The 71,864-nt window shown below is 37.3% G+C and overlaps 2 protein-coding genes across 6 annotated transcripts in view; one reads left to right on the forward strand and one right to left on the reverse strand.

Moving 5' to 3' along the window:
- Positions 1-6,702: 6,702 nt before the first annotated feature.
- FYTTD1 (forty-two-three domain containing 1) lies at positions 6,703-50,090 on the reverse strand. Of its 3 annotated transcripts, none has more exons than XM_069064998.1 (9): positions 49,856-50,090; positions 41,208-41,339; positions 28,321-28,469; positions 23,284-23,396; positions 19,364-19,460; positions 18,856-18,911; positions 16,561-16,635; positions 12,386-12,512; positions 6,703-9,203 (listed from the first exon to the last, which is right to left on the reverse strand). In XM_069064998.1, exons 1-9 carry the CDS (start codon positions 49,953-49,955, stop codon positions 9,108-9,110), a joined length of 945 nt encoding a protein of 314 aa, XP_068921099.1. In that variant the 5' UTR covers positions 49,956-50,090; the 3' UTR covers positions 6,703-9,107. The 3 variants fall into 3 exon arrangements, with proteins under 3 accessions (XP_068921099.1, XP_068921098.1, XP_068921100.1); XM_069064997.1 differs by having other exon boundaries at positions 18,856-18,917; positions 49,856-50,089; XM_069064999.1 differs by lacking the exon at positions 49,856-50,090 and adding an exon at positions 49,602-49,668 and having other exon boundaries at positions 18,856-18,917.
- Positions 50,091-66,587: 16,497 nt separating this feature from the next.
- The window catches only part of RUBCN (rubicon autophagy regulator), a 53,732-nt gene continuing 48,455 nt past the window's right edge, over positions 66,588-71,864 (forward strand). For 2 of the 3 annotated variants that reach the window (XM_069065002.1, XM_069065000.1), the window contains exon 1: positions 66,588-66,881. In XM_069065002.1, the coding sequence (XP_068921103.1) occupies positions 66,817-66,881 (65 nt within the window). In that variant the 5' untranslated portion in view covers positions 66,588-66,816. The remainder of the gene's footprint in view (positions 66,882-71,864) is intronic. The other variant, XM_069065001.1, reaches the window with a different exon arrangement.

Genomic DNA, 71,864 nt, shown 5'->3' on the forward strand with positions numbered 1-71,864 from the left:
GAAAATAAGCCCTCTGGTGTTTTTCTTTCCAAAAAAAAAAAAAAAGACAGTGTCTTATTATCGGGGAAACACGGTATATATATTTCTATATTTCTATTCCCTTCAACTATTCTCATACTGAGAAAAGTTTCATAAGTTACAATTATTGTTTTTCCATGTAGGAATGTTAATAGTTCAACTTTGATAATTTCCTTATGATTTCTTTTCCCTGTTTACCTTCTTATACTACTTGCTTCTTGTATTTGAATGTCAAATTTTCTATTCAGCTCTGATTTTTTCATCAAGAAGGCTTGTAATTCCTCCATTCCATTGAATGACCATATTTTCCCCTGAAACATGATACTCAGTTTTGCTGGGTAGGTGATTCTTGGTTTTAATCCCAGCTCCTTTGACCTCTGGAATATCATATTCCAAGCCCTTTGATCCCTCATTGTAGAAGCTGCTATCCTGATTGTGTCTCCACAATATTCAAATTGTTTCTTCCTGGCTACTTGTAATATTTTCTCCTTGATCTGGGAACTCCAGAACCTGGCTATAATATTCCTAGGAGTTTTCTTTTGGGGATCTTTTTCAGAAGGTGATTGGTGGATTCTTTCAACCTCTATTTTGCCCTCTTGTTCTAAAACATCAGGGCAATTTTCCCTGAGAATTTCTTGAAGGATGATTTCTAAGTTCTTTTTTTGATCATGGCTTTCAGGTAGTCCAATAATTTTTAAATTATCTCTCTTGGATCTATTTTCCAGGTGAGTGGTTTTTCCAATGAGATATTTCACATTGCCTTCAATTTTTTCATTTGTTTGGATCTGTTTAATAGTATCTTGATTTCTCATAAAATCACTAGCTTCCATTTGCTCCAACCTAATTCTGAAGGAATGATTCTCTTCAGTGAGCTTTTGAGATTCTTTTTCCATCTGGCAAATTCGGCTTTTTAAGGCATTTTTCTCCTCATTGCCTTTTTGAGCCTCTTTTGTCATTTGAGTTAGTCTATTTTTTAAGGTGTCATTTTCTTCAGTCTAAAATGTATTTATTTTTTTTTTTTAAGCAATTGGGGTTAAGTAACTTGCTCAAGGTTACACGGCCAGTTATTTCTGGGTGTGGTGCTGAGTGTCTGAGCCCGGGATTCGATCTCCAGGTCGTCCCAACACTGGAACCGGTGCTCTTACTCGCTGAGCCACCTGGCTGCCCCTAAGCAATTGGGGTTAAGTAACTTGCTCAAGGTTACACGGCCAGGTGTTTCTGGGTGGGTGCTAAGTGTCTGAGCCCGGGATTCGATCTCCAGGTCTTCTCAACACTGGAGCCGGTACTCTTACTTGCTGTGCTACCTGGCCGCCCCTATTTTTTTTTATTCTTAAAGCAATTGGGGTTAAGTAACTTGCTCAAGGTTACACGGGCAGTTATTTGTGTGGGTGCCAAGTATCTGAGGCTGGAACCGATCCCGGGTCTTCCGAAACTGGGGCCGGCGCTCCTACTCACTGCGCCACCTGGCTGCCCTCTAAAATGTATTTTTTAAAAGGTGCAGAGAAAACAATGAAAGTTACCTACCTCCCTTCTTTCAGCAGAGGCAGTTAATTAAGGCAGAATGTTTTTATGTATTATCAAATACAGTCCCTGTATTTGTTCTCTTGCATTAGCTTTGCAATTGAAGGCAGGGTTCAATTTTTTTTCCCAAGAGGTAGCATGATAGAAGTTTTTTTTTTTTAAATTTTAGACTCAAGGGCCAGAACACAAATGCAGAATAGAGTAAAGAAACTAAGATGTATCATAAACTTAAATATTGAAACAAATACAAAGAAAGAAGAAAAAGCATGTCGTGCACATAGCAGAACATAAGAGAGGATTCAAAATATGTAACAATAAATTTTCATTTCAGGAAAGCCTGTATGATAATACACATTGTGTTGAGAATTGTCCATCTTTTCTTTGCTTCCTTGTAAAGTTCTTTCCCCCCCTCTCCTCACTGTCCCCAGAAGGCTACAATAGAGTTTAGATGTTTCTCTGTAGCTATAGATATATCCATACACATATACATACATATGTAGACATATACTTTCCCAAACTGATGTTTTTGTTTGTTCGTATCTTGTTTCCTATCCCTCCTGCCTCCTCGACTTTACTTCTAGCCATTACGTTGCCCTCCTATGACTTGCCTACGCCTTTCCAAGGATCCCTCCCCTATCCTCCCATTCCCATAAATCTAAAGATCCTTCTACACCTCCCTTTTACCTATTCGCTCAACCCTCCCCTCTTAAGATCCCTCCCTTGTCCTCTCCCCCTCCCTGTACCCGTTTTATTTCTTCTGAATTTATAACTTTTATACTCTTCTAAATATGTATGTATTGTTCCCTCTTAAACCCATTCCCAATGAAAGTGTTACCAGAACTACCAGTCCTCCCTCACCTAATTCCTCTGTAGCGATTCTTTCTTTTGTACCTCATTTGTATAAAATTACTCTTTTTAGCTGTTCTTAAATGGTTATACTTTTAAAATTCATATCATAGTCAGGTTTGCCCTAATCTTTCTTATGAGCTACCCAATTATTAATAAAAATCTTAGACATATATTTTGCATTTTACATATTTAAAAAATTGTCCTTATGAATCCCTTATAATCAGTTTTTGGTAAGTGCCTTATATTTCTCTTGGTTCTTGTAAGTTGAATCTTCTATTAAGGATTTTTTTTTAAGCAGTCCTGGAAAATCTGAGAGTTTATCAAATATCCACTTTTTTCATTCAGGATAATACTTAACTTTGATGATATTTTCAGGCAGAGCCCCAGTTCTTTTGCTTTTTGTTATGTTGTGGTCCAAGACCTGTGGTACTTTAATGTCTGTGCTACTAGGTCTTGTGTAATTCTAATTGTGGTAGCATCATATGTAAATTGTTTTAATCTTGATGCTTTTGATATGTTATCCAGTTTTGGAACTTGACTGTGATATTCCTATGAGTTTTCCTCAAAGGAGCTCTTTTAAGTGGTGATAAATTTTTTCTATTTCTACTTTCCCCCTTGTTCTAATGCTTCAGGATAATTTTAATTATTTTTTGTACTATTGTATCAAGATTCTTTTTTTGATCATAACTCAATTTGATTATTTTTATATTTTCTCTTCTTGATCTATTCTCCAAATGTTTTTTTGTTTCACTTTTTATTTTTAATAATTCATATTTTAATTATTTCTTGATCTCTTATAATTTCACTGGCTTCACTTTACCCAATCCTAATTTTCAAGGTGTCATTTTCTTCCTTAAGATTCTGCATCTCCTTTTCCAATTGGTTGACTTTCCTTTCATACTTGTTTTTCTTATTCTTATTTTCTTTAGTTTTTCCTCCATCTCTGTCATTTGGTTTTTAAAGCCTTTTTAAAGATCTTCTATGAATTCTTTTTGTGCAGATGACCATTTGACATTACTCTTTGGGGGTTTCTTTACATCAATATCCTCCTCTGAAGATGAACCCCAGTCATCTCTATTCCCCTAATAGCTTTCTACGGTTGGATTCTTTCTCTTTTGCCTGTGCATTTTTTGTGGTAATATATTAATTTTTGTAATCATCTGTCTGGGGAGTGAAAACTTGGAAACTTTTCAGAATGGATCTTATAAATTGGTGTCAGTTCTGACAGTCTACTTCCCTTTCCTACCCCTTCCCCCACCTTCACTTCTGCTGTCAATCAGCAGAAAGCCTTCTCAGGAGTCTTTTGACCTCCACCCTTCTTTACTACTGCCTTGGCAACCTTTCTCCCTCCCCCTCCCTTGCTGTCAATCACCATCCTGGTTCTTTGTAAGCCTGTTTCCCAGCCACTGAGACATAAGTCCACCTCTCAGCCAATGGGAGAAGGGCCTGTCAGGGGAGGGGTGGTTGACTGCTCTAGGGTTTAAAAACTCTGTCCACCCCACATTGTGTGTCTCTTCCTCATGATCAGTCATGGGGAAGAGAATTCCTGTTCTTATCCTAAGAGATCTCCATGTTCTTGATGAAATTTTGGATGAGGTTTTTCATCACAAACACCTCTAACCCTGGGGTATGGGAAATAGTGCCTCTTGCCCAAGGTCTTCAGTTCTCCCCTCTAGCCTGCAACCTTCTGTAAGTGCCCACACCCAGAGGCTTTCTGCCCCACTGCTTCTGCACTCACCAGGTATGTGCTGGTTCCTTCTTGACCCTGACGCTCTTTGCAACACATTTGGGTCTGGCATTCCTTGTCAGCAGTCTTACCAGGCTCAGATGCCCAACTCCCATCCCTATCCCTGGCAAAAGTTCTGGTGACTGAAGCAGGGGCAACTTTTTTTTTTTTTAAAGCAATTGGGGTTAACTTGCTCAAGGTTACATGGCCAGTTATTTCTGGGTGTGGTGCTAAGTATCTGAACCCAGATTTGATCCCCAGGTCTTCCTGACACTGGAGCCCGTGCTCTTACTGGATGAGCCACCTGGCCACCCCTAGGGGCAACCTCTTAAACCAGATAACCCCAGGACTTGCTGCTTGTTGTTAAAATGGAACTTAACCTGGAGGTGTCTACTCTCCAGATTCTAAATCTCATCCTGGGATTTTTCTTCTGATCTTCTCAAATTGTCCCAGGAAGACCCCAGTTGTGCTCTATTCTTATTTCCATCCACTTTGTTCACCCTAAGGTGCTATTTTATCTTTTGTGTGTGTGTGGGAAATCTTGATAGCTTGGAATTTTCTGTCCTACTCCACCATCTTCCCAGAATCCTCTTGGGAGGGTTCAATTTAGAGGGGAGGAGGGAGAAATATTTCTAGAAATGACAGGTGTAAAAATCTTTTAAACTTGAAAAAAGATCAAAGTTTTTCAGGGCATGGGAGACCCATTTTTCTTTAAAGATAGAAGGATCAGAGATTGAATATATAAAAGGGAAAACAGAGAGATCCTGAAAAACTCATTAAGGTAAAAGACTATGTGGATGGTGGAAGAGTTAATGTGGTGTATCCGAAAAGAGTGCTAGATTTGTGGTTAGAGAACCTGGTTTTAAATCCTGATTCTGCTACATACTACCTCTGTGACAAGTCACAAGCTCTCTGAATTTCAGGTTCCATTTCTGTAAAATCACTTGGACTAAAAGGATCTTTAAAGGTCCTTTCCAGTTCTAAATCTAATTTTTTTTTTCAATAATGACGAATAGTCAATAGCATCTTTTGGGTGTGTTCCATGCTATCATACCACCAATAGAGATATAATTGGAAGAACAAAAAAGAAAGTTCCCTAATTGCTCTGCTGCAGTAAGATAGTTCATTCTATCAATAAAGATTCCAACTCATACATCCCTTGGTAGATAGTCTTCATTCCAGTGTAGGTAGGCTGATCCTCAGGTGCCAGGCACCAGCTCAAACTTTCCTGCTTGGTAGAACCTGATAGTCTTTATGTCACGCTAACACAATCTCCAAGGTCACTTCATGCCTCAATGAAGCACTAGAATAGTATTTTACACATTTTGTTTTACACTTGGTTTAAATTTGTTACACTTTTCAATTATAACTTTTATACCTATTTTTTAATTCAAACAAGAAATCTGTTAAGGCAGATTTTGATTTTATAAAATCTGGAATTGCTTCATTTTTTGTAATTTAACTATCGTAACTCAGTACAGGGTGGGATGCTTAATAAATGCTTTTGATGGATTTTTAAAGGATAGTGTGAGATTCATGAACATTAACTTTCATAAAGTCACAGAACTAGTGAGTCAGTAATCTTGTTTCATGCAGTCTAAAAGTAAAGACATCATGTGATCTTCTCCCTAGACTATTCATTACAACAATCTGCATGACTTAATTGTTTCTTGTTTTTCTCTTGCTTACCACCTAAAATGTAAGCACTGGGATGCTATCTGTACTTTATGTATTGTTTGAATTTTTTTTTGGCTTTTTGGAGGGAAATTGGGGTTAAGTAACTTGCCCAAAGTCACACGGCTTGTGTGTCAAGTGTCTGTGGCTGGATTTGAACTCAGGTCCTCCTGACTCCAGGGTTGGGGCTCTATTAACTGAGCCACCTAGCCACCCCATGTTCTTTGTATTCTGAATGCCTAAAACAGTTGTAAAAACACAGATGTTTAATGATTGTTAGGTAAATGAATTCTCTATAGTTCTCACTCTGCTCTCTCCCTCCACCACCACCAATTCAAGTTCAGTTGTTTTACAAAGGATCTGTGTAGAGGGGGTGTGGAGAAGAAACGGTGAGGCACCCTGTGACATCCTTAAGGTAGGGCACCTTTTTTTACTGAGGAAACTGCCACTCTCTCAAGGCAGAGAAACAAGGTATCTGAAACTTCTGTTTTCTGTATGGCCTGGGAGATCTGAGATCCAAGTGATTTGCTTAGCATTACAAAATGTGAAAGGCTCGACTCAGAGGGTTACTCTCTATTCAATAAATCAAGTTGCATTTAAATTCTTAAATGGGCTTAAAAATCATACTGGAAATGGTATAACAGTCCTAAATAGAAACGTGGCTTCTTTGGAAGTAGAGACATATTACCATTAACAGATGCTATCATGTCACTGTGAAAATTTACTGCAAGGTGTCCAGCTCATGTATGGACCTCTAGGTGCACAAGTCAATTTAATTAGTATAATCTCAATCTGCTAGCCCACCCATTTAAAAAAATAGTAACCTTTTCCCTTTTCATGAAGACTGTATTAAGACCACAAAATCTGTTACCTTAGGTTACCAGTTCAAGCTTTATAACTAGGAATAGACCATGTGAAACCTGCAACATTTTATTTTTATTTTTAAAAAAAATTAACAGCTTCAGAATAGTTCCAAATGTAGTAACTTTTCCAAAAAATACCAAAAAGTACAGTGTAAAGCACCTTCTCATTAAATACAAACTTTCTTTTCATGATGCATTGCATCAATGTTTTGCATCGATCTTGATGCAAAAAGAATTTTATGTTGCATCCTGGAACATAGAAATTGTATACACTGAAACAGGATGAGACTAACACCAATTAGCTGCTTAAATTCCAACAGAGGGACTTTATTCCCCTTAACAAAACTGACCATTTTTTATTTTTGTTAAGTCAATACTCAAGAATTTCAACTTAGCTATAGCAAATGCAAATTTGCATTTTTAAAAAGAAAACTTTATGTTGAAAAATGTTATGGAAGCATTAAGACAAGAAGCTTGAGAAACTAAAATCAGTCCTGTTGCTTGATGTACTTAATGTCAACATTCAGTAAGGGATTTCAAAATAAAATATCACTTATGTTAACTTGGCAGAATCATTTTCAAGACTAATGCGAATAGGAAAACAAAAATAATTTTTACTCCCCTTTCAGTCTTTTCCACAAAAGATTATGGTAGCAAACTTGTATTCAGATTTTGGTTATTTTTTAAAATCATCAAGCTGGACCACCCTCAGTTTAATTCCCATTATTCTTGGACTGACTATAAGCTTTGTATCTATGAAAATGATTTGAAGTGGGTCCCTGGTCTCTATTAGAAGCAGAAATGGCCTAAGAGCAATTTTAATTTACTTGTGGATTCTGTGGCCGACTTATTATAATTCTTGATCAATATAAACCTGGAAGTTACTCTCATTCAGACTTGACTTCTTTGGTATATGCACATAAATGACATTGACAGCTTTCTATCACTAGCTTCTTAAGAGACCAAGATAAAAATACAGAAGGGGCAAGAGATTGGGGGAAGATAAACTGAACAGATGGGATGGAGGAAAAATTTTCTTTTTATAGGAAAATAAAATCAACACTCAATGTGATCTAAAATTCCTATCATCCATCTTTTTTTTTTTTTTAAATGATGTGGCACATCAAAAAAGTCAGGTTTAGAAATGACAAGACCTAGAGATGAAATGTTCCCTCAGTATTTTGGCATTAGACCACTCATGGTACACAACTATCTAAGGATCCCTCAAGCACATTCTTGGCACAACAGACCCCTTAAAACCCAAATAAAATTACCAGTTCTGTCTCAACATCACTTCATTAACATGAAGTTGGTCAAGTATAAAACAAAGTTGCAGTTCACCCCCTCTTTACTATCTCTTTTTTCTATTTGACAAGTTAAAGTTTACAATACGTTTTTTTTTAAGGGGTCACTTTCAACATTTTTTCCAGTGTGTTTAATGAATGCAAAAGTTAACATACCAATTGGTGGAGAGCAGTACTTTATGGGATGTTAACTTTACTGCTGAGATTTCTAACAAGGCAGATTCAATTTATGCTGTTTTAAAATATGATTTCAATACTTGGTCATGGGTACAGGTCTTAGGCCTATGTCCAGTCTAGATAATACATGCGACCTAGATGTGAAGCTTCAAGCTCCAACATCCATCTCTTTGACTAGCTTCCTAGAATTATTTCCCGAATTTGTTAAAACCTTAAAAATGAGATTTTTATAGTAGATATTTTCCCCCAAACTCACTATAGGTGATTATGCAAACATGCATTTACAACCCTTAAACACACTGAGACTAATGCTTGGAGTCAAATCTCTTGCTAAAATAGTCACTACAGACTTATTCTAGAGAAGTAAAAAGGTATACTGGGAAATCTACCTTCTGTTATGGACCCATTGCCTAAAAAAACTTCAATCAAGGAGAAAATAAATTTCAGGTGCACACATGCAAATATTGAAATTCTGAATTTCCTGATGGATTTTTTTGTACCCCTGCTGATGAAATACATTCCATGTCTCATGCCAATCAGAAAAGAAAGAGAATGATAAGACTCCTACCTCCTTAAAAAGAGATTTACAAAGGACATGTCTACAAAATCTGAATGGGTAAAGGAAAGAAATTATACCAAATAGCACTATCATAAAAATAATTAACTTCTACAGGTCTGTTGTTGCATGTATGCTGCATGAGGAACCAAAGAAGAATGCTACCCATTTATCATCCAATTAAGTCCACGTAGAATTTTCTTTCAGACCAAAAAGGACACCTTTAAGAATATATCAGGATTTCCCTGGTGTTCTCTCAGGGGATTACTTCATACAGTTAAAAAAAATACTATTCAAAGTAAAAGTAAGAGTTATTTAGATTTGTCAGTATCGAAACAAAGTTCCATGGAATTTCTGGGACACATTTTCTTCTGTCAACTCAACTTTTCAAACAAGTAGTTGTCCCTTTGATGGAGGATCTATCCCACAGTTACAAAGCGGCTTCCTTTGTTTTGAGTGAGAGCAATTCTTTGTTCCTTCAGGATTCCAAATCGCTCATTCAAAGTCATCCCAGTCTAGAGAGAAAAAAAGTTTAACAACCTGACTTCAAGCCATTTAACTAAAATTTAACTTGGTACAAAGAGAATGTAGTTAAAATTTACAGTGACAACATTAGTGTCGCCAAATCTTTTCTCCCCAAATAACTTGTCTTATCTTTTTGCCTTTCCTATTGGTGTAAATGGTTAGTTAATTCTCCAAGTCAACTACATTTCTCAGTAGACCCTTTCAATATGATCACAATATCACTTAAAACTGTTCCCTCTTTTTTTTCTAATCCAACCCATGTTTATTCAGCAAATATGTATTATGCCCCTACTATGTACTTTGAGAGCACTGCTCTCAAAACAATAGACAGACTTCATTTGATATGGACTACTAATAAAATTCTGAAGCATCTCAGGATAAGCTGTAGGAGTAAATGGTCTTTATGTAGAGTCTGGATTGATGTGATGAGAAAATACTGTTTTTTGATGATTTATTTCCAAGGGTACCAAATTTGTTCCCAGAGGTCATATCAGAAGGCTCAGAGCTGTTTTGTTTTTGTTCTTCTCGACCAAAGCATGTGCTACTTAGCTGTCCTTGAGGAACTTGTCTCTATGAATGCCAACTGTTCCCTCTTTACCATTCCCACTGTTAACTACCAAATGTAGGTTATTTTTTAATCATCTCTTGCTTAGAATACTGTGAAAAGGAACTCCATTTTCCTCAATTCCAATTAAGAATCCCTCAAGTTTATCGTACATATTATAGTCAGACCAGATCTACTACCTGATTTTTCAAGTAATTCAACTGAGTACTAAGTTCCACTTATGACCTCCCACAGGATTTGCTTGACTCTTATATACTCATATTTTCTATTCTAATTGTTTAGAGGTGGGGAGAGAGGCAGTACCACAATTCACAAGGGAATCTACATCTAAAGAGGGTGTCACTGGAGAACTAATAAACTGTGGAAAAAGTACTGGTGAAGAAAAGGGAAAAGTACAGGACCTGAAGTCACCAAGAAGAGAATATGGGCACAAGAGAGTGAAAAACAAGTATAATAACAGCATAAGGGGTTTATACTAGTGTTTCATAAACCCAAGAAGGTAAATTTCCTAAGTGGAAAGAACTCCTTTCCTATTCTAAGAAGAACAGATGGGAAAATTTGAAGGCAACGTTGCAGACATAAGGTTTCTTATACCATATGGGACAATAAGGTTAAAATAAATACACAACCTAAGAATTAAAGGTCAAACCATAAAAAAAATTTAAATTAGTACCAGATCATATACTATTCACAGCTACGGTTGTGAAGGAATTCTTTCCATTTAAAAAAAAAAAATTATATGTCCATATTAGTCCTGCCAATTCCCCTTGCGCCAGTGCCTTGCCCCCACCTCCCATTAACAATGAAGAAAGTTTAAAAAAGTATGTTTCAATCTGCACTGACACTTCATCTTTCTGGAAGTGAATATCATTTTCATCATAAGTTCTTTGGAATTGTCTTGGGTCACCATCTTGATCAGAATTATTAAATCTTTCACAGCTTATCATTATTACAACATTCTCCTGGTTCTGTTTATTATGCTTTGCATCAGTTCATACACAGCTTCCCAGGTTTTCCAGAAACCATCCTGCTCATCATTTTTCTTTCTTTTTTTGCTTTTTGGAGGGAGAAAGGTAGGGCAATTGGGGTTACGTGACTTTCCCAAGGTCAAACCGCTAGTAAGTGTTAAATATCTGAGGCTATATTTGACTCAGGTCCTTCTGACTCCAGGGCCAGTGTGCACTATGCCACCTAGCCGCGCCCTGCTCATCATTTCTTACAGCACAATCATACTGCAACCTGTTCGGCCATTTCCAAATTCATGGGCATCCCTTCCATTTCTAATTCTTTACTACCACAAAAAGAGCTGCTACAAATATTTCTGTACAAATAGGCCCTTTTCCTTTGATCTCTTTAAGATGCAAACCTAGTAATGGTATCACTTGAATAAAGAGTTTGCAGATTTACAGAGTTTTGGGCATAGTTCAAAATTGTTCTCCAGAAAGGTTCAATTAGTTCTAGAAACTCCATCAACAATGCATTAGGGTTCCAATTTTCCCACATCTCCTCCAGCATGTCACTTTCCTTTTCTGTCATGTTACCCGTTATCATAGGTGTGAAGTGGTATCTCAAAGTTGTTTTAATCTGCATTTCTTTAATCAATAGATTTAGAGCATTTTTTCACATGACTACTTGATAACTTTGATTTCTTCTTCTGAAAACTGCCTGATCATATCCTTTGATCTTTTATCAATTGGGGAATGGCTCATATTTTTATAAGTTGGACTCAGTTCCCTCAAGATTAGAGAAATGAGGGCTTTATAAGAATTTGCTATAATTCCACCCCACCCTAGTTTTCTTCTAATTTTGGCTGCTTTAGTTTTGCTTGTGCAAAAACTCTTATATTTCATGTAATCAAAATCTATCCATTTTACTTCCCATGACCCTCTCTATCTCATTTTGGTTATCTCATCCTTCCCATTTGACTGTATCTTGTAAAATGTTGGTCTAATCCTATTTCCTCCTAAAAATGCTTTCAAATTTTTCCAGCAATTGGGAAAGAATTCTTAACAAGTGACAGAAATGATAATAAAAACAGGTGATTTTAATTACATGAAACTGAAAAGCTTTTGCATGAACAAAATGAATAAGAGTAGGAAAAGAAAGGAAGATATCAACAGGGAGGAGGGGGAATCTGCACCAAATATCTGATAGCAGTCTGATATCTAAGATATATCTATTTTTCTTCCTTTTTGGTTTTTATTATGAGCATAATTCTCTAGGGAGAGGAGAGGGAAAGGATATATTTAAGAATGAATGTGATAAAAAAAAAATTTTTTAAAGAAAGAATGGGGGCAGCTGAGTGGCGCAGTGAATGGAGAACCGGCCCTGGAGTCAGGAGGACCTGAGTTAAAATCTGGCCTCAGATACTTACACTTAACTAGTCATGTGATCTTGGGCAAGTCACTTAAACCCAATTGCCCTGCCGTCCCCCCTCCAAAAAAAAAAAAAAAGCGAAAGCAAAGAAAGAATAGTTCCCCAGATGTATAAAGGAAAAAGAGCTACTAACACAAAATACGTTAAATACCTACTACATTGCTAGTGTTATTTTGTTAAACTAAAATGGACCCAGTGAAACTGCTTTAAGTAAAAGGAAATAAAATTCACCTGTTTTCCAACACTGTTTATGTCAAATTGTAAGGGAACACCTTTAGGAATCTTCTTCTCTTCAGGGTGATCCCTCCTCATCAGGAATGATGGCATGGGAGTGCGAGTTAAACGGGGTCTCTGAGCTCTAGGAAAACAAGTTTTTTAAAGCGAAGTTTAAATTGGTGCAGTAACACTATAAAAACTAAAAGAAAAATTTCATGTATGTATTGATTGACATATAAATCCTAATATACCAGCAGTATTTTTTGGTAATGAATTAAAAATTTAAGATATTTATCTATAATGTACTCATTACAACACAATTTCTAAATTATTAATATGTAGCATCTATAATATGTTCAGAAATAAAATGTTTTGAGAAATAAAACATTTTGAAGAAACACTTAAATTCAACTGACTTCTTCCCAGTGATCATCCCATAAGAAGAAGTCTGAAATATCAGAAAGAGGGCAGGCCTCTGAATCAGAAAGATCATGGTTCAAGTCTCTCAACACACCAATGTTATGTGAATCACTTAGCTTGGCAGTTTCCTAGGTTAACTCTCTACAAGTTACAATGAAGTTGCCAATATACATTGATGAAGAAAGTTTCCAAACCAGTAAGTCACACTGGCAAAAATGTAAATATCCTGATTTAATGTTTGAGGATTAAATCGGTGAGGATTCATTCATAAAAGACTCAATAAATAGAAAAATAAAACTTGCTGTTTACCCTTGTTTCCCTTAGGGAGAATAAACTACCAATCAGAAACTCATGCCCATATTAATTTGCTTTTCTTATTTCTGTGCCAAGAGACAGATATAAGAAAAAGTTCCATATTTTAGAAATCCTAAAATATGATGCATTTAAATTGATTTGTTTCAAACTATCAAGCTAAATATTTCTCATGTTATAGGTTCCTTAAGTCTTAATTTTTTTTAGGGAGTGGAGGTGTGGGGAGAGTTATATAGGGAGAGAAGGACTACATCCTTAAACAAGGAGAAGAGAATATCTGAATTATTTTCTTTCTTTAATCTTGTGTGTATTTTATTTTGAGCATTAAAAATTTTTTTTTAAAAATTAATTTGTTTGTTTACTTTTAGTTTACAAGATTCAAATGCACAATTCCTTGAGTTTCAAATTTTCTCTCCCTCACCCCCCCCCCCAATGGCGGCATACAATCAAGTATAGTAGTATCTGAAAATACTTTCACATTAGGCATTAGTCAGGTTATAAAGAAGGATTTTAACAGATAGAATGAAGAATGGGAAAGAGGAAACAAAACCAAACAAGAAAAAGGGCAGGTAGTTTGCTTCAATCTGGATACAAACTCAGTTCTTTCTCTGAATGTAGACATCTCTCTCCATCATGAGTCTTTTGGGGTTGACTTATAACCCTGGATTGCCGAGAAGAGTCCAGTTTATCAAAGTTGGTCATCACACATACGTTGCATCTGTAACTGGGTGCAAATTCCTCCTGGCTCTACTCTTCTCACTCAGCATCGGTTCATATAAGCCTCTCCAGGTAAATACAAAGTCCATCTGCTCCTCATTTCTTATAGCACAATAGTATTCCATTACATGCATATACCACAACTTGTTCAGTCATCCCCCAATTGATGGGCACCCCCTTAATTTACAATTCTTTGCCACCACAAAAAGAGCTGCTATAAACATTTTTGTACATATTGGGTCTTCCCCCCACTTCTATGATCTCTTTGGGATATAACCCTAGGAGTGGTATTGCTGGGTCAAAGGATATAAAAGTATTTATAGCCCTTTGGGCATAATTCCAGATTGCTCTCCAGAAAGGCTGGATCAGTTCACAACTCCACCAGCAATGCATTAGTGTTCCAATTTGCCTACATCCTCTCCAGCATTTGTCATTTTCCTGTTTTGTCATCTTAGCCAATCTGACTGGTGAGATGTGGTACCTCAGAGTTGTTTTGATTTGCATTTTTCTAATCAATAATGATTTAGAACATTTCTTCATGTGCTTATAGATACCTTTAATTTCTTTCTCTGAAAACTGTCTGTTCATATCCTTTGACCATTTATCAATTGGGGAATGACTTGTATTCTTATAGATTTGACTCAATTCTCTGTATATTTTAGAAATGAGTCCTTTATCAGAGACATAGGTTGTAAAGATTCTTTCCCAATTTCCCACCTCCCTCTTAATCTTGGTTACATTGATTTTGTTTGTACAGAAGCTTTTCAATTTAATGTAATAAAAATTATCCATTTTGCATTTTATAATGCTCTCTAATTCTTGTTTAGCCAATAAAAGTCTTTCCCTCTCCACAAATCTGACCAGGTATACTATTCCTTGTTTTCCAAGATTGCTTACAGTATCAATCTTTATACCTAGATTATGCACCCATTTAGACTTGATTTTGGTATATGGTGTTAGATAATGGTCTATGCCCAGTTTCTGCCATACTATATTCCAGTTTTCCCAGCAGTTTTTGTCAAATAGTGACAAAAACTTATCCCAAAAACTGGGGTCTTGGAGTTTATCAAACAATAGATTACTATAGTCATTGACTGCTGAATCTGTGCCTAATCTATTCCACTGATCCACTCCTCTATTCCTCAGCCAGTACCAAGTAGTTTTGATGACTACTGCTTTGTAATACAGATTGAAATCTGGTATAGCTAGTCCACCTTCCCTAGCATTTCTTTTCATTAATTCCCTTGATATTCTGGACCGTTTATTCTTCCAAATGAATTTTGTTACTATTTTTTTCTAGCTCTATAAAGTAGTTTTTTGTAAATTGATTAGTATGGCACTAAATATATAATTTAATTTAGGTAAAATTGTCATTTTTATTATATTAGCTCAACCCAGCCACGAGCAGTTGATATTTTTTCCAATTAGTTAGATCTGTCTTTATTTGTGTGAAAAGTGTTTTGTAGTTGTGATGATATAGGTCCTTGGTGTGTTTTGGCAGGTAGATTCCCAAATATTTTATAATGTCTACAGTTAACTTTAAATGGGATTTCTCTTTCTATCTCTTGCTGTTGAATATCACTGGAAATATATAGGAATGCTGAGGATTTATATAGGTTTATTTTATATCCTGCAACTCTGACAAATTTATTTATTGTCTCAAGCAGTTTTTTATTTGATTCTCTAAGTATATCATCATATCATCTGCAAAGAGTGATAGCTTGGTCTCTTCTTGGCCTAATTTGATTCCTTTTTCTCCTCTAATTGCTACTGCTAACATTTCTAGTACCAGATTGAATAAGAGGGTTAAAGTGCACACCTTTGTTTCACCCCTGATCTTATTGGAAATGCTTCTAGCTTTATCCCCATTACATATAATATTTGATGATGGTTTTAAATAGATGCTGCCTATTATTTTAAGGAAGGCTCCATTTATTCCTATACTTTCTAGTGTTTTTAATAGGAATGGATGTTGTACTTTGTCAAAAGCCTTTTCTGCATCTATTGAGATGATCATGTGGTTTCTGCTAGTTTTATTGTTGATATGATCAATTATACTGATGGTTTTCCGAATATTAAACCATCCTTGCATTCCCAGAATAAATCCTACCTGATCAAAGTGTATTATTCTTGAGATAAGTTGCTGTAGTCTTTTTGCTAATATTTTACTTAAAATGTCTGCATCTATATTCATTAGGGAGATTGGTCTATAATTTGAATTATTTTCTTAATAGAGTTATTAGTAAGTTACTCTCATTGACCAAGAAAGCCACCCAAAACTTTGAAGATAAGACTAAATAACTATCCATCAAGGCCACAAAAAATTTCATACTGTGCTAAAACAACACTGGCAGGTAGTTCAGTAGAAATGACATTGTGCTCTGAAAACTTAAGAGCCAACATACCTGAAAAGAGTCATTGACTTCAAATCATTAAGGTGAACAGATCAAAATCGAAAGAACCCCAACTAAAAGCTTTCGTAATCTCTAGCTCTAAGACAAAAGGATGAATTCAAGGTGATACATGGGTTAGAATATATGACTACTATTCTGATATCAATCTAGGTATCCCAAATCACTATTTTAAACATAAACTGAGAAAAGTTCAATCTCTAAAATAACTTACTAAAAAGTGAAGTGAATGACTATGCAAATTAACTGGCAAAATTCCATTTTTAAAAGCATTTCATTTTCTATGGGCTCAAATATGAAGAAGGTCTACTGGCAAAAAAATTTACTTACACTGAAGAAGAAATTGCTCCAGGATTGTCAATGGATACAGTCAAAATCCCTCCATTTGTGGTAGAAGTTCGCCATCTAGTTAAAATACATGAAAATACTGCATTGAAACTATGGAATTCACATCAAAATTGACATTCTCTTATCACTTTAATTTTGTGAATTTCACAAAGTTTGGAAGAGACTTAAAACTAGAATATCATCATCTTAAGAGAATGCTGATTCAAAGTAATTTTATTTTAAATTTGATAAAAAGCACAAAGTCTTGTTATATATACTATGTTTAAATATTTCTGATAATGAATTTTGTGCTATTTAATCACCTTTCTACATAAATCCATTTATCAATGGCACCAGTTTTCCCAGTCACTCAAAGCAGACAACTGAGGGTTCTCCATTTTTACCTCCCCACCTAATGTACAACCTATCACTAAATCCTAGCAATTTTTCCTTTATATTTATATTGCCATCATCTTAGTCTAAGCCTTGACACATGGACTACACACAAGGGCTTCCAATTTAGTCTATTTTCAATCTCCACAGTACCGCAATTCATAGGGCATACTGCCACCACACTAACCTTCCTAAAATAACATTTGTATCAAAACAGTTTCCCACTTTTAAAAAGCTACAACTCCCTAATACTTGTTGGATTGGCAAAAATCTCATTTCTCATTTTACCTTTGCAACTTCTCTCTCCCTTGTCTCCCCAATGTTCTAGACATCTTGGTCCTTTCATAACTTCTTAACTAAGGATGCTTTAAAAATACCACCTTAATTTTCTTTCAAGGACCATTTGCAATTTCCCTTCTTTCATGAAGTGCCCTCCCCCTTATTTCACCCAACAATAATACCCTCTCCCTACTTAACAAAGAATACTTATTCAACCAGCATGCACTTTGACATTTACTATCTACTACAAATTTTTTTGGAAGGAACTTTAGCAAAAATAATTTAATATAGCATATTCCAATTAGCACATAATACTTCTGAAGACTAAGAAGGTCCTATAAGACTATTACCTACCTGATACTGCCCAAATGATACAGTAATATTTAATTATGTGACAAAGAATTCTACATTAGTGATTATATTATATATTCTAGAGTTTGCTATTTCATGGGTATACACAATTAGAATGTATTGCCATCACACTATAATCTGGATTATCTCAATATTCCCATACTGCTTCCAATTTTACAAATTTGGTTACATTTAACTGCATGTATATATACATATGAATATATGGATAACCTATTATTATTTGAAGGTATAAATCTGTTTCTATTTTATCTCCCCACCTCTATATGCTAGGAAATGACACATCATCTGTTAGTTGATACAAAACTGTTATTTTAATAAAGTAGTTATGCAATTAAGGAATAAAAAATTAACCACACATTTTAAACTGAGCTAGCAAGATTGTTCATTTTGTCTATCTCAAAGACAAATTTATTTCTTTAATACAAACTGCTTCAAACACTCTCATTTTCCCTGGCCAAGGGAGGAATGATTCTTTACTGAAGTTTAAAGGGAAGACACCCACCAGCACAACTTTAAAAATCCCACTACACCATGTCAGATCATCTCAGAACCCTAACTCAAGATGAAATAAGAATGAGAGACCATACAATGGAAATCAGCTGGCACTTCTTTGGAAGAACCCACTTTGAAAACAGGACAAGTACTATTTTCATTCCTATTTTATAGACAAGGAAACAGACAAAAAGAGGTTAAATGACTTTGCTTGAAGTCATACTGTGCTAGTCAGAGTGAGCACTAAGATTAGAATCCAAGTGTCCCCCTTTAAAGTCTACTGTCTACCACTATGCCATCAAGCAGATATATAAACCATCACAACAATCCTTATTTTGAAAGCCATAACCTATCAAATATATAATAATGGCAATAAAAATACACAAGTAAGGTTCCAAGTACTAGAATTGTTAATACAAGTAGAATTAAGTCTTTTTGGAGCACAGACATGTTAGTGCAGTCCTGTTGATGGTAACTAAAAAGAGATTTACCTATAAAATCTCTATCAGTTCCATGGACACACATGCTATCATTTACAGCCTACAATCTTTAAAGCTTCTTTTCCAAGTGAATACTCCTTTAACACCCAAATATGGGGTGGGGAAGAACAAAAAATTAAGCGGGAGCTATTAGTTTTAGGCCCACTATCCAATTTTCTTTCATTTCAATTTCTTTTAGTACTACAAACACATGTTCATTTTGGCAGCTGAGTTGATGTGTTTTAAAAATGAATGACATTCTAAAAAAAAAATTTAGACTTACTGACGAGTTCTCTTTGCTGTTGGTTTGTCTAATAGTTGTCCTGAGTGCACCTGGGCCTGAACCTGAAAAAATAAGCAAAGCAACTGTTCTTGTAGAAAACAGAATTTTAGCACAATAAAACTTTGGCAAGGAACTACTTTATTCCTTAAGTGAGTAGGATTGAGGGAAAAGCATCATCAACAAGCCAAACAATCTCAGCTATTTCAAGCAATGTAGATTCTAAGCATGTCCCCATGATCCACTGGCTGAGCACTCATGTATTATACCCTTAGCAAACCCATGCAACAAATTAAAATGAAATGCAGGTTTTCTGAGGAAGCAATTTTCAGGAAAGTCAAGCATGCAGGGCAGATAAGAACAAATGTTCATGAAGGGGGCTACTCTCCCACTCCCAGAGCACTTCTTTTTCACTGTTCCAATGTACACCATGAAACCACACTCCCAAATGACAACTGTTATAACTGGTGACTCATGGTTTTCTTTTCTGACTGACAAGCTTTTTTCATACCTTTAGGCCTCTTCTGAATAGAAAGGTTGCCTGGCGTGTGTCTTTTTGCTGATTTAATTTAGTCCCATTCCTGGTGAAATTGACTGGAACATTATTCCTGTAACATTTATTAAAAAACAAAAAACAGTAACACACATTACCATGAAGATTTTAGATTCTTCAAGACAAAAAACTTCAATAGATCATGTTCAAAAGAGGATTAATACTCTAAAATAGTTCTCAATGAAGAGTAACCTGAATTATTTCTGTATCTATTTCAAGACAAGTTTCAATAGTCCAAATTGTGGGAGTCAAAAGCTGTGTAAAAGTACTCGGCCACAACAGTTTGCCAAGTGAGCAATAACATTAGCCTTACTTGCCCCCCAATAAAAAAAGTTAAAGAGAAAAACTGACAAGCAGGGAACATCAATTTGTATCTGGATAACTTAATTTTCTTAATTTTGTTTTTACATACATTTAGAAAGCTACATGCCTGACAATTCATTCTCTGGTAACCTTAGTACACCCAAGTTAAATCCCCAGGTCATATGTTTGTAAATTTAGATTGTCTCTGTCTCAAAAAGGGCATACCTGAATTTCATGAAAAACAAAAACAAAAACATGCTGATGGACAGACTAGTACAATGGCAAGCGTTCTTGGGGCCCCAGAATTCTAAAGTTCCCAACTCCACCAGCCCGACAACTCACTTAACTGTTTTCAGTTTAAGCATCTGTGTCACTGGAATAATATAATCAAATGAGATACTATGTATTAAAGTGCTCTGAAAAATATTAAATCCTAAGCACATGCAATGACTCAGTATTTATACTGGGGACAATGGCTGAGTGATTCTAAATTACAAATCTAGGGCTCTTCCTAGAGTTCAACAAGGCTGCTGCTAAGAATTCATGCTAAACTAAGACTTGAGAGAGTTCAATTTAGGCAAATGTCAATGATCCAGTTAGTGCTTTTCAAAGGACAACCAAGTTCAGGCAAACTAGTCTTGTGCCTACTTCTCCTTGAGCCATTCTACATGTTCGCTCTAGTTTGTTTTACAGGTTTCTAACCTGGCTGCTTACTGCTATCCTACCTATTATTCTAGACCCAGCTCAAGACCTTTTCTATAAACTTTCCCCTGACTGCCTGAACTCACAACGATCTTTTTCTTCTTTGACATAATAAGCCACATAAACTAGCACTTGATTATTGCTCTCTAGTTTTATTTAAGCACACAAATAAGAGAATATACAAAAAGCACAGTATTGTAACTGCAAAATTAAATGTGGACTACTGTTATTATTACAGTCTGACTTTCCAATAGAGAATATAAGCATCTCAGGGAAGGCTTTCCTGATGCTTTACTATTCTTCACAGTAGCTAACTTCACTCTTGGGTTTAAAGGAGATGCTTAATACATATTTCCTGAACTATCCCCAGATTTCACCATTCTGGATTCTAAAATCAGATGAGGGTTCTACCTGAAATGTCATTGCCAATGCAAATAATTAGTGCATGGCTCTGTGTTAGGTGCTAGAGATACAAAGACAAAATAAAAACCTTAGAGGTGAGTACCCACCCAGAAGAAGTCATTCTATCTTCATTTAATCTTATTAATCAATGTTATCTATGAAATATGTGGTCACAGGGAAAAAGAAGTTAAAGAGGTAACATGGAAACAGTTTTAGAATTGGGAGGCAGAAAACTAGGATTTGTACCCCCCAGTTTTTCACTTGTTACCACTACATGACTTGGGGCAAGTTATTTAACCTCTCTAACACTCAAATTTCCTTAGCTATGAAAGGAAATTAAAAATATTTTTATTATGTTTCAATGATGAAATGAGAAAAATGTGCATGTATATACATACACAAACACCATCCTTTGTCAATGCTTAGATGCAATATAAATCTAAGTTAGTATTTTATCTGACAATCTCTTATTTTAGAAGTTTCTCTTTTGCAATAATAATTTCAACTTGTTGGAAGACTGGGTGAGCATGGAAACCATTAGCTGAATATTTTATGATATAGGCTCCTTCTTACATGGGTAGAACTAGACTGCCACCAAATTCCTTTCTAATTTTCTGTAATTCTGTATATGCTATATCCACTGCTATTGTGTACCTGTTTTACTTCATTGTCTAACAGGGAGGGGAGAGGATTCCACAAACTACTGTGATGTGAAAACAAAAGGTATGAAATGCAAGCTAAAAACAACCACATAAAAGAATCCTTCAAATAGCAAATAAGAGAGATGCAAATAAAAACTTCTTGGTACAGCTGACGAAAGAGGAAAACAGTCAATGCTAGAGGGCCTATGGAAGGCCCAGCATACAAATGATGTATTGTTGATGGAACTGTTGATTACCTAATCTAGAAATTTGGGATTATACTAAAAAAAAGTCACTAATGAACAGAGATACAAGGGACAGGAGGCATATATCTCAAGGATATCAAGGTCTCATATATACAAAAATGATAACAGTACTTTTGATAGTAAAGAATTAGACAGAAAGTAGGTTACCCATTGATAAAGGAATAGTTGAACAAACTGTGGTACATAAATACAACAGGATGCTATTATGCTATAAGAAACCATGAATAAGAAGAATTCAGAAAAACTCATAAAGATCTGTATGAAGTGATGCACAGCAAAACAAGCAGAAGCAGAACAATTTACACAAAGACCATAATAATGTAAATGAAAACAACACTAAAAGATGTAGAAGTCTGTTCAAAACATTATCCAATCTTGATTTCAGAGGACTGAAGAAGCATGCCTCCTACCTCTCTGCTGAAAGATGATGGACTATAGGTGCAGAGTTTTTCTTGACTGTCCTTATTTGTTAAAATAGAGGGGGGCAGGGGAGGGCTGATAGAGTCCCTGGGAGGTGACTGATATAAAAACAAGAGCATCAATAAAACATTGTTTTTAACCATTTAAAGGCATCAATATGATCTATTAAAAAAAAATAAAGCTTGTTTCCAAAGAGGTTTGGCATCACAAAACCTCCATCCTGATGAATGTGTTCAAATGCACAAAACAAAAGGATAGGTTTCCACATACAGCTCCATCTGGGTCAAACTGAGTTGTCTTGCAACTCTAGCAGCAATGCTATTAAAACAAAATTATAAAATCCAGGGTATTCTAGTTAATTTCTATAAAGACTCAGTAGACAGTATTTGCAAAAAAGTGAATAGCTGGGCTTTTTCTACTGTTCACCTTGTCTTTACAGAGAGCAAATGGTCAAAGGAACAAATTACAACTAAATTTAAAGCTGCCACTGTGCTTAAGTGGAAAGAAAGCTAGATTTGGAGTCACAGGGCATAGGTTAAAATCAGACTCTACCTCTAGCCTTCATGAACTTCAGCAGCTTCAGCTTTCTCATCTATAAAACAGGGGGTTGATTTAGATCTCTAAGGTTTATAGTATAAATCTACAAGTAAATGATGATTAGATTCAGTGAACTAATACAGCTTCAGGTCACCCAGACTTCATGAAGAATATCTGGTTTGTTCTTTCTGCCACTGGCTTCCAGGAAAGACGACTCCAGCCTAAATCAACCCTCATATTCCATTTTTGGGTAATAGTTTTTGTGATTATAGTTTTAAATGGCAAGAAATTTAGGAAAGGCGAGTGATACTTTACACAAATTTCAGGAGATTAAATTCATCAGAGTTAATAAATGATGTAGTTTAGAAAAAAGAATCCCATTATGGAATATCTCCTTGCTTAGAACTCATACTGTAGGGATCCCAGCTAGTGGTCTTGAAAATACATGAGCTCAGTCATAGAGTGTGGACAGATTAACACAAATCTATCATCACTCCTGAAAAAAAAAAATCACAACAAAAACACATGCACACTGACAGTAGATCAGTGGCATTATCTTAATTTATGAAGGAGAACATATTATAATGGTCTACTTCAAACCTCTCACCTTCTGCTTAACTGGTTAGGCCTCCTGAGAACTGGGATTGGTTTCCTCTGCATGTCATTTTGCCTCTGAAGGTTTGTCTTCCTTTTTAACATTGGATAATATCGCTGTATATTCTTTAAAAACAATAACAACAACAATCTGATTAACATGGTTTCCTACCTGTAGATAGAAGGTATTCTTCATTGGGGGAGAGAGAGGGTAACAAAAAAAAAGTGTAAGAGTTAGCATCAGAAACATGGGTTCAAGCCCCAGCTCTGACACAGTAACTATATGAGTAGTGAACATTATTAACTCCTTTGAGCTGTTTCCTTGTCTGTAAACTAGGGAGAATACTTAAGACTATCTCTATCCCCTAGAAGTTACTGAGGTAGCATTTTGTAAATCATAAGGTGACACAATTACTTATATTTCTGCCTTTTTTCCTCTCTAGAGAGAGCTCCCTGTGGGGGCCTAATTCACCTAACCTTTGTATTTTTCCCAGGGCCTTGGACAGGAGGCTGCCCAAAGATACCTTTCATAAATGTTGGATGAGCGAAATGATATGAATAGAAATGGGAGCTATTGCTGAAAAATGTTTAACTGAAAGTAGTATGGAGGGGTGGCTAGGTGGCGCATTGAGTAAAGCGCCAGCCCTGGAGTCAGGAGGTCCCAAGTTCAGTTCTGGCCTCAGACATTTAACACCAACACAAAAAAAACTAGCTGTGTAACCTTGGGCAAGTTACTTAACTCCAATTGCTCTCCAAAAGGCAAAAAAAAGAAAAAAAAAGAAAGTGGTATGGGGGCAACTCTATAACATTAGCTGAAACCAAGAGTCTTAGCAAAAACAAAAATGTAAACACATCTTGAAAAACGAAAATACTGTATATAAAGGTAGTACCTCTTCACGTAGAAATCTAACTTATAAGTCTACAATATACTTATACATAAGCTTAAAAACTGTCAGAAAATGTTTAATGCCCATAGTACAAATAGAATACGTCGTGTTAAATCTAAGTACAGATATTTTAAATGCAGATCTACACAATACACTTAACACCCTCTATTTGATTTTTTTATCTCAAAAGTTTGCTTCTTTATGTCTTTCTTATTTATACTATGCATTCCCTAGAGCACAGGTTCTTGACTACTTTTTGTGTTATGAAGTCCCCTTTGACAGTCTGGTAAAGCCTATGGAGCCCATCTCATAATAATATTTTAAAATGTAAAAATAAAGATTCATAGGATCACAGGGGAAACTAGTTACATTGAAATAGTAATCAAAATACAAAAAAACCCCAAACAAATAACAACAAAACAAGTTCATGGACCCCGAGTGAAGAACCCCTACTTGAGAGCAATGCATTTGTTCTAACATCCAGTATCAGCTGGACCCATGCTTTAATTTATTTGACTAATTTTATACTTATGATTTTTAAATACACTTAGTTTCTAAAAATAGAATACTTATCAAGTCTAGCTATTACACTTAAGTCAGAAAAAACACATTTATATAAATATATGAAATAAAGTGAGAAATCATGCATAAAAAGCACAATATTGAAAGAGTACTTCTAAGTTAAAAATAATATAATTTCAGTTTCTTGAGAAGTTGCCCTTAACTCCTGACTCTCACCACTCTGATCCATCCTGAACGCTGCTGCCAAGCTAAGCTTGTCACTCCCACTAAAAAACTTTCAGTGCTCCACTATAGATTGCACTATCAAATTTTAACCCCCCTTCTCATTCCCAAGGCTCTCCACAAATTTGTCTCAACTGAGCACAATATTGAAACAGTACTTCTAAGTTAAAAAATAATATAATTTTAGTTTCTTGAGAAGTTGCCCTTGAATCCTGACTCTCACCACTCTGATCCATCCTTAACACTGCTGCCAAGCTAAGCTTGTCACTCCCACTAAAAAACTTTCAGTGCTCCACTATAGATTGCACTATCAAATTTTAACCCCCCTTCTCATTCCCAAGGCTCTCCACAAATTTGTCTCAACTGAGCTGGATCTGAAGTCCAGCTTTGCTACTTATTAAATTGTGACCATGAGCAAAATCACCCAATTTCTCCAAACATGTTTCTTCATCTGCAAAATGAGGAGAGTGCACTACCTATTCAATCATATTTCACAACACAAGCTATATGACTAGTCTCTCTCATCCTCTTATTAACACACCATACTCACAGCTTCCATGTTCTCTTTGACCAGAATATTCCCCCTCAACCTACACAAACCCAACCTATTGGGTTGGGCATTCAAAAACATCAAGGCCTGGGGCGGCCAGGTGGCTCAGCGAATAAGAGCACTGGCCCTAGAGTCAGGATGACCTGGATCGAATCCCGGGCTCAGATACTCAGCACCACACCCAGAAATAATAACTGGCCATGTAACCTTGAGCAAGTTACTTAACCCCGATTGCTTAAAAAAAAAAAAATCAAGGCCTAGTTAAATTACCTAGCATATATTAAGAGCTACTATGTGCTAGGCACTATATTAAGAGCAGTAAATACAAGGAAAATGTGAAGGTGCTTGCATTATAACAGGCATATAGCATGTACAATAGATGTATTCAAGACTCATTATCAAGTGAACATGATGTAACTTTAGAAAGGAAAACACTAGGCAAATGAGGGGAAGCCAGAAAGAAGTTTCTTGCAGAAGGAAACACTTCAGCTGAGTCTTGAAAGTCATGGTTCCTAAAAGGTGAGAGTGGAAAGAAGCAATATTTCAAGTGAAAGGAACAATCAGAGCAAAGGCATAGCAATGGAAGATGGAGCATTGCATGTATGTAAGCGCATAGGACTAGACGGGGAGTGATATGTAAGAAGACTGATAAGACAGCAAGAGGCCAGGCTGCAGAAAGCTTTAAACGCCAAAGAGCAGAGTATATAGTTGATCCTAGACTTACCAGGAAGCCAGTGGAATTTACTAAGCTAGAGGAGTACAAGTGACATGGTCAGGGCGGCATTTTAGGAAAATCATTTTGGTAGCTATGGGCAAGATGAATTGGAGTAGGGAGGAACCTGAGGGAGCAAGACCAATCAGAAGGCTCCCGCATGAGTCCACTCAAGCGGCAAGTAGGGGGGTGGCTTTGTGAGTGGAGACAAGACACATACACAGGATGATATGGATAGAAGAACATAGCTTGACATCTGATTGGATACGTAGGGAGAACAAGAGGGAAGACACAAAAAATTACACAAGTTCATAAGCCTGGGTGACTGGAAGGAGAAAGAAAATGAGTTCAGTTTGAAATGTCTGTGGGACATGCAGTTTAAAATGCCAAATAAGCTACTGAGATTAGAACTTAGAATACTAAACTAGGGTTGGAGATGTAGAACTGAGAGTTATCGGCAAAAAGATAACAAACTGCAGGAGCGAAGGAGATCACCAAATGACAGAGAAGAGACAGCCAAGATGAGACCAGGAGAGAGCCTTGGCTAATGACCAAGATACAAGTGAAGGGCCAGCAATGGAAACTGAGGAGTCAAGATGGGTAGGGAAAAGAGAAAGCAGAGCCAACCCACAGGAAAGAGACAACATCCAGGGCAGTCATAAAATTCTGAACAGAATCAGGGATGAAGACTGAGAAGAGGCCATTACATGTGGTAATTAAGAGACTGGTGATAACTTTGGGGAGAATAGTTTAAGCTGAATGAAGTTAAGAGGGTTTAGGAGTAAGAGGAGAGGATGTAGATACATTTTTCAAAGCATTTAGTTAAGAACAGGAAGAGATAGAAGATATTATGTATGTATACACACACACACACACAGATGGATACACATAGATAAGTAAGCATTTTTTAATGCCACGGGAGACTTGGACCTTTTAGTATGTAGTAGGAAACGAACCCGCAGATAGATACTTGACTAGAGTGAGAGGGAATGGTAGTGTGGCAATTTACTGCAAAATATAGGACTTGGGACCACGAGTACATATAAATGAGTTGGCATTGTCAAGAAGAAAGGTCAAAAAGAATTGGAAATCAAGGGGATGTCCATTAATTGGGGAATGGCTAAACAAGTTGTGGCATGATGGAAAGGGATATCCACATCCAGAGAAAAAACTACAGTCTGAATGAAGATAGAAGCAAACGACTTGCTCTCACTTGCTCTATCTCTCTTTTGTGTTTTGTTTCATTCCTTCTTTCTCACTGTTCACTCCATTGGTTATAATTATTCTGTACAACTTGACTAATGTTTAACGTGAAGGTATTTGTAGAACCTATATCTGATTGCATGCTGCCATGGGGGGGGGGGGGCACGGGGGGGAGAAAAACTCAAAAGGATTGTAGAACTAAATGCTGTAAACAAAAAGTAAACAAATTAAAACTTAAAAAAAAGAGACAATGGGGGACAGCAAGGAAATGTGAGATGAAAAGGGTGAAGAAAGCAAGAGCTTGAAGTGAATGGCATTATTTGGTTAAGTATGAAGCAAAATACTAAATTCAGAGAGTAGAGAGAAAGGGGAAGTATGGGAGGTTTGGAGAGAGAAGAGAGTTTGGAAGTGCTAGGTGAGAGAATCAACTGGGGAATAGGACTATCTTGCTGCATGGAAGGACCACCTGAGATTAGGTAACATTTGCAGTGGACCCAGTCAGCATGATTGTGTGATTTACTCCAGTAGCATGTGAATAGAATCAGAATGTTCAAGTAATTCATGGCTGCGGTTTGGTAAGGTATGACTGGTAACATGACATGTGATCAAAGGATTCAAGACTACAACTACAGTGAAGATTCAGGAGGGCAGAGTATATAGGCAATAAGGAGAAATTGCATAATAAAAGGGTATGACTAGATAAAATAATTATCGAGTCCCTGAACATGGTTAAGTGTACACTTAGGAGTAATTCACAGAATTATCTCCTAAGGTTATTCACAATCAATGTGGAGAACCAGCATTAATAAAATAACAGTTCTTTTGAAGCACTTTAATATAAATTAAGATATTAGTCTTGTATACATCAATTCTAATTCAAATGAGGGGGGGAAGGGGAACACGGATGTGGAAGAAAGCGTTATTATTATTTTCATGATAGTACCATTATCCTACCTTCTCACTTAGAGGTGGTCGGCTGATAGGGTTTACTCCTTTACGAATCCCATTTGCTTTCCGAGCTGCCAGGCCAGTGATAACTCCATATGAACGTCTCTTTCCAGGGCCCATTCTTCCTCTTCGACCCAAACCATTTTTACCAAAACCTATTGAGATGAAATGACAGCAAGATAATTACTATACTGGAAAAAATACATTGGAAGCTGCTAAGGCCTAGAATATAAAAAGTCACTGAGACAGATCATTGCTAGGTTATCTTTCCCTCCCCTTTTTTAAAAGGACTTCGGAAATTCAAGGCCCTATTTAGAGTCCTCCCAGAATCTCAATGGAGAAGTTTCATAACTCCTGCTTTGTGTTCATAGGGATCTCTCAGTGTAAACTGCAGCTGTGTAAGACATTCTTTCTGATAGCCACTATAGCTACCCCTTCTACACTACAGGAGTTAGGGATGTGGGTTCCCATTTTTCCCTCTGCCCCAAACCTCCAGAAAATCTATGTACAATTTTTTTGGCCCTCCCTTTGTACCAGAGAAGTTTGAATTATGGTATTAAAAGATAAAATATATAAATATTATACAATACTATACACATATCTTATGCATTTCTGAGTTTCTCAACTTTTTTTGTGTCGTCTGCTGGCCTCAGGCATGTCATCTGATGCCTCTGCAAACCCCCCCCCCCCCCCCAAATTCCTATTTTACTTCTTATGCTGACCCATGATATATCAAAACCACAACGGGGAAAGTCACAATGTGGAAGGGATAACTGTGCTTAACTGCATCAAGGAAATTAAAGGTACAATATTCAAAAGATACATTTATAGAGAATAAAAGTCATCCTATAGAGGTCTCTGAAATTTCTTAAGACTACTTCATTCTGTCATGTTAGTCAAGTCTCCTAATCTTCTTACCCAAGTCTTATTTCTACTGTGGAGCTGCTATCTATTTCAAAGTAAATATGAAAAAATTACTAGGCAGTTTAGTATCTCTCCCTCCTCTCCCGCAGCCTTATATAGCAAACCTGGTTAAACCTCAGATATCACATTATCACTGTACTTAGCAGTTTCATCATGGCACACTTTATTTTTGGCTCTACTTTACCCTAAAGACCAAAAATATGCCCTGTTGCTCCTACTTGTACATATTCATCAATGTGTTAACTGCCAAGATATCCTTTAAAGCATTAATCTGCAGTACAGGACAGAGCCATATAGTACAGGCAGTAGTGAGAATATACCTCAGGGGCTCCCTGAACATCTCAGTCACTACACCCTTCATCTGGCTACATAAACTGGCCCACTTTTCTGTTCATACATTTCCACTGTGGAATATAAATAAATGAGTGAAAAAGCATTTAAGCCCTTGAGACATGCCAATCACAGGGCTAAGGGTTGTGGATATGAATAAAAAGGACACTGTTACCTACACTCAAGCTCACGTTCTAATGGGGGAAAGAGAATATGTAGAGAGAAGTTCAACTGCAGGGTGAACAGAAAAGCCCAGGTTGTTCATAAGGTACAATAGCTTGGCGAAGCAAGGCCCCTTCTAGTTCCAAATCCTAATTTTTTGACTTCTATAGGTACACAAATCTTTAGGATACATAACAGAGTGGATGGCAATGTCTGGGCATCTGGAGTGAGTAAGGCAGGGAAGATGGTAAGGACCAGTTCTTACTGGAAGGATTGTAGCTAATGACTTCTTGCTAATCCAAACAAGGTAAGAAGCTTATCTATACCACAGCCAGAGAGGTTGGAGTGTTGGTCAAGCCCACAACTTTTTTGAAGGAGTATACCTCAGAAAAAACAAAGTAAAGTAGGAAATCCCCACTGACACGGGGAGTAAGTAGTGAATAAAGCACTACAAAATGATAGAGAGTCAGGAAGATCTGGGGTGAAGTACCATTTCTCATACATTGGCTATGTAATCTTTAATATGAATCTTCTCAGGAGAGCAGGCAATTTTCAGTCACTTTAAATTGCAAAGTGGTAGATGAGAGGCTTTCCTCTTTAGGAGCTCCCTATACCAATGAAATCACAGGTCTAGCTAAAAACACAACAACCCTGTGAAGTAGGTGCTATTATTATTCCCATTTTACAGTTGAGAAAAATGCAAAAGATATTAAATAACTTTCCCAGTATGTAAAGAGACTAAACTTGAACCCAGGCCTTTCTGACTTGAAGCAATCTCTCTATTCATTATGCCTTCTCAATAAGTATATACACAACATATTCATGACCATTTTATATAGCACAAAGTATAATTTTGCTATTTCAGGACTTGAGGAATTTATAATGTATGATTTTCACTTTTAAAATACATTCTTGATCTTATTTTTTTATTTGATGGCAATTTCTTGAACAAGAACACACCCTTCTAATGGTTAAAGGGGAAATAATGCTTGTGGCTCTAGTAATACACTTCAGTAGGAAGGGAAATTGTTCACATTATGACAAAGATGCTGTAGGCAACCCACACCTACAAAAAAGGTTTTTTTCCATTAATAAGCCCCTATCATACTTCAGTTAGGCAACTTGTATAGAACCTTTTAGGAATGCACCTTTTGCATAAGGTACATCCACTAATTTGTACAATTAGCAAGACAGTCACACATTTTTACTGGCTGCACTTCAGACTAAAAATGTAAGCAGTTGGGGCAGCTAGGTGGCACAGTGAATAGAGCACGGGCCCTGGAGTAAGGAGGACCTGAGTTCAAATCTGACCTCAGACACTTGACACACTTACTAGCCATGTGACTTCGGGCAAGTCACTTAACCCCAATTGCCCTCCCAAAACAAAACCAAAAAAAAATGTAAGCAGTCACAAACAAAACGAGCCCCAAAAGTGTCTATGTGGATGTCTTGGTTAGTTTGCTCAACTAGTTCCTATTCTTTTTTTTTAAGAAAAAAGCTTTTTTACCCTGAAAGAAAAAAAAAAGCCAAGGGATGGCTCACTGAATAGAGGAAGAGGGAGATATATTTAGAAATGAATGTTGTGTGAAAACAAAAAGATGTTAATCATCTTTAAAGAAAAAAATAAGTTAAAGAAAAAAAGCTACCTAAAAGAACAAATCTGTCTTTAGTCTAATAGAATGAAATCAGAAAACACTGCTTTTCTTTTTGTGACCATAAAATAACAAACAGAAAGTGGATGCAGCATATACAACTGTTGGAAGGATAGTTGAGTGAACTGGCTATTTCAATCTTAACATAGCATTAATAGAAAGCATTAATTAGAAAGACAGGGCTCATCTCAGCAATACAAGGTTATAAGACAATTCCAAAGTACTCATGATGGGAAAGGCTATCCACATCCAAGAGAAAGATTTACGGAGTCTGAATGCAGACTGAAGCAAACTACTTGCTCTCTCTTTTTTGTTTTGTTCCTTCTTTCTCATTGTTCATTCCAGTGGTTATAATCCTTCTTTACAACTTGGCTAATGTTTAATGTCAAGGTATTAGTAGAACCTATAATGGATTGCAAGCTGCTATGGAGGGGGGGAGGGGAGAGAACAAGTGGGAGAAAATTTAGAACTCAAAAGCTCATGAAACAGAATGTTGTAAACTAAAAGGAAATTAATAAATAAATTTTAAAAAGCATTAATAGTATCAGAAGATTTCAGGTAAACATGGTAATATCAATCAATGGACCAAATATTCATCAAATATGGATATGGAATGCAACACACACACATATGTACATGCACAAGCATACAATTAGACTAGGTCATCTTGTCTGTTGATTTTGTAATGTTTTTCTTTGTTACAAGTGAAGATTCTATTGGGAATAAGAAGAATAAGGTCCCTTTCCAATTCCAATCCAAGATCACCCAATCTATGATACTATGGTTTGAAAAAAAAAAAAAAAAGCATTAACAAAACTTAACTTTGCTGAGATGCTCCTCCTGAATGTTTTTTCCAAATGTTTGCTTTTCCCCCAAATTTAATAACTACAATCTCAACTTCCTTCCAAGGCATAATAATATTACATCTATGAAACACTATACCATTTTCCAATTGCATTTATATCAAATTATATTTACAACAATCCATCATGGTACACATTAATCTTTCATTCTACAGATTTGAGAGAAGTGGAGCTCAAACAAATTGAACACTTGCACCAAATGGCTTGAATGTGAATGTAAGTGAATCAGGTTGTTTAAAATTATAAGAAAAAAAGATTTCAAATTTTAAGGGACCTTAGAGATTACTTAGTAGAAACCACTTCTTTTATATAAATGAGAAAACTGAAATCTAAAGAGGTTAGGTGACAGTAGCAGGATTTGAACTCACATCCTGTTTCCAGGTATGGCCCACTTTCCACAATATGCTACCTTCAAGTGCATTTCAAAATGAATTTCAAAAAGGGATAAAAATGTGCCTTTTAAAATCTAGTTATAGATGAAATAATGTGGTCCACTCAATACACAGTTGTTGTATAGTATGAAGCTGTGACAGAGTCCAATACTTATTCTGAAGAATATAAAATTATACTATCAAGTCAGTAAACCTTGCATAGCTTTTGGCCCAAAGATCTCAATAATGGGCACGTACCCCAAGGAGATCAAAGAGAGAATGCTTCCCCCAATATTAATAGCAGCACTCCTTAATAACAAAACTAAAGGCAGAGAGCTATGAAGTGGGGAATTAACGGAATCCACTGTAGTGTATTAACATAATGGCACATTACTGTACCATGTATGAGAAACAAGAAAAGAATGAAATTATATAAGACTTGTACAAAATGATGCTTAGTGAAATAAGCAGAACCAAGAAAACAATATGTGCACTGAAGATAATTAATGTAAATTAAAACAAAGCACTGGATTTGGAGTCAGAAGACTCAGAATCAAATCCCAGCTCTGCTATTTACTTCCTGTGTGACTCTGGGCAAGTCACTTACCCTCTCTGGACTTGGTTTCCTCATTTGTCAAATGAGGAGGTCAGACTATCTGGCCTGTAAAGTCCTTTCTAATGAAGCCTATAGTTCTAATGAGCCTATGAACTGAAGGCAAAGGGAGCCAAGCCCTACTTCATTGTAATCACTACAGGTATGGAGTTTTACACGTCATGTTAGATTTGGTAATAGAGTCCACTGGTTTTAATTGGGAGGAAGAGAATAAGCCTTTATGAAGTGCCTACTACATGCCACCATGCTATGCACTTCATAAGTATTATTTAATCTGATCTCCAACAACCTTGGGAGACAGGCGTTATGGTGACGCACATTTTACAGATGAGGAAACTGAGGCACACAATGGTTAAGCGACTCACCCAAGGTCACCCAGTTATTAAGTGTCTGAGGTCAAATTTGAACTCATGTTCTCCTGACTCCAGGCCCAGAACTCTATCCACTGCAACAACTAGCTGTTTTTCTTTAAGGAGGAATAATACGTATATCAAGAAATGAATGATATAAAAACAAAAGGTATCCACAAGACTTTAAAAACATAAACTAAGGAATATAGTATTTCAAATACATGCCTGGTTCCATAAACTCAGCATACTATCAAAATCACTGCATGACGAGTTTATTTATAAAACAAATCCTGAAACATAAATCACTGGGATTAAGTATTCAACTGCTATGGCTGAATTATCAGTCTTATTCTGACACATGGATTTACTTTTGGAGTTTACAAGATAGAACTCCAAGCCTCACTCATTTAAGCAATCTTTTAGGAATAATTGTGCACAAAATCATCAACCAGTAAGAATTCCATTCCGAACACTTACTTAATCATCTAGATATTCATTGGACATAGTATATAGTACTTTTTTTCCCCCTACTTAATTGCAGACTCTAACTTGTTCAATCCATCAATCATGCGCATTAATTTTTTTTCCAAATTGCATATAACTTGAGAATTTAAATTTTTTTAAAAAATTTTCTCTAAGTATGGAAAAGATGCATAGGTTCTCACACAGTTAATATGTCAATATTGTGATGAAGCTGCTAAATAAGTTAATACATTCAAAGCAGTAGTTTGAGAAAATGAAGGAAATCTGCAGTGGGTTTCTTCCATCTAAGACATCACAAAAGCTCTCTACATCTTCACCTATCCCTGCCTCCTGTTTTTTCTTAAGTGTACAGCTGACCATACCATTCTCCTAACACCAGTAGCTCCCCATTGCCTCTAGGATCAAATATAAACAGATTGATTTGGTTTTTAAAGACCAGCCCAATCTGGCCCCAGCCTTGCTTGCCATCCCCAATACATACTATACCAGGATTCTCTGGAGACCTCTCCAGTCTTCTCTCTGCTCCTCCCATTACATGTTGGATCTCCATGACTGTGTACCAGCCCATGCTCTATTCACTGCACTATCTAGTTACCCCTCAAATTCTTTATTGAAAAATAAAATAGGAGAAAAAAAGGAAAGAATACAATGTTTGGTCTGAAGACAAGAAGATTAAAAGGAGGTAAGAATGGGGCTATTATACAGAAAATGTTAAGAAGAATTAAAAAAAAATTCTAGATCTTAAAGGAAATTATTTTGGGGGCAGCGAAGTGGTGCAGTGAATAGAGTGCCAGCCCTGGAGTCAGGAGGATGTGAGTTCAAATCCAGCCTCAGACACTTAACACTTATTAGCTGTGTAACCTTGGGCAAGTCACTTAACCCCAACTGCCCTGCCTTCCTCCTCCAAAAAGCCACAAAACAACAACAAAAAGTTTCAGGCTAGACTAGAAAAACTGGTGAAAGCTAAAGAGATTTCACCTTAAAACAATGAAAGAACTTTCTATTCCACAGTGAAGTAGACTGTGCTGGTCAAGTAGAGAGTTCCCTCTACCTCAATGAAGATCAAGCATAGAGGCTCAGAGATTATCTAGTTCAACTCTTCTTTTTACAGAAGAAATGAAGGTCTAGAGAGGTTTAAGTGACTTGTGCAGAAGTATATTTAGCCAGTATGTGACCTGAAGGCCAACCTGGCCACCTTTCTTCCAAACTGCTGCCTCTGCAGGTACTATGGCAGACTCATTCATTATCTGCCAGGAAAGCTACACAAATGAATTTTTTTCATTAAACAGGAGTTGGAACCAAATGACTTCTAACATTCCTCCAGCTCTGAAATTCTGTCATTTTAAACACAGTTTATTTAGAAAACAATTATGATCATCTGAGTTGATCTGACGACTGACTGGTTTTGGCTGGGCTGTTTTTCCTCTGATTCTGTTTATTCATTGCTGGGGAGGAGGAGGGAGAAACATGTGAAAGTGTAAGTTATAGAAAATAAAAAGTTTTGATAAAAATTATTTTCATATAGAATGGTAGTTCAATAAAATTGATTGTTACACAATACACAGCAGTAAATGACCATAGTAATCTAGTATTTGATAAACCCAAAGAGCCAACCTTTTGGGACAAGAACTCACTATATAACAAAAAATTGCTGGGAAAACTGTTAAGTAATTTGGCAGAAATTAGATATAGACCAACATCTTACACCATCTACTAAGATGGACACATAATTTAGACATAAAGGGTAATATTAAGTAAATTAGGTGAGGAGGGATTATTTTACCTGTCAGATTTATGCAGAAGGGACAAATTTATGACCAAACCAGAGATAAGGAACATTACAGGAAATAAAATAAAATCAATTAATTTTCATTAAAACTTTAAAAATTTTGTACAAACAAAACTATTTGAATGCAGCCAAGATGAAAAGGAAGCAGAACTCGTGGCATCTCTCAAATATATAGAGAACTAAATCAAATTTAAAAGAATACAATTATTTGTATAATTGTACAATAATGCAATCATTATTCCCCAATGGTAATGGTCAAAGGATTTGGACAGGAAGTTTTGAGAGGAAGAAACCAAAGCTATCTATAGTCATATGAAAAAAATCCTCTAAATTATCCTTGATTAGAGAAAAACAAATTAAAATAACTCTGAGGTACCACCTCATACCTATCAGATTGGCTAATATGACAGAAAAGGAAAATGATAAATGTTGAAGGTGTAGCAGCAAGCACCCCAAGCGTCCTCAGGGTTTGCTGCCAATACAGGTTCTTAGATCTGCTTTGTTAAAAGGAAAGCAACTCAAAATGGGTTAACAAACTTACTTTAATCAGTCAGACATATATCGTTTACCTTGTTCAGGGGAAAAGGTCAGCACCCCGAACTTCAAAGTACACAGACAGAATTATCAAGACAGAAACAGATCTAGTAGACAGATTTCAAACTGTCCGAACATTACATCCATACCCAGTCAACATCTGGGTTTCTCAAAGCCGAGGGGGGGGGGGCCTCCAGACAACGGCTTCCCAGAATTCATATCAAATCCTCACATCAGGGCTTATATAGCCTTCTCCTGGCTCAGAGAATGTAACAACCTTTTGGACCCACTGGCCAATCAAAAAGTATCTACTGAAAAACAAGCCTCCCACCTCAGGCTCCAGGTGCACTTTAGCCTAGGGGCAGGGAAGATCTTTAAATTTACATTCTTATTACAGAAGGGGAGGTGGAAAAATTGGGACATTAATGCACTATTGGTGGAGTTGTGAACTGATCCAGCAATTCTACAAAGCAATTTAGAACTATGCCCACAGGGTAATAAAATTGTGCACAGCTCTTGATCAAGCAATACCACTACTAAGTCTGTATCCTAAAAAGATTAAAAAAAAAAGACCTACACATACAAAAATATTTATAGCAGCTTTTTTGTGGTAACCAAAAACTGGAAATATAAAAGGTGCCCATCAATTGGGAAATGGCTAAACAAGTTGTGGTATGATTGTGAGAGGATACTATTCTTCTATAAGAAATGATAAGGAGGATGATTTCAAAAAAATATGGGAAGACATATTAACTGATACAAAATGAAGTGAGCCGAACCAGGAGAACACTGTATACAAGAAAAGCAATACTGTACAATGATCAACTGTGAAGTACTTAGCTATTCTCAGCAATACAATGATTCAAGATAATTTAGGAGTACTAAGTACTGAAGAAAAATGCTATCTACCTCTAAGAGAAAGAACTGATAAAGAGTCTGAATGAAGATCAAAACATACTTCAAAAAAACCCACTTTTATTTTTCTTACTGCGCTGTTGTTTTGGTCTGTGTTTTCTTTTGCCACATGGCTAATACAGAAATATATTTTGCATCAATTAAAAGTGATTTACTGGGGGCAGATGGATGGTGTAGTGGATAGAGCATTGGTCCTGGAGTCAGGAGGACCAGAGCTCAAATCTAGCTTCAGACACTTGGTGCTTACTGTGTGACCCTTGAGACAAGTCACTTAACCCCAATGGCCTTGTAAAAAAAAAAGTGATTTATTGTATATGGAAACTGAACTCTTAAGACTTAAGATGGCAGGCTTCTTTTAATTAAGGTGTTTCAATAAGGGGACTAATTTTCTGAACTTAATTTAGAGAGAAGACTGAATTTCTGTGCCTGTGAATTTTTTAAATGATAAATTTTAAATGATTTTTAAAAATACTGACATACCCCAAAGGTACTTTTGAGAAAGCCGTAAGAGGAGAACACACTTTTGCAAATGTTATTTCACAGCGAACTACCCAAATGAAGATCACATGCTTGTCTGAAACAAAAACCTACACTTTGAACACCAATATTCTTCCAGGGATGCTGCACAATGTTGGAATGCCAGCATTCAAAAAAGGAAAGGGTTACCCAAAAGACAGTCACCAGAGGCAAGAACAAGCTCTAACTTATTACAAATATGGAACTAGACAGGAGTATCAGTGTAAAGGGTGTCATTAAAAATATATGACTAGAAACAAATAATGGGTCAATCATAAAATGAAAGTAAAAGAAAACTGGACAGTCCATGTGTTCCACTGGTATCCACAAACAGCAAGGGAACTATAAAAAGCCTCCCAAGACACTGGGTAGAATCCCTAAGGAAGATTTACAAAAGGACTTTGATAGAACAGACAAATGGATGTCATAGATCTATCTCAATATGCATCACATAGAGTGTATCCATAGCAAAAAAGGTCATAGATTAACCGACAACTGCTGCTATTCAACCTTTACTTCAATGTTCCAATGGCAAGATAGTCAACATATAAACACCTTATATCAAACACTGAAGTCATTGTAAAACAGAATTATTATTAAAAAAAATTAATTTTTTCAGGGTAAAAAGCCTTAAAAAATTAATTTCAAAAAATTTAGCACTACTAATTTCTGTTGGAAATACCTATGGGCTAGATTGATATTATCATCTTTTTCTCTCTCAATAGAATATTAAACTTTACACCAGAGGTGGGGAACCTTTGGCCTCAAGGCCACATGTAGCTTTTATGGATTCTGGTATTCCATGACTTTTCATTGTGCAACATCCCTGGAAGAATACTGGTGTTAAAAGTGTGGCCCTTTGACTGAATCCAAATTTCACAAACAAATCCTTTTTAAGGGCATTTGTTCAGTGAAGTTTGGATTTAGTCAAAGGGCCACACTTGAGGACCAGGCTTGCACAACATATCACCTGCGTGTCACCTGTGGATTGCAGGAAGGATTTTGCATGACCCAGAGAAAAATGTAGAGGATGTAAAATAGGCCTGCACAAAATATTGCCTGAGGGCTGCATGTTATACAGGCTTGACGTAGATGCATTGAGGCATCAGGTTCCTCACACCTGTATTACACCATTCACTTTTTAAAATTCTACTAACAAGGTTTTTCTTGTTTTTTTTTTAATACTCATTCCTATGATACCTGCTATTTTTCTATTTCCTCTTTCCTGTCTATTGATATATCCCTATTGATATATCAAGCTACTGTTAATCAAAACTCAAATGTTCAATTTGCAAATTTCATTATAGTGCAAATATATGACAAGCAAAGTCTACTAAAATTACTCTAAGTTTCCTTCAAGTAACAACCACTACACCATTATAAAGGAAAATTTTCAAGTACATGAACACCATCTAAACATGTAGGAGATAAGAAAGCATGATTCTTCTTAAAGATAATAGGAAGTCAAAACAACAAAACCTACATTTTTATAATTGCTCCACCAGTCTAAAAGGAATTTTCTGTTGCCCAGCAACCTTGGAAGTATGTGATCTCCTTAGTGATTTCTCAACTCTAGGTTCAGAGCTTAAACCTTAAGGGACAAATAAGGACACTCTAGGAACGTCATCAGTTTTGCTAAGCACCACATTAGAAATTTCTTTTCATAACTTTAATTAATATCCACTCAAGAAAACAAGAAAAAGTTAACTTGTCATCCAATAATCTACATTAGAGGTATAAAATTCATATAGAAACAGATCTCCACCTTGTTAAACATTTCCCAATTACATTTTAAAATCTGGTTCCAGTCTCACTGAGGAGCTTCGCAGGCCTTGAGTTTGACACATCTGATCTATGTGACTAAATGACCAATAGGCTTTCTATGTGCAATGGTCAAAAATAACATGCTGACATACTGATACATCTGAAATAACTTCAAAGTGTTAGTCACATGCCCCAAATACACTAATTTACCCAGTTTTTATCTTTACAATTTTACATGCACATTGTAATTACTTTCTACCTTCTTAAGTTTTGCAATTGCTTTTGATTAAAAATGGAAGGGAGGGGTGGCTAGGTGGTGCAATGCATTGAGCACTGGCCCTGGAGTCAGGAGGACCTGAGTTCAAATGTGGCCTCAAGACACCTTACACTTACCAGCCATGTGACCTTGGGCAAGTCACTTAACCCCAATTGCCTCCCCCCCCAAAAGAAAAAAAAAGGGAACGAGCATTTATTAGCCACTTATGTACTAGGCTGAGCACTTTATAAATGCTATCTCATTTAAAAGCAGTAAAACTCTTTATCAGTAGATTTTCCCTTCTTATAAGTGGCATATAGTAGAAAAATACTGTGCTTATGAGTCAAAAGCTTGAGACTGTATCCCAGCTATGTGACCTTGGAAAGATAATCACTTTTCCTTTCCAGTCCACAATTTCCTCACTCATAAAATGAGGATGTTAGACTAGATGATACTGAAGATTCTTTCTGGCACTAAATTTGGTGATTTGGGCATTATTTATTTCCCCCAATAAACTTAAGAAATGAATTTCTGTATCCTCTAGAAAAAGCTGTTGTCATTTTATTTTCTGTATAAAAGAACTTTTATAAAAGTTCTTTTATATGATAAAAGTTTTTGTATGATAACTGACAATTTCAATTAAAAATTGTTTTTTGCATCATTACCAAATACATCCCTCTCTCCAGTCCCTACCAAAGTGTCCAAGTATTTTTACAGAAAAAAAAAATGAAAAAAGAAGGAAAAAAAGCAGTTGAAAAACATATCAATTGAGTTTCACAATGCTCCACACCCCACAGTTATTTGCAAATACACCCACATTTGCAAAGAAAGGGAAGTATATTTTTTCACTTTTTGAGTCTGATAATTATAATTAAAGTATTCAAATAAATTTTTATTTCATTATTTATTATATTTACATTTATTTTTTATCCTATTAAATTTTTATTTACTTTATTAAAGTTTTAGGTTTTTTGTTCTTTCTATATACACTGTTATAGATATGTATATTGTTTTCCTGGTCCTACTTACTTCATTCTGCATCTGTTCCTAAATATTCCCAGGATTTGACAAATTCTTTATGTTCATAGTTCCTTAAGAAACAATACCATATTTATGTCTTACAAGTTGTATGACCATTTCTCTATCAGCTGTTATCTCTCATTTTGTGGTGCTATATTTTTGTGCAGGTGGAACCTTTCTATCTCTTACTACCTTGAAGCATAAATCTAGTAGTAGGATCTATAAGTCAAAGGGAAAGAACATTTTAACAACTTTTTAAAAGTATAATTCCAATACCAATTTTTATTAAATTCCAAAAGGAGTTAAGAGTTTAGAATTTGTAAAGGAAATCAGTTTCTTTTCAAGACTTACCAGTCTGCTGTTGTAGTCCCCATCTGGCTACTCTCATCCTGAATTGACGGGCACCGGTATGTTTAAGTCTTCTATTTAATTTTGGAAAATTCTGCTTTCTTTCTTCCTTCTTATTCAATTTGATGATATCATCTGTGTGAGAGGGAGATAGAAATCATGTAAGTTTTGGTGGCGCCAAGATGGCGGAGTAGAAGCACGACCTTCCCCCGGCTCCGGCTTCCACCCTCCCCAATCCATGTAAAAAGGGGGCTCTAAACAAACTTTGGAGCTGCAGAACCCACAAAATGACACAGAGAAGCTAACGTCCCGCTGAGGACAGGCCGGCAGGAATCGGCCAGCGCAAAGCTCTGGGAGCCGAGCCCAGCCCCACGCCGAGGCTTTAGCCCCAGGGCGGGACTGACCAGCCGCCTGCCAGGGGGACTCCAGATCAGCAGCAGCTGTGGCCGTTTCCAGATTTATCAATACATAAATGCAAAGGACAAGGTGAGAGGCCAGTGCAGTCTGGACTTTGGGACCCAGTAAGTGGGAGTGCGTGGCTTTTACCCCCGGGGCGAGAAACCGCTGAGACACCAGCACAGCCAGCGCCACGTGGCGGCTTCAGCTCCTGGCCTGCAGAGTGTAGGGGGACCAAGCACCAGTCTGAGGGGTAATCGCTCTTGCTTTAACCTGCTTGGATCTGGATTGCAGTCTAGGGTGGAGGTCCTGGGGTGTGTGTCCAGCTTGCCAGAGCTTGTGGAGACCTCAGAGAGGGCACCCATCTAATACCTCCGGCAGCTGAGAAAACCCCAGCGTTTGGGACGAAAAATCCCCTGTCTTCTGGTGGCAGAGTCCTACTGTGGCAAAAAGCCCAAAAGTCAAATAATTGAGTGGCAAAATGAGCAGGCAAAGGAAACAAAGCAGACAGAAGAATCCAACATTAGACTCCTATTTTGGGGACAAGAAGGAGCAAGGCATGGAACAGGAGGAAGACAGTGAAGTCAGAACTCCTGCACCAAAAGCTTCAAAGGAAAATACAAGCTGGTTACAGGTTACCTTAAGAAGCAGATAAGAGAAGTGGAGGAAAAATTGGGAAGAGAAATGAGAACAATGCAAGAAAATTATGAAATGAGAGTCAACAGCCTGACTGAAGAAAATCATACCTTAAAAAACAGACTGATTCAAATGGCTCAAAAAGGCAATGAGGAGAAGAATGCCTTAAAAAGTCCAATTTGCCAGATGGAAAAAGAATCTCAAAAGCTCACTGAGGAGAATCATTGCTTCAGAATTAGATTGGAGCAAATGGAAGCTAATGAATTTATGAGAAATCAAGATGCTGTTAAACAGATCCAAACAAATGAAAGAATAGAAGGCAATGTGAAATATCTCATGGGAAAAAGCATTGATCTGGAAAATAGATCCAGGAGAGATAATTTAAAAATTATTGGACTGCCTGAAAGCCATGACCAAAGTAAGAACCTAGAAAGCATCCTCCAGGAAGTTCTCAAAGAAAACTGCCCTGATGTTTTCGAACCAGAGGGCAAAATAGAGGTTGAAAGAATCCACCGATCACCTCCTGAAAAAGATCCCAAAAAGAAAACTCCTAGGAATATTATAGCCAGGTTCCGGAATTCCCAGATTAAGGAGAGAATATTACAAGCCGCCAGGAAGAAACAATTTGAATATTGTGGAAACACAATCAGGATAACCCAGGACCTGGCAGCTTCTACACTGAGGAATCGAAAGGGCTTGGAATGTGATATTCCGGAGGTCAAAGGAGCTAGGATTAAAACCAAGAGTCACCTACCCAGCAAAACTGAGTATTATGTTTCAGGGGAAAATATGGTCATTTAGTGGAATAGAGGACTTTCAAGCATTCTCGCTGAAAAAACCAGAGTTGAATAGAAAATTTGACATTCAGATACGAGAAGCATGAGAAAGTAAACAGGGAAAAGAAATCATAAGGAACTTATCAAAGTTGAACTATTAACATTCCTACATGGAAAAATATGAATACATATGTGAATGTGTGTATATACGTTTACAGGTATACATAGATAGAGGGCATGGGACCAATTTAACAGGAAGGGATGATACTTAAAAGGTGAAATTAAGAGGTGAGAGGAATGTAATGAGAGGAGATGGGGAGAGACAGATTGGGGCAAACTATCTCATACAGAAGAGGCAAGGGAAAATGGTTACAATGGAGGAGAAGAATAGGAAGGCAAAAGGGAATGGGTCAACCTTATTCCTACTGAATCTGGCTTGAGGAGGGAGGGAAATACACACTAAATAGGGGATCTCACCCTCCAGGAGAATAGGGGGGGAAGGGGATGAGAGGGGGATGATTGAAGTGAGGGCAGGCTGGGGGTGAGGGAAGTTGGAAGCACCCACTTTTGAAAAGGGACAGGATCAAAGTAGAGAATAGAACAAGTCCCAGGTGGGATAGGAGGGAGGGAAATATAGTCAGTCTTTTACAATGTATCTACTATGTTATTGTTTTGCATTAGCCGCACATGTACAACCTATACTGAACTGCTTGTCTCCCCAGTGGGGGTGGGTGGCAGGGGGGGAAGGGAATGAATCTGGAATTGAAAGTTTTAAAATCAAATATATATATATATATGTGTGTGTGTGTATACATATATATACACACTATTATTAATACCATCTTACATGTAATTAAGAAATAAGATATACAGGCACTGAGGCATAGAGATCCACTGGAAAAGTCGAAAAGGGTATGGGAGAAAATATGGGAGAGAGCAGATTGGAGGTGGGTGAGAGCAGTCCTGTGGGACTGCTGTTTTGGGGGGATGGGTGGGGGAAAAACGGGGAGAAAATTTTAACTCAAAATCTGGCGGGAACAAATGATGTAAATCAGAAGTTAATAAAGCATTTAAAAAAAAAAGAAATCATGTAAGTTTTAATTTAAGGGTTAATTACTTAAAGATCACTAGCTGGGTCTTAGATAAAACTATTCTCTCCTTCCTTCTACTACTCATCCAAGATGAGTAAGGTAAGGGAAAAAGAGGTAAGACTCAAAATTCATTTATTCCATTCCTTTCTTACAGCTTAGAAAAAAGTTCTGGTAGGCAAAAGATATTGAAATCAATGACTGTAAAGTTTACTGATAATGTATAAATTCCAATTACACATATTGTGTCCCTTTCTTATACCCACCTCACACCAGAGCTAGTGACTAAGACAGTTATCCTTCAAATATTACTTTCATTTCCTCTGTCTTTCTATATTCTTCTATATTATATTTTATATATACTATTCTATATTCCTCACTGTAACTGCCCACTTAGGCAGCTAAGTGGTGCAGTGGATGGAACAAAGGGCCTGGAGTCAGAAAGACCTGAGTGTGAATACAGCCTTAGACACTTAATAAATGTGGGATCCTAGACAAGTCACTTAACCTGTCTCATTGCCTCAACTGAAAAATGGGGATAAATAAGATATTTGTAAAACACATAGTACAATGCCTAGCATATAGTAGGTCCTTAATAAATGCTTGTTTCCTTCCTTCCTTTCTACCTGGTTAAGATGAACACTTTATAATTTTATAGAACCTTAAGCAATTAACATGGTTTCTATTTTTATTAAAATGGGTGTTTAAAAACAATTGAATTAAATCCTACACTGCAAAATTCAAGTGAAGTATACGGTCCTTAATTTCTTAAAATTTTCATCATCTATGTTATCTTGCAAATTTAAGCTCAACAGTAATCTCAAATTCCTTTCCCCAGAGGAATGTTGGTATAAACTGTCTATGTCTTAGAGTTAATTGGTTGCCTACTCAAACTTAACTGTTTAGATTTAAAAAATCATCAGATTACACTTTAAGATTAAAATATTCAATTTAAGTGTAAGAAACACACAAATACAGGGAAACATGAAACAGTTTTATGGATTCAAAACTCAGACCTCAAGAAATTCTTGGAAAATTACATGTAAATGTTTAAAATCCACTTCTATAACAATCTTAAGCCTGACTCCTAAAAAGCCGTTTCTAGCTGCTGCTTGCACGGAAAATCATAACCAGTTATTCTGTAGTAGCACAATGCCACAATTAATCCATTTGATGGAGAAAAAAAACTTTACCAACTGTGGAAGATTGTTACCAGTAACTATAAATTAGTCAGATTCATTAAATCTCCACATTTTTTCCAATGTAAAATTATAAGCTTCAATGTAACAAAACAAAAAAATTTAAAATATTTTCTATGAAAAAACATGTTTTACAATGTGAAAACCAGATTATTTTTTGTCCACTGAAACACACAACATATTCTATGACTCTGCCTGTTCCCTATGACGACTAGATTATGATTCCTCCTTCTGTCTCAAGAGTTGAAAGGGATTTTTGAAAATTATGTTGGTCAAACCATACCTAAAGAAGAATTCTCTCTATACTATCCAACCTCTCCCTAAAGAGTCCCACTACCTTTGGAGATAGCTCATTCCAGCTTTGGAATAGCTCTAATTGTTAGGAAGTTTCCCTTTAAATCAGACATAAATGTGCCTCCCTTTTGCAACTTGTACCCAGTGCTCCTAGTATGGCCCTAAGGCACAGAACAAGTATAATTCCTCCTCTTTGCACAGAGCAGTATATATTTTTCTAAGTCTTTTCTTCCCTAAGCTAAACATCTGCAGCTCTTACATAAGATTCTATTAAATCACAGGAAGCTCAAAGCCCTTTACAATAATGATTACCTTCCAAGATTCTCTCCAGTTTTTCTATTTCCTTCCTAACATATGACACCCCAAATTTGAGGAGAAAATACAGGACTCTTCCCTCCTGGTCTTTGACACCAGACCTTTCTCTCTCAATTCAACCTAAGATCAAATTTGTCTTTTCTGACCATGACATTTAAACTGCTGATTCATATCCAGCTTCCAATAAAATCCCCATATATTTTTCAGACAAATTGCTAATACCTGACTATCTTATACTTGTAGTTGGTTTTTTAACCCAAGTGTAAAACTTTACATTTATTCCAATTATTATTAGATTGGAGAGTCCTCTTAGCTTTGCTTCATCTGTGAATTTAATTTTGTTGCTGTTGTTCAGTTGTGTCTCACTCTTTATGACCCTATGGACCATAAAATATTCTTGGCCAAGATACTGGAATGGTTTGCTATTTCCTTCTTGAGGAAGGCCAACAGAGTTTATGTGACTTGCCCAGGGTCACAGCTACTTAAGTGTCCCGAGGCTGGATATATACTCAGTTCTTCCTGACTCCAGGTCCAGCTCTCTATCCATGGAATACCTAGCTGCCTCTGTGAATGTAACTAGCAAATTATTATTATTAATGCCTTTTCCCCCAAGGTACCAGTATTTTTGAAAGTGTTACATAAAAAAAAAAAATTCACAAAAACATAAAAAGGAGGTAGATGGTCTGTATTCTCTAAGTTAATACATTCTCAATAAAGTACAGAAAAGGATAACATTTTTTAATTATTATAAGGTCAAGGCTAGATCCCTAAAGCATTCTACAGCACACATTCCAAGTAGACTAGGAACCATTAAAAACTACTTTTTTTTTAATTTTACCATAAAATTATCTAGTCACATTTCACCACATTGTCTCCAAAATATAATGAAAGCTATTGTCAATAACTTTGCCAAAATCTAGGCAAACTACCCAGTCGAGAAAGAAATTGAGTCAGAGGACCAAGACTAACCCTAGTTTCTGTGATGTACTCACTTTGAGTAGTCACTAAAATGGAAACTCAGTTTCCTCAGATGTAAAAGAAGGGTAATAATACTCGAAAACTGCCTGCTCTCAGGATTACTATCAGAAAGCAAACCATAAAGAGCTGTATAAATGTGAGTTATGAGATTACCTTATAATTCCACCAAGAGTAAACTTCCAATTTAATCAGAGACTACTTATGAGTTTCTCATCTGTGCAGATTTTGAAGCCTGGATGACTGCATCAAAGGATGTTTTAGGAAATTATTGCTGCAGTTAGGGTTAGCCTAGATAGCCTCAGATCTTGTCCAACTCAAGATTATAGGATTCTAATTCATAAGGAGTATAGTTAGGAGACTACTACTACTACAGAAGCACTGGTTTCCCTTCACAAGATAATATTTATTCTCTATTAGTAAATAGTCTGAATTCTCAGGCATCAGTTTAGATTAAGTTTTGGTCAAATGACCAAAACTCTTACAAAGGGAGTAACTTTTACTAATCAAATTGCTTTTGGGTTACAGCAATCCTATTATTTCATCACAAGGATAAAAATTTTAATAATGTGCAGAACAAGATAAAATTATAACATTTAAAATTCTGACCACTTTGTATCAATCACTGGAGTTCCCAAACCAACTTATTTCCTCTACAACACAAAAAAGAATTTTTCCTTCCAAGATAAGGATAGACAGAAAGTTTAAAAAAAATTACACTTAAGTATAAAAGAAAGAATCTGTGTCCTCTACAGGTTCAAAATAGTTAACACTTTTGTGCTCTGGTAAAATTAATTCTTTGAGATAAATTCTGTCCAATAAATACTTTCTCATGACCTGGTCCTGATCCTGTAACAAAAATGAGGGAACGAGACTAAGTTCAGCTTCATAACTCTGTGCCAGACCGAAGAGCAATTACTTTTCAACTTTTCTTCAGGGAATATCCTAACCACCCATCAAAAAATCCCAAACCCCCAAATAACAGAGAAACATTCAGGAAGTAAGGAATGGCTGTAAAGACACGTGCCATACATTCACCTTACTTTGTCAAACTTCCAACTTAGTGTTCAGAAGTTATAGAATAGTTTGAGATTTAAATAATCGGAAAAAATGTGACTACTTTGTGAGGTTCATCCTTCCATTTGACTTGGAATGATTATTAAAAGCTATCCTTAAGTAAGCTGGATGAATATAAGCAAAAAAAAATGTTCATTTTGATTTCAATAAACATTTTCATTATAACAAAAAAACTGCAGAATTCTTAGGAGAGATATTATCCTGAGTTATGAGTATTATTTATGGATCCCTACTTTCAAAAGTGCCCATCTAAGCACTACAGAATAAAACAAATCACATATAAAAGTTTACAAATACTTTCCTCACAACTGCCACAGTACACATGAAAAAACAATGACAGAACATACCAAAGGAACACTGGATTCAAATACCAGCCTCACATTTAATGTTTTAGGTTCCTTAAATTCTCTTCATATGTGAAGTGAGGAGTTTCCGAGGAAAAACCTTTTCCAGACCCCCCTTGGTGCTACTGCCTTGCCACAACTGGAAAATGATCTCCGTCCTATATCTTGTCGGTACACAGCTGTTTTCACGTGGTCTCTCGAACTGGACCAGGCACTCCCGAAGAACAGGCTATCTTTTGTGTTTTTTTTTTGCTTTTATTCCCTTAGACAGGGCGTGGTGCATAGTGTTCGCAGCCTTATAGCTGGAAGTCTTTGAATGTAAGAGTCTCAAGCACATATTAAGCACCAAGCACTGCCGACATAAAGGCAAAAAAAAAGTCCCTGCTATAAGGAAACTCAGGCTAACCAGAAACAGAAGATTCCAACAACCACATAGAAACAAGACACTTTACGAGACAAATTAGAAATAATCAACAGAGGGATGGCAATGCTGCTTGTTGGGATTTTTTGCATCTGAGGAAACTGAGAGTGAGATGTTTAATTGCCTGAGAATTAAAAGCACTACTTCCTGTGAGTGGAAACACTATATTCCCTTCACAAAACAGTATTTATTCTCTACCAGGAGTCTAAATTTTCAGTCACCAGTTTGGACTTATAAGATAACTTACTTGGATCAAATGACCAAAACTTTTACTAACCAAATTATTTTTGAGCTACAACCATTCTATTATTCCAACATATGGATAAAAAAAATACAAGTTAAAACTCATTAAAAGAATTAAGATTCCAACTCGGGTCTTTTCATTCTCCACTAGAACAAATACTCTGCAGCAGCAGCAGCCCCCCCCTAGGAAGGCGAGCGCAGCTCAGATCAACTCCCCCCCCCCCCCCCCGGCCCCCGGCCCCACTACCGGCCTGCGCCCATCCTCTCCTCCAGCAGCTCCACAGACCCAAGTCTGTGGCAGCCCGCCTCCGTCTGGGATCCACTACTTCTCAGTATCCCAGATCCCACCACCTCCGGCTCCGGTTTGGGGCGGAAAACAGCAATAAGTCCATCCGGACTTGTGGAGTCAAAACGCCGGGCCAGGAGAAAGGCTCCACCGCGGTCCCAGGGACCCCCTCAACTGCCCCTCAGTTGGGATAAAAACTAACCAGTTGCCCCCACAAAACAAAGTGGGCTCGGGAGAAAAGGGGCGGGGGGGGGGGAGAAGCTTCTCTGGGGGCTGGTCCACGCCGTGGGTTGCCCCTCCCCTCCCAAGCCTCAGGTTCGGCGGCGTCTCCTCCCCACTCCTCGTACCTCTCCAGCGGGAGATCCCACTCCACACACCTCGACCCGCACTTGGTATCATCCCCTGACCCAGTACGTCCCCTCTCCCCCCCCCCCCCCCCACCCCCCCTTTGTTCCGGCCCGCCGGCTCTCGGCAATCCCGGTACTTGGTTCGACCCGGCAAGCCAACCGCCCCTTCCCCCATAAACTGGGGCACTTGGTTCCACCCACTCACTACCCGCCCCCCCCTCGGCCCCGCGATTTGGTCCAGCCCGACCCCTCACCCAGAGACATATCAATCTTATCAAGGTTTTCTTGACTGCTCGTCTTCAACGGTGGCGGAGTCGCCACCGCGGCCGCCATCCCGACGCCGAACCCGTTCATCGCTCTAAGTGTCTTCACAGGAACTTGCCGCTGGGGAAGGCCTGCGTCTCGACCCGGCCACCTCCCACAGACTGACTGAAACAAGTAAAGCAGAAGAGGCGCGCAAGCGCGGTGGCGTCCTTACCCTCCCACCCGGCGCAGGGGAGTGGTGGAGGGGAGGGGTAGGGAAGTGGGAGGGGTCGTAAGAGGGGCAACCATAGAGAGCACACTATGGGAAGAGAGACTCCGTTTCCGGTTTTCTTTTCTGGCGCCTCCCGCAGGCCAGTAGGAAACACAGCAACGCTTCTGCATCTGGTTGTATCCCAGGAGTCGTACAGGTTTATGGGGATTGTTCCTTAGCTCAAATTAGTTGAGATCTGACCCTCCCAGGAGGGGAGGAAAGTGTCTATCCACCAAGAACTGCATTCACTACATGATATGATGTTGCTTCCATCTCCTTTTAGTACCTCCAGCTGCAGCAAGGGCTCCCTAGACTATGGCACCTGCAGCCAGACTCCTGCACCTCTGCACTGCATTGCAGCAGCTTCCAGGTGCAAAGCTGGACCGCGGCGGGTTCCGGGTTTAAGCTAGCCCGGAGTCAAAGCCTTTCAACTGAGAGCAAGACCTGTGGTCAACACACCTCTCCAACTCCCTTCTCTCTCCCTGCAGGATTGCTTCCCCTGCAATAATTCAACGTCTCGCAGTCTGTGTGGAAACCTATGTTGTAGTGACAGCTCATGCATCACCTTCGTATTTCTGAACCATCCTTCATCTGGTCATTGCAAGCATATCGCATAACCCTAGTGACTATTATAAAGACCTCATCCTCTCTTGGGAGAAAAGTAAGTTCGAATGTTTTATGTTCAGTTTTCCTCTAATAACCCTTGAGATTTGGATTCCAAGGGTTTCTCTTTGATTCCTAGGGACCCCATAATGAAAATAATGATGATGATTCTAATTATTAATAAGGATAGTAAATTGATGCAATTTTATAACACTTTACAAAAGCTTTACAAAATAGCATCCTAAATTAATAAAAAATTAGCATTTGATGGATTTTTATATGCTCAAATTTTCCCTCAGTTCAAAATGTAGTTGGTATTAACATGCCGCCCACCTCCTGATAGAAAAACAAGACTTGGAGTGCTAAATGATACATTTTTTGGACATGTCCAATGTATAAATTTGTTTTGTTTTGCGATACATGTTTGTAACAGATTTTGTTTTTCTTCCTCTCAAGGGGGTGGGAGGGAGAGAAGGCAGATTTTTGCTGTTTAAAAAAATATATATAAATTAAATTCAAGTAAACAAAATTGTAGTTGGGATAAAAACATTAAGAAAAGAAAACCACAAAATCTCAAACATTTGCCTCTGAGGTAAAAGGAGGTAGGGGAGATTGGATACATTTTTTTCATACAGAAATCACTCCCATTGTCCACACCTACAATAAACTGGTTCTGCAGTAACTGGCAAGATCTACTTATAAACTGCGTAGATAATCTGAAAATTCCAATAGCATCAATGAAGATGGCTATAATGTCAGAGCATATGTTAGCCTTGCCTGTTTTATTTTCCTTGTTCTCAATACTGTATTTATCTATAGTTGGGGATTTTGTTTGAAAAATTATAGCTAAGAGTTTCCTACAATGTCAACTCCTCCCTTTTGGATAAGGAATAAATATGGATAAAATGGTGAATCTGGAATGCAATTATAGCCCATCACCACGTTTTCATATTATGGTTGTAGCAAAGGAAAATTTGATACTGGGGGGAAAAGTCTAAATATTGAAAGTATGAGCAATATTATTCCATATGTCCAGGATAACTGGAGTTAAGGAGAATCTACACTGGTTTGTAGTTAAGGAAAGATAGTCCGCAAAGAGAGTCTGGCTTGCTGATTGAGATTGAATGATTTTTACTCTGTTATAGAGTCGTCTTAGCTTCAAGAGTTTGGTCCTCAACTCCAGAGGCTGGCTTTTATTAGCCCGTGAAGTGGTGCTCAAGCTCTGTGTTATTGATTCACACTAACTCTACTCACAAGAGACCAATTCATGAAAATCAGAATGACATTTTATAAATTTACAAAGAAAAATATAATTACCAAGTGGACCAGCTGCTTACTGATTTCATCAGATCAGAGCATTATTTTTTTTCCTCATTAGAAAAGCCAAAATAAAATAGTAGATTACTTTGTGAAAATAATGTTTGATATGATTCGCATTTATGTCATTCTTTAAGAGTCATAAAGATTTCCTCACATATATAGATCCAAACAAAGAGTTAGAGGAACTTAAGGATAATGTGTTATGTGTTCAATTTATAATAGCTTAATTAAGCCACTAGAATACTCTTGATCAAATAATTATTCTTGTCTAGGCAGTGCTAGACAAACATCGACAAATTCTTTATAAATACTCATGTAGAACCCAGGCCCCACATCTGTTATGTAAATATTATCCTAGATTGTTACATTTGATTACTTATTACATTTTAATCTTTCCCCAAGTTCCTTTTGAGAGAAATTTTGGTCTCATCAATCAATATACATTTATTATTTAATAAGCACCTACTGTATGCCAGTATGTATCTCTATGTACTATATATATACTATATATATATATACCATATCTATAGTATCTCTATGTACTAGAGATATTAAGACAAAAACAATGAAGAATTCCCTGCCCCCAAGGAATTTATATTCTACCAGAAAAGATAATTACTAAATGAGAGTTAAAGAAAATAAGAGATCTTTAAAGTTTGCAATTGCTCTTTGCATATTATTTAATTTAATTTCTCAAACTCTGGGTCACTCTTCCTGTAACAAAAAATTCAATAACATGATCCTGAACTATGAAATTCCCTAATCTAATCCTATCCTCCTGTCCATCCATCTTTCCATCTCATAATTCCTAAACCTATTCTTTGTTTTTACTTTAACCTATACAACCCCTTACTCCTCTCTGTTCCCCCAATCTATCAATGCAGTTCTGGTCTCTATGGGCTCCCTTGGTGATATCATCAGCTCCCATATGTTTAGTTTTCATGTCTATGCAGCTATTTCCAAGATTTTTGTATCTAGTCTGATGCTCTCCCTTGAGCTCCTATCTCCATTCCCATCTACACTTTGGACATCTCAGAGGGGATGTCTCTTAGGTATCTCAAACTCAATATGTCTAAAACAGAGCTCATTATCTTTCCCCCAAAACCCTCTCCTTTTAAAAATTTTCTTATTATTCAAGTCACCCAAGCTCATACCCTTCCTATATTCATTTTTACTTTCTAAAATTGAGTTAAAATCTCTATTTCATATTTTGTTTATTTGGGTATTTTATATTTTTGCCCATTTCCTTTGAAGTCTTGGTTTTGCTGACTTATGGCCATATAGAATAGATTCAAACCTTTTCTTTTTTTCTCTGTTGTACATTCACTTTAATTTTTTTTTTATTTTGGTTAATTTTATTTTCCCCTCTTTAAAAATCAGGTTAGTTAAAGGTTTATTGATTTAGCTCTCCTTCTATATTTACTTATTTATTTCCCCTTCTATATTTATTTACTTATATTTTATTTATTACTTTGTTTTCAGTGAGAAATTATATTGCACATTTAGGAATATCAATTTATTATTACTTTGCACTAAGAAACAATGACTGTGATAGAGAGAAGCATAGAAAGATTTACTCGAGTGGGGCGGTTCGGTGTCGCAGTGAATAGAGCAAGGGCCCTGGAGCCAGGAGGACCTGAGTTCAAATGCAGCCTCAGACATTTGACACACTTACTAGCTGTGTGACCTTGGGCAAGTCACTTAACCCCAACTGCCCTTCCTCCCCATCCAAAAAGAAAAGGAAAAAAAAGATTTACTTGAACTGATAGAGAATAAACAATTAACAGAACCAAGAATATATATGTATGTGCAATGACTACAACAATGTAAATGGAAAGAACATTTACAATCAATCAGTAAATGTTTATTAATCATCTCTGTGCCAGGCACAGAATGCTAAACAATTGAAAGTGAATGTTGCAGAATTATAAAGAATAAGCATGTCTCTAGAGAAGAGATTCAAGAAGATACCTCCCCCAACTTCTTTGCAGAGGTGGGAGGTCCGTAGGTGTAAAACATTGATTGTATTTTCAGACTTTTGCAATATTTTGCTATTTTTTCTCTTCTTTTACTTTTTTCATTATTCTTTATTTCTATTATTTCATTATTCTATATGGGGTAGTTTTGGGGAGGGGGAAGATAGATAAATACTGAAAGAAATTTTAAATGATGTAAAAACAAATCAGTGAAAATTTATTTTAAAAAATATGTGTATTAAGTTTAACAAGGTAAAAAATTATGTCTAGTTTAGTGACTTTGGGAGTTGTCAGTTTATATCCTTTGACCATTTATCTATTAGGGAATGCCTCTATTCACATACATACATGCATATATGTATATATGCATGCATTGATGCATGTATGTCAATTTCCTTTGTGTCTTAAATATCAGACTTTTCTCATAGAAATTTGCTGTAACGATTGTTTTCCCAGTTAACTGTTTTCCCTATTAATTTTAATTCTAATTGCGTTATAATGGCTTTTCAATTTTGTGTAATCAAAATTGATTTTTATCTCCTATGTTTCTACCCTCAATAAGACTTCCCCTTTCCGTAGCTATGAAAGATATCTCCTTTTACCCTCCTCCCATTTGTTTAGAATATGACCTTTTGTGTTAGGTTATGTATCCATTTGGAGTTTACTGTCATATATTGTATGACATGTTTATATGAATCTAATTTCTTTCATGCTACTTTCCAGTTTTCCCAGCATATTCTGTAGAATTTTGAATCTTTACCTTAGTAATTTCTGTCCTTGGATACATTAAACTCCTACTGTTCCATTGCTTTTGAATCTTATACACATAAGCTGTTTCATTGATGAACTTTTCTGTTTTTTTTTTGTTTTTTAATCTACTACCAAAATGCTTTGATTACTCTTTTTAAGTATAGTTTGACACCTGGTACCAGTATGTTTACCTAGTTCCCATTTTTCATATTTTCCCTTGAGAATGTTGAGCTTTGCTTCCTCCAAGTGAGTTTTGTTATTCTTTGGTCTAGTGCTATCAGTAACCCTTTGGTGATTTGATTGGTATAGCACTGTCTTTAATTATTTTAGGTAGCATCATCATTTTTAAGGTATTGGTAATAAATATATCATTATTTAAGTTTTCTTTTATTTCTTCAAAAGTCTTTTGTAATTTTATTTATATGATTCTTGTATGACTTAATATTTGAACTTCCAGACATTATATATATATATATATTCCATAGTTATTTTGAATAGAATTTGTTTTTCTAGCTCTTCCTGATGGGTTTTGTTAGTAATATACAGAAAAATAAATGATTTTGTGGGTTTATTTTATATCCAGTTACTTTCCTGAAGTTTTTAGATGTTTTGATTAATTTTTAGTTGAATCACTAGGGTTCCCTAAGTAAATTGTCGTATCATCTATAAATAGTAATAATTTTGTTCCCTTCTTACCTATGATTATTTTCTGAGTTTCTTTTTGTTGTCGTATTACTTACTATATCTAGCATTTCTAGAACTGTATTAAATAATATTGACAATCTATAAGTTTCTAGAGTTTCTCTATGACAGTTAATGTTTATTAGTTTTCCATAGAAATTATTTAACACAGAAAGGAGAGATCTGTGTTTTTGTATTTTGTCAAAAAGCCTTTTCTGTATGTGTTGATACAATCATTTGATTATTATTGTTAGTAATATAGTCTATTATATTTCTAGTGGTATTAATATTGAACTAATCCTGTGTTTCCAGTATAAATCCAACCTGATCATAAGGAATGATCTTGTAAACAGATTGCATTAATCTCTTTGTTATTATTTTTTTCAGTATTTTTGTATTAATATTCATTAGAGGTATTAGTCTAAGTTTTCTATCTCTATTTATATTTCCCTGATTTGGGTATCAGGACCATATCTGTCTTGTATAGGGAGTTTGTTAAGATGCCTTTTGTATGTATTTTTTCCAAATAAGTTCCATCCAAGGGAATTAACTGTTCTTTTAATTTTTCATAGAGTTCAACTGTATCTGAATCCATTTGACCTGCAGTTTTTCCTTTGAGAGGTCATTTATGGTTACTTCTCAAGTTGTTTTTTCAATTCTTTATTTCCTGTTCTGGGTCTTTTATACCATACTAGTATTTAGCACAGTTTGTGGCAAATAGTAAATGCTTACAATGCTTTTCAGTCCTATTTGAATTTGTTACTTCAAAGTTGAAGGTCTCTTCTCCTTGCTGCTCGCAAAATTTGTTATTTGGTATTCAAATTTTAAAAACCTTTTTTATTATGACCTAGAAGGTCTTTAATAAATATCAACATTTTCTTAAGCAAAGATGGCTAGGAAATGGAGATTGCACATGAAACTTGTGAATCTGCTACATACTTCTTTCTCCTTTCAGTATGTACTTGTATGTACTGTACTTGGTAGCTAAATATTTTGTTGTTCACTCATTCATTCTTTTCTATCAATTCCATATGTATCATGGATATCAGACTTTTATAAGAGAAATTTACTGCAAAGATTTTCCCTCTGTCTTTTCCCCTTGAATTCTAATCGCATGCTTTTGTTTTTGCAAAAATAAAGATTTATACAATTAAATCGATGTAATCAAAATTGACTATTTTATCTCCTGTTATTCTCTCCATCCCTATTATAGTTAAGAATGCTTCCTTTATTCACCCCTGCCCAACCACTACTTAGTGGTTATTTTTTGGGCCTTGTTTCTCTTTTGGCCAGCAACCCTAAGGACCTTCCCTTCCCAGTTTGATTTTTTTTATTTTTAATTAAAGGGGCCATCCCTAGACTCAATTCTTAAAAAGGCCTAATCACTGAATGGTCCTTGCCTCACTCAAAGTGAGAACTTCAAAGACCTCAGCTTAACAAGTCCAGGGTCTCCCACTGCATCGTAGGCCATCTCCAGTTGTCCTGATCTATATCTGGCCACTGGAACCATAAGGCTCTGGAGGACGAAGTGAGGCTGGTGACTATGCCCAGCCTTCTGTCATGTAAATCCAATTCAATTGCAAGTCATGGCATTGTCTTCTTGATGTCATGAGTACAAACGACAAACCATACATGACAATTTGTTTATATTACCATTAATTTCTAGGTTATATATTCTTTTAGATTTTTTTTTTTTGCTTTTTGAAGGGCAGTTGGGGTTAAGTGACTTGCCCAAGGACACATTTTTGTGTTAAGTGTCTGAGGCCAGATTTGAACTCAGGTCCTCCTAGCTCCAGGGCTGGTATTCTATTCACTGAGACAAGCCACCTCCTTTGGATCTTTTTGTAGCATAAGGTGTCAGGTGTTGATTTAAATCTAATTCCTTCCAGACTGCTTTCCAATTTTTCCAGCAATTTTTGTCAAATAGTTATTCTTAGTATTTTGTGTACTTGAATGGATCAAGCACTATGCTGCTATATTTAGTTTTTTCTGAATCTTCTGTACTTAATCTGTTTCACTAAGGAAATAATATTTTTGTTTTGTTTTTAACCAGTACCAAATCGTTTAAATAGTATTGCTTTTAAGTATAGTTTGAGCCCTGGTACTAGCATGTCCATTTAATTCCTACTTTTTTCATGTTTTCCCATGAAAACCTTGGCCTTTTGCTCCTCCAGATTTTATACTTTTAAAAAATTTCTATAATTTCTTGATGGGTTGAGTGGCATGGCACTAAATCTGTAAATTAATTTATGTATTATCATTTGTATTATGATAACATGGCTCAACCATAAATAATTCTCCCATTATTTAAATTTTCCTTTATTTCTGTAAAGAATGTTTTGTAATTGTGTATAAATAACTTCTTTCTGTGTGTCTTTGGAATTGGAGTACCAGATATTTAAATGTTGTTCAGTCTCTTTGTGACTCCATTTGCTTCTCTATTTTAAAGATGAGAAACTAAGGCAAACTGAATTAAATGACTTGTCTGGGGTCACAACTAGTAAGTGCCTAAGGCCACATATTTTATATATTCTGTAGTAATTTGTAGTGGGATTTCTTTTTTTGTCTCTGCTGGGGTTTGTTGGTAATATGTAGAAAGCCTGATGATTTGGGTTGTTTTATTTTATATCCTGTTATTGAAAGGAAAATTCTTTGTTCATTCTTTTGCCCTAATTAATGAGGTAAAACTCAGAAGAAAGAGAATTAAAAGGAGTTTTAAAAAATGTCAAGTTAGGTACATGTTGACGGGCTGCACTAGAGATCAGCAAGGGATTCAGGATGAAGATTGCTTTTATTGATAACTTTCATAATGAAATAAATATAATTTGATAGGTCCACATAGAAGGGGATGGGCCACTGCATTTCAGCTCCTCTCTAATTGCTGGTACATGCCAGGTAACAGGTGGGGGGCGGGGGAGGTGAGTAGACCAACAGGTAGAGTAAGACCAGCTACTTGCTGAATAGCAGGTAATACAAAAGCTGCAGGCTGGGTGATATCTCCCCCCCAAAAAGCCTCCTTTAACACTGATTGACAAGCAGGACTGGGAACTATGGGGTCTTTGAGTCAGTATAACTTTCAATACTGTTACTTTATTGAAGTTATTCATTTCTTCTGTTCATTTTAATTGAATCTCTAATGATCTCTAAGTAACCATATCTTCTGCAAAAAGTGATCATTTTATTTCCTCTTTGCCTATGCTTATTTCCTCAAATTCTTTTGTTGCTATCACTAGTATTCTTAAAACAATATCAAATCAAAGTTTTAGCAATGCACATCTTTGTTGTATTCTTCATCTTATTGGAAAGGCCTTTAGTATTTTTCCATTACAGATGATATTTATTCTTAGTTTTAGATGCAGACTAATTACCATGTTAAAGAAAGTTCTAATTATCACTAGTCTTTCTAATGTTCTTAACAAAAGTAGGGGTTTGATTTTTGTGAAACTATTTTCTATTATCTGTTCATCTAATCATGTGATTTTTATTTTCTGTTATTAATATGGTCTGATGTGTTTATAGTTTTCCTAATATTGAACCAATCTTCCATTCCTGGTATAAATCCAACCTGATTAAAGTATATGATCTTAATATTTCACTAAAGCCTCTTTTCTAATAATGTATTTAGTATTTTATATCAAACTTCATTAGGGATATTGGCCTATAGCTTTTTTCCTCTGCTTTATTTCTCCTTAATTTAAGTATCAAGACCATATCTGTAACTAAGAAATTTGGTAGGATCTCTTCCTTTCTAGTTTTTGCAAACTGCTTATTTAATATTGCATCTAATAATTCTTGAATGCTTGATAGAATTTGCTTCTAAATCCATCTAGTCATGGGGATGTTTTTCTTTAGGAGTTTATTTATGAATAACAGTTCAATTTCTTTTTCTGAGACTGAGTTATTTAAATTCTCAATTCTTGTTCATATAAGCTAAATATTTTATATTTTTGTAAATATTCATTTTTGTTGGCATATAATTAAGGAAAATAATTTCTAATAATTTCCTTTATTTCCTCTTTATATGTGACGAGTTCTCTTTCATTTTTGATATTGCTGATTTTGTTTATCTCTTTGAATTTTAGAATTTCTATTTTGGTATTTACTTTTTTATTTTTTAATTTTTTTGCTTTTTGGAGGGCAATTGGGGTTAAGTAACTTGCCCAAGGTTACACAGCTAGTTTTTTTCTGTGAGTGTTAAGTTAAGTGTCTGAGGCTGGAACCGAACTTGGGTCCTCCTGATTCCCAGACGGATGCTTTACCCACTGTGCCACCTAGCCGCCCCTATTTTGGTATTGATGTTTTTTGATTTGTTGTTTTTCTAAGTTGTTTTATTTACATGTCCATTTCACTGATCTGTTTTTCTTTTTTCTCTCCTTTTTTTTTTTTTTTTTGCTTTTTGGAGGGCAATTGGGGTTAAGCGACTTGCCCAAGGTCACACAGCTAGTTTTTGTGTGTGTGTGTTAAGTGTCTAAGGCCTGATCCGAGCCCAGGTCCTCCTGACTCCAGAGCTGGTGCTATTTTCTCTCCTTTGTTAATGAAAGTGTTTGGAGTTATAAATTTTCCCCTTCAAATTGCTTTGGCAGCATCCCAAAAGTTTTGTTAGGGAAATTCACTGTTGTAATTTTCCTTTCCGAATTTATCATTTTTGTGATTTGTTCTTTGACCCACTAGCTTTTTAGGATTAAATTATTTAGTTTTCCTTTACATTTTAATCCTTTCTTTAGAGGCATTTTATTGACTGTTATTTTGATTTTGTTGTGATCAGTAAAGGAAGTCCTTAGTATGGCTGCTTTTTTGCATTTGTTTATGATGTTTTTATGCCCTAGAACATAGTCCATTTTGGAAATATATGTATTCTTCATCTTATTGGATATATGTATGTTTCAATAAAAGCACATTAAACTCTCAAGTACCATATCCCAAACGTTTTTAGTACGTTTTAGGCTTAATAGCTTATGTAGGTAACCAGAAGCCACCTAATTATATAAGTCCATGCAGGGATTTGGTTGTCAGAACTTTTAGTTTCCATTCTAAATTCCATTTTTAATGTGTTAGCCCAGGAACTGGTGAGAAACCATGGATGTCTTCTGAACAGTTTACTTCTCTGAGATATGTATCATTTTTATTTCTAGGCAGCAATTGACAGAGATGTAGCTAGTATAACTTTTCTAAAATTCTATTCAGATCCTTAACTTCTTATTTACTTTTTTGATAGATTTGTCTAGATCTAAATGAGACACATTGAAACCTCCAACTTTTATAGTTTTTCTATATCTCTTTTTTACATCTACATCTCTTTCTCCCTATACATCATTTAACTTTTCATTCAGCTATATAGATATGACACCATTTGGCAAATAAACATATTAAATATTGGTATTATCAGTATCTCTGGTACTTTAAAGCACAGTGCAATTTCTTTTTAATCCACATGAAACTTTTATTTTTACCTTGTGTGATATTATGATTGGTATCTCTGCTTTTTTAAATAGCCTGAAAAAATAAATTCTATGTCCACCTCTCATCTTAACTTTGTAGTTAATCTTGCTTAACTTTAACATAATCTTTATTTCCTTATATTTAGAGTTAATAATGATTTCTTAATTGCCAAAATATTATGGTCCTACTCTGGTCCTAGTTCTTCTGAACCTATCTGTTGCATTTGAAAATGGTAACTACCCTCTTTTCTTGAATACTCTGTCCTTTCTGGGTTTTCCTGAGACTAGTCTTTCCTGGTTTACCCACCACCTCTCTGCTCTTCTATCAGTCTCCTTTCTTGGCTCATCATCTACATCATACCCACTAACTGTGGGTGTTCCCCAAAGTTCTGTCCTTGGCCCTCTTCTCTTCTCCCTTTACTTTATTTTGGTAATCTCAAAAGCTCTTCTGGGTTAATAAAACAAACGTAACCACTAAGCTTGGATGTCCAGAGAAAGAAAATATATTTCGACGGAATAAAAAACTGTTAACTTGATTATGTGCCTGACCTAGTGGTAGAACATCAGAATAATGATAATTGACAAGAGGAATTGAGATTTTGAGTTTTTTATTTTAAGCATTTCACAGACATCTGGAGGAAAACAGAATAGCCCCACTATATAAAAGCAGCAACTCAACCACAGAAAAGAGAAGTAAAATGTTCAGAAGTTATCTGTGGCCCCTCTTTCACCAGTCCCCAGGCTAGCACATTAAGAATGGATTTTAGAATAGAAACTAAAAGTTCTGACAACCAAATCCCTGCATGGACTCATACAACCAGGCTTCTGGTTACCTACATAAGCTATTAAGCTTAAAATTGTACTAAAGACATCTGGGACACTGTACCTGACAATTTAATTTCTTTTTTATTGAAACATCAAGAGTCCACTGAGGCACAAAATACCTTTTTCCCTACAGATATTTTTTTTCTCTTCTTGGAAGATGAATTGGTCCAGATCTATATGTCTAGCCCCAGTTTCTTCCCTGAACTTCAGTCCTGTATCCCCAATTGCTTATTAGTTTTTTCAAAATTGATGTCCCAGAAACATCTTAAAATCAACATGTCTAAAACTGAATTCATTACCTTTCCCCCAGTCTCTTCCTTCTATCAAAATTTCCACTGTCTGTTGAACAGGCATCCAGTGTCTCAGGTTTATAATCTAGGCATAATCTTAGGCCGCTCACATTCTCTCAACTCATACATATCCTCTTTTGTGGTGGAAGCAATATCTGCCCACACTTTTCATTTAGACTAGGATAGTTTTTCCCTTAAAAAGTAATGAAATATTCCTCAAGACAATCCAGAGTATTAAGACTCAGTAGATGGAGTCAGGACAAACTGAGTTCAAATCTGGTCTCAGTTACTGAGTAGCTGGGCATGTCATTTAACCTGTCTGCCTCAGTTTCCTCTTCTATAAAATGGAGATAATAATAGCATCTACCTCCCAGAGTCATTATGAGGATAAAAATAGATAATATTTGTAAGGTGCTTTACAAACTTCAAAGGATTATATAAATGCTATTACCATTATTATCAATAAGATAATTAATATGGGGTGGCCAGGTAGCACAGTGAGTAAGAGCACCGGCCCCAGTGTGGAGATGACCTGGGGATTGAATCCAGGCTCTGATACTTAGCACCACACCCAGAAATAACTGGCCGAGTAACCTCGAGCAAGTTACTCAACCCCAGTTGCTTAAAAAAAAAAGATAATTAATATTAGTCTTGTAACACATAAAATCCAGTCTTTGCTGCATATCCTTCCCATCCTATTGTTAAGTAAACTTCCTCTTGTAAAATAATACATCTTCTAGAAATGTCTTATTTAGTTCCATTTGCAAGGCTAAACCACTGGTCTGGTCAGAATCCACAGGCCTGGCCCCCAAATGACTTGTGTAATGTAATGCCAAGGAAAGGCAACTTCCCAAGGTTCAGAATACCAGCATAGGTGCTCTCCATTTTATTCAGTGACCAACCAAGAACAGAGAAGATCAAAACATGACATCATTCAAAATATAGCATTTACTAAGTGTGATTAAATAATCTCCAAGTACTACCCCACCCCAGGACCTTCCATTCATTCAATCAATTACAAAGTCTCTGTTCTAAATACTACTCCACCCCTAGGCTGTACCTTCATTTAGTCCACCACAAAGCCCCTCTTCTCAAATGGAGATTAGTTTCCAAACATAAGTAAAGTACCTTCATTTGTTCAATCACAGAGCACAATAAGGTCAAAAGTTCCCCACCCCTGGATCACAATTGAATCTACCCCAGAGTTACTTCAAGTTTAAGCACAGCACTTAATACCCAAATGGAGGTCTTTTCTTCATCTTGACAGGAGGCAAGTTCTCAGCAATCTTAGTTCCTGGGGAGACAAGGCTTAGCAAGGCCACAAGATACATTGCCAGTCTCTTCATTAATTCATCCTCTGTCTGTAGAACAGTCCTAGAACCCCTGAAAACATTAGCAAAACCCTCTCCCAGGATTTCTGTAAACATACAACAAGAAAATCCTTCTTCAGGGCTTCTGAACCAACAGAAAGGTTCCCAGACCCCTGCAACAACAGCACTGTCCTTCACCAGTGGACAGTATTCACTCTGTCTTCAGGACAGTCTCAGGAGCTCTTAGCCAACAGCCAGGTTCCAGGACTTCTTCAACAAAAGGACTGTCTTTCACCAGTGGACAAATCTGGCAAAACAACATCAAAACAGACAGACAAAGTACCAGCAAAACAGACATGTCTCCTCAGTCCCTTGGCAGCTCAGGGGGCAGGTCTCAAAAGTCCAGGGCAATTCAAAGTGGCCCCCAGCAATTCTCTCAGTCTCTCTGCCTCCACGAGGGTGCTGCTTCCAAAAAGTTCTTCTGCCTCTCTCTTGTCTCTCCAAATCTATGTTACCAGCTCCTCCCAGTTCAGGACTTCCTTTTCACATCAACAAGTCCATCCCACAGGTGGGATTAACAAACTCTGGGTTTTAACACAATCAATTTGAAAACCAAGCCAATACAGGGGAATCTTTATATTCCATTACTATCACAACTTGTTACTTCACTGAGACTTCAGTGACCTTGGTGTGCTCAGCCCTCATCCTACTTGACCTCTCTGCAGCTTCTGACCACCATTTTGTCCTCTTTTAGCTTTAGTGACATTACTTTCTCCTCTCTGTCCCACCTTACCTTTTCAGTCACCTTTATCTAATCAGTGACCCACAACCAACAAGTATTTCTTAAGTACCTACTAAGAGCCAGACTCTATGTTACAGCTTCAGGGTACAGATTTAAAGAATGAGTAATCCCTTACTCTAGAGGAGTTTGTATTGTAATGGACCTGCAGAACCATGCCATTTGGAAGATCCACTGGCATCTCAAGTTTAACATGTCCAAAATAGAATTCATTAGCTTTCCCCCAAAGCTGCCCCTCCTCCAAATGTCCTTATTTCTGTGGAGGACTCCACCATTCTTCACAACTTTGCTTCCCATATTTAGTCAGTTGCTAAGGCTACATAACCTCCCCTGTACACTGTCGTTAATTAAGGCCCTCATCATTTCTTGCCCAGACTAAAGCCTTATAATTACTATCCCTGCCTCTAATTTCTTCCTTCTCCAAACATCCCCTCATGCAGCTGCAAAATTATATCCTTTGAAATTCAGCAATGATCATGTTAATCCTATACTCAGAATCTTCAATGATTCCATTTTGCTTCTGGGATAAAACATAAATTCCCCAGCCTGGCCTTTAGAGCCCTCCCCAAACTGTTCCAGTCTAACTTTCCTGACTTGTTTCATGGTATTCTGCTTCATGTATTAGATGTTCCAGCCAAACCAGCTTCCTATAGCTATTCTTAAAACTGTAAGCCTCTCCCCTAGCTTCTCTCCTGTATCTGTGTCTTCACACATACTGTCTCTCACTCCTTATTTACACCTCTCAAAGTCCCTAGCTTCCCTCCAAATTCAGGTTAGGTACTAAATCCTATGGAAATCTTTCCTTCCTTCCTCTCTTGATTGAATTATGGTTCTAACTTTGAAAGGAGGGGAGGGGAGAAGAACACATCAGGCAGATATTAAGTTGGCCCTGATGTGGAGTGAATCTTGGCTGGAGCCAGACCAGACACTGGACTGTTTGTTACTGGGACTCATCAATCAAGGCTTTGGGGATTTCAGGCTGGTAGTTCTTCATCTGAAAGGGTTAAGTCTTACAAATTGTTTTTAATAAAGATCACCAAGTTTTACTATGAGAGAAAAGCAGTACTGCCAATACTACTGGAAAGTGTTATCAGTCTCCTTGTTCCCCACAGTGGCTCCATTCATTAATCCTGAGAATTTAGCAAACCAGCACCCCTCTCCGGAGGCTATTCCCTAATTAAAATGTAAGCTCCTTAAGGGCAGGGGCTATATTTCTGTAGTATTTACAGCCCTTAGCATTTTTGTTGAATCATTTTTTTTTTCAGTCTTGTGGGATTCTTCTGTGAACCTTTTTGGGATTTTCTTGGACTTCAGTAGTTTGCCATTTCCTTTTCCCGTTCATTTTATAGACTAGGAAAGTGAGGCAAAGAGAGTTAAGGGACTTGCCCAGGGTCACACAGCTAGGAAGTGTCTGAAATCAGATTTGAATTCAGGAGCTTGAGTCTTCCTGACTCCAGACCCAACTCTCTTATCCATTGTGCCACCTAGCTTCTCTTAGTATATATAGTGTTTTGTATTTAATAACAATATTTAATATTATTTTTAATATTTAAAAATATTTATTTTAAAATTTAATTTAAAATTAAATATTTAAAAATAATATTATATTTAATAATAATAAAATAAAGGTTTTTTTTTCCTTCCTGTTCTCTCAATCATGCTTATCAAGCTCTGCTTCATAGTTCACACAAATGTTCCTAGGTTGCTGATTCGCACTGCTGTGGTGTTCTAACCTTCTGCTATTGCCTTTGGTTTAGTATCTGTGGACTTGTATCTCTTCTCCCCCTCCCCCCCCCATGACTGTGATTGCTTCTGTCTTTGTTTCCTCTGTGCCTCACACAGTGCCTAGCTTTTAGCTCGAATTGATCCTTCCTCTGCCTTTGTAATACGTCTTTGTAACAAGTGATCTGGTGACTCACTAGACACTGCGGGTCAGCTTCACTGGTGGGATTTAAACTCTGCCCCTCTTGGTTCCAAGTCCAGCGCTCTGCACACCTCTTCAAATACTTTCTTTTCTGCCTCTTCTGGACTAGAGCCGTCTGCCTCCTTCCAGGTAAGATACCGGCCAGCTCCGTGTGAGGCAGCCACCTTATGGCTTGGAGTGCCGGCCCCTTGATGCTAACAGAACCAGAGGAAAGTCCCCAGGGGGGTCGCTTGGCTGCACAGCATGAGGAGGCCAGAGTGGACTGCGCTTTGCACTGTCGGGGGAGACACACTCATCAATGAGACAGCAGATCCACTCCAAGTACAGAAGCGCAGACAATGTGGACAGTTCAGAGTTAGGTGTAGAGAGAGAAGGGTGTCAGTGTGGTGTATTTGAAGGGGTTTTTTTCCTACTTTTAAGCCCTGATAGAGACGCAAAGTCTATGATACCTGGAGTTCGGGGGACTAAGGTCAGAAATTAAGGGGAAAAGCAGTGATCCGGAGATGCAGGGGGCGGCCCGGGCCGGAGTCGTTACCCGCAGCGCATGCCGGGAGCGGTAGTTTTTTCAGCGTGGTGTGCAGGGAGTCGTAGTTGTCCGTGGCGGAAGCGGTGGGGGGCGCCGCAGCGAGAGGAGCTGGAGGAGCCAGCGCTGCCGCGGCGGTGTCAGCGGCGCCTTCGCCCGCACGCTCGGCCTCCGGCTTCTTCGGAGCGGTTGTATCCCCAGAGCTCGGCTAGACAGGGGCTAGGCGAGGCGGCGGGAGCGCCAGGGGCCACGCCTCACCCTGATGCGGCCCGAGGGCCCGGGAATGGAGATCAGCTGCTGCGGAGAGACGCTGCAGGAGGAGAGCAGGTGGGAGGGGGAGGAGAAGGTTGGCTGGGGCCGGGCCGAGCAGACGGGGTTAAGGGTTGGGATCGATGCTGCGGAGCCGGGACTGGCATGGCCGGGGGGCTCGCCCGGGCCGGAGGAATGGGGGTGGGCTGCGCTGCGCGAAGGAGTCAAGGGGTCTTGGCTGGGGGGCGGGAGGACGGCCGGTGACTCGGAGGAGAGTCCGGGGAAAAAGCGCCCCTCGCTCTGAGCTCTGGCTGCTGGCTCAGCTGATCCATGACAGCAGGAGCTGGGCCGCATCGTCGCGGCCGCCCGAGGCCCGCACTGAGCACGCCCACCCTAGCCGTGCACGGGACTGGGGATGGAGGAATGTCCATTCCTGGGTGCAAAGGGCAGGGCTCTCCGGGGAGGGAACTGGAGGAATGTGCAGCAGGGAGGGGAGGGGGCCGTGCAGAAGAAAGGGGGGGGGGGGTGATTTTGGAGAAGCAGCGAGTGGCAGGGGGTCTATTGGCTGCTGGTCTCCATGGTGCGGGCTGGCTTTCCGGGCCTGTCAGCTTCTCCGTGCCAGCAGCCTGCTTCTCAGCATCACAGCGTCGACATGCTTCCATGAACTGGCGTCGCATTTGTTCGTGGAGGTAGTTTCGGAAGCTCTTTCATCGATGCTGGAAGTGTTTGGATTCCAGGAGCCACAGTGAATAAAACCACATTCATAGGCCAGCGGTTTTAGATCTGGAGGAATAAGTTATCAAATACAATCCCTCCGTTTTATTTGTAAGACCTAAGAAGCCCAGAGAGATTAAGAGACTTACCCAGGGTCACACAGCTAGCTACAAAGGGACTGAGGTGGGACGCTGGATCCCAGGTTTTCCTGCCTCCCCAGGCCACTACTGCCCTTCCTCACACAAAGGTGTCCTGCATTTCTGATGTGGGTAATGACTCACTAAGAACTTTCATTCTTAATGAGATTTAAGTATTTGAAATGTTACCGGGGCTAAATAGAAAGAGACCATTAAAGTCTTTTGCTGCCATTTAAAAATTAGGTTTCTACTCTGTCAGGGCTCTAAATGTGCTTCTCTGTGTGAGAAAAAAAATCTTTGCAGGGCAAAGGAATATTTTGTGCTTCTGTGGAGTCTTGATGTTTCAATAAAAAACCAAATTAAACTTTCAGCCCTGGTACACCTTGTCCCAACTGTCTTGGTACAGTTTTAAGCTTAATAGCTTGTGTATGTAACCAGAAGCCACCTAGTCCTAGTGTATAAAGCCATGCAGGGATTTCGTTGTCAGAACTTTCAGTTTCCATTCTAAAATCTCTTTTTAATGTTGCTAGCCTGGGGACTGGTGAGAGAGGGGCCATGCATGACTCCTGAGCATTTTACTTCTTTTTCTGCATTTCAGTTGCTGTTTTTTACATATTGAGGCTATTCTGTTTTCCTCCTGGTATCTGAAATGCTTAAAATGGTTTACATGAAAAACTCAAATCTCAATCCCTCTTGAGTTATCAGTCCTTTTTCTGATCTCATACCACTAGGTCAGGCACATAGTCAAGTAACCAGCTTTTTAACTCCATCAAAATGTATTCTCTGTTTTCCTCTGGACATGCAAGCTCAGTGGTTATTAGAGAAATAATAATAGGAGATCATGCATCTTTAACTTGTCTTGCTCAGGACGCCATATAGGCTCATTGCCAGTCACCTTTGACCCTGTGGTTCTCTGCCCATGTTATTTTGCTCCTAGCCAAGAAACTTTGATACTAATTTCAGCAGAGTAGTTGTCACAGTAAAAGTATGAAGATCCCATGGAAATCATGGTTAGTTAAATTCTATGAGGATTCTCAGAGTGTGGTCCAGGATCTCCCTTCTGGCCCCTCACCCCCAAGGCAGGGGTGTCCCTGAATTCTTTTTAGAAGATCTTTGAAGTCAAAACGATTTTCATAATAATGTTAAGATGTCTTAATTTCTAATAAGTAAATATTTCTAGATATAACCCACATTAAGAAAAGTTTTTTTGGGGGGACCCTAATAATTTTTAAAAGTATTAGAGGTAGTCCTGAAACCAAAAAGATCAAAAACTACCTTGTATCCTGGCCACAGACTGCCTGTTTTCATTGGTCTATCTTGCAAATACATACCCATAGTCACAAGGGGAAACTGACTTTAAAAAGAGTATGGATGAGTCAGGGCAAATCTAATACAACCGGGGCAAAAACAAAACAAAAAAACAGCTAATTCACTTGTATGGAGGGTTAGTGGCTTTTTATTTTTGTGTATGAAAGACAATGGATTTTTGATAAATTTCCTGTTAGAACCACAAGATTCCTGGTATTAGGGAGGGGTTTGGCATTGCAGGGTTCTGCTAGGATGACTCATTCTTCCCTTCCTCCCGTTCATTTCTTTATTGCTTGTCTTTTCTGAATCTGGGACTTTTGAGATGAAGACTTATTCCATTGCAAGCCTAACATGTTAACCTAACTTTTAACTCTGAGTGCTGTAAGATTATACAGTTAATGATAGATTTCTCTCTTCTATTTTTAGATTTCTTTGTCATTTCTAATCTGGGGTAGTTAGCATTCAGTCCAAATTTTGGGATAAGCGATACCCAATTAATTTTCCCTAGGGGAGTTCCTGAACACAGACAGGTAGAATTGTTTAAAACTATAATCTTGGTCTCTCTGCCCACATGACCTCTGAGGATCCTTATCCCAACTCCCACTCTCACAGGTATGTCTTGTTTCCCCAGCATAAAGCTACATCTTCCCTTTAGGTATACCCACTGAGAAGTTAGGGAAGTGATTCTCTAATTCAGTCCCCCCATCAGTGTGCTTCTCCCCAATATTATCAATTGAAAATCATTTTATTCAGCTAGCCTTAAGTAGCTTTTAGAAACATATTTACCAAGGTGGTACAATAAATACAATCAGTATAAAATATCCCCCAAAAGTCTGTGACACTTTCCTGTAAGTCCATACAGACTCCAAGGGAAAGTAGACTCAGGCTTAAGGAACACATGTGGCAAAGGGGGTGATAGCTCACAATTTATGCCTCCTGGAAATCCTTTTCTTTCTTTTGTGGGTGCTCAAAAAAAAAAATCACCCTTAGGCATGGTGTGATGTTTTGGATATTTTTTGCTGGACTCCTTGTGAAATTGTGAATCTGTTCAGTCTGTTTTTGGCTTCAGACACTGCTATCAGCTGATCTGGGGGTGATACTAGGATACCAATGGGAAGTCCAACATGATCCAAATCCTTTGAAACTTGCATGGTCAAGGTTCTTGATCCAGGTGAGAAGGTGGGAAAGAGACCCTATGCCACTCTTCTCTCTTCCCCGGCTGCCCCAGTGCTTCCTCCCTAGGGGTTTTACTGGAATACCAAGCTTACTCCCATATCCATTTCTGTGCTTGTTTGATAACTTATAGAAGACCCTTGGGGGTGACCAGATTTCCTCAGAATTTCCTCAGAACATGATTCCTGTGTAATGTCATTTCATTCTAAGGACTTCACACTTAGTCTAAAGGCTATGTATGATTTGTTTGGCGATCTTACTTTTATGTGTATATATATATGTATTATGTGACCAGTTAAGATAAGGAACTTTTCAAAAAAACTTCCCATATAATTTAAGATGAAAGAGACTGAGAAGGGTTACCATTTACTTCACATCCTGGCCTGTGCTGCCTGCACCAGCACCCTAATAGGAGTGAGGTGATGCTGCACCAGGTTTTGGATCTTCTGGAAGAAATGTGTGAAATCATATAACTGCGCCAAATATTTAAGAGCTGAAGGAATTCAGAAACACACATGGCCTCTGACTAGAGACGGGGAACTCTGTCCCTGGTATCTGTAGTTGGAAGAAAGGGACATAAAGGGCGTGGAGACGGCCATACTTTTAAATATTTAAGTGGTTGCCAATTTGAGAGGAAGTAACTTTACAGTAAAACATAAAAATAGACCCTCTTGAGAATACAGTTTATTCTAATTGCCCAGAGAGAGTTGTTCATGATTCAGTCTTCTCTGGCTTTCTCTCAGCTGTTGTGAATATAAAAAAGCCTGAGCAGTGCACCTTGACCGAGACTTGTCATTATCTCTGAGAATATTTCAATCATAAATAATTCACATCATTTATTGAGTAGAGTATAGGAGGAAATAAAGTTGGGGGTGTTGCTAAGTAGTCATCTCCAAACCAAAGACCCATTACCTTGCAGCAAGGGATATTTCTAGCTGGTGTGTTACCTTGGTGTTGGTCAGTCGTGTCTGACTCTCTGTGACCCCATTTGGGGTTTTCCGGGCCAAGATACTGGAGTGACTTCCCATTTCCTTCTCCAGTTCATTTTACAGATGAGGAAACTGAGGCAAACAGGGTTAAGTGATTTGCCCAGGGTCACACAACAAAGTATCTGAAGACCAGATTTGAAGTCAGGAAGATGAATCTTCCAGAATCTAGGCCTGGCACTCTATCAGCTGTACCACCTAATTGCCTGTGTTTGTTACCTTATTGGCTAATTATTCAGGAACTGAAACTATGTCTACAAATTTACATAGTTCTTGATTTTAAATCACAATTCACAAAATCTCTTGAGTTGGCAGGCACCTCAGTATCTGTTCCTCTTATAAGACATTCCGTCTCCCAACTGTGTATGTTTTTACTAGCTATCACCCGTCTCTAGAATTCTCTCCTGACTTCCCTGGCTTCCTTCAAGTCCCAACTAAAAATCCCACCGTGTACAAAAAGCCTCTCCCAGCCCCTTGAATTGCTAGTACCTTCCCTTTGTTGACTATCTCCAATTTATCCTGCATTTTACCTTGTTTGTATATAGTTGTTTGCATGTTGTCTCCCAAACTCCAAGACCAGATAAATTTTCAAGTGAATTCTGTCAAACATTCAAATTCTATTCAAAGAGCAGTTAATTACAATATCACATAAACTGTTTGAAATAATAGGAAAAGAAGGGAATCTTCTAGTCTCTTCAAAAATATGGCCTTGATATACCAGCTAAACCAGGGAAAGACAAAGC

Source organism: Petaurus breviceps, unplaced genomic scaffold, assembly GCF_028583685.1.
Source record: "Petaurus breviceps papuanus isolate PSGF00001 unplaced genomic scaffold, PetGlider_PUasm1.0 90654, whole genome shotgun sequence".
NCBI classification, from domain to species: Eukaryota; Metazoa; Chordata; class Mammalia; order Diprotodontia; family Petauridae; genus Petaurus; species Petaurus breviceps.

What these genes read in the sequence shown, in the direction of transcription:
- FYTTD1 (XM_069064997.1), bottom strand. Translation starts at nt 49,955, where the DNA reads ATGAACGGGTTCGGCGTCGGGATGGCGGCCGCGGTGGCGACTCCGCCA. An exon ending in CCTAACCAGTTAAGCAGAAG is followed by an intron (nt 19,461 to 23,283) that starts GTGAGAGGTTTG and finishes TAAATGTTACAG; the next exon opens with GAATAATGTTCCAGTCAATT. An exon ending in GGAGCAATTTCTTCTTCAGT is followed by an intron (nt 12,513 to 16,560) that starts GTAAGTAAATTT and finishes TTGTTTTCCTAG; the next exon opens with AGCTCAGAGACCCCGTTTAA.